Here is a 72,089-nt window from a genome sequence, read left to right as displayed (position 1 = left end):
AAAATGCTAAAACGCTGGCGTGCTTAGTTTCGGGAGCTCATTCACCAAACCACCGGGGCTCGAACTTCATTAGGAGCCCTTCCGCGCGGCGTCCCTCACATACCGATTGTGCTGCAGTTTCCGGACATGAAACCCAACAAGGTAACCTTATTTGACTCGGTGCGGTATACTGTTGATGAACAAAAGTTAGAGCGCTCAATTATAGCGAACACGGCGTCTGCATTTCGACGCGAGCAGAACGCAAAAAAAAAAAGAAAAGAAATCTCGTGTGTAATTACCAGTACACAGGAATTTAAACAAAATACGCGAGCATGTCAGAATTTTGAAGTTATGCTCGTCATTTAAGTGAATTTTAGAGGGAAAAAGAAAAGTGGTCAACATCATCCAGGAGCGCTGCACAGCATATCTCAAATAGTCCCGGTGTTACCGTTGAGACGTTAAATCCGATTAAGCAATCGTCGAGCAGTCGATCACAATTAACGTTTATCAGGAAAGTGACGCACGTGCTTGTACCGTAAGACATGTGCCCGAAAGAAGCGAGAACCAAATCAACGAACACGCGCCCGCTGTTAACCTTCGGCGCCGCGTAGGGGACACTTTTAGAAGCGCGAATCTTTCAATCGGCACTTTGATTACTGCGGATGTCAATCAATGAACAACCCGGATCCAGGATTTCAAGTTCTACGCGCGTGGTGCAGAGAGAAAAGTAGTGGGGAGAGCGGGGTGTCGCCATTCGGTCGGGACGTCCGCAGCTTATTAAGCAAGCGTGCGCATGGACGTCCGCAGAGCTCGATCGAGCGCGCACCGCGTCCCATCGCCACGCATCGCAGTTCTCGCTACGCACGTGCCGATTGCCCGGTCAGCGCGCGCACTCTTTCACGTCCGCTAGTCGGTAAACACAGAGGCGTTAGCGGACGCCATGTCCAGCTACCGTGGGCACTCAAACTTTACATGCTTACTGTAATTAGTTGCCTCGAGGTCTCTACGTCAACAACACGACCTTCTTGTGTATATATATATATATATATATATATATATATATATATATATATATATATATATATATATATATATATATATTTATATATATATATATATTGGCCGAGGTATTCGGCTTTAACCCAGGAAGAGGACCTTAGTGTTGAAGCAATGAACGACAATCTTGTGGGCATCATTAAGGAGTGTGCAATAGAAGTCGCTGGTAACTCCGTTAGACAGGATAGCAGTAAGCTATCGCAGGAGACGAAAGATCTGATCAAGAAACGCCAATGTATGAAAGCCTCTAACCCTACAGCTAGAATAGAACTGGCAGAACTTTCGAAGTTAATCAACAAGCGTAAGACAGCTGACATAAGGAAGTATAATATGTATATAATTGAACATGCTGTCAGGAACAGAGGAAGCCTAAAAGCAGTGAAGAGGAAACTAGGAATTGGCAAGAATCAGATGTATGCGTTAAGAGACAAAGCCTGCAATATCATTACTAATATGGATGAAATAGTTCAAGTGGCTGAGGAGTTCTATAGAGATTTATACAGTACCAGTGGCACCCACGACGATAATGGAAGAGAGAATAGTCTAGAGGAATTCGAAATCCCACAGGTAACACCGGAAGAAGTAAAGAAAGCCTTGGGAACTATGCAAAGGGGGGAGGCAGCTGGGGAGGATCAGATAACAGCACATTTGTTGAAGGATGGCGGGCAGATTGTTCTAGAGAAACTGGCCACCCTGTATACGCAATGCCTCATGACTTCGAGCGTACCGGAATCTTGGAAAAACGCTAACATAATCCTAATCCATAAGAAAGGGGACACCCATAGAGTTTCTAAAAATACCCTAGAGGGAAATGTGGCGCTAGTGTCTACGGGGGTTCTCATGAGCGTTGCCTCAACCTACATGGGAATGATGGGAAGTACAGGCTTCGGATTGACTTCGATCTTTAGACTAGTGGCGTTTGTTTCTGGCGCAGTAAACAAAGCTATACTCAAATATTATCGCGTAAAATCTAATTCTATTTCTGCAGTATGTAATATAATGTACAACACGCTGCATAAACTTTGTATGACTTTGAGATGGAAGCATGGTTTACTATGGTTTGTCACCAGGACACACCAGGGTATGCATACTTGTGCGATTCTGTTCCGAATTTAACGCCAAAGAATAATTATTTATTCATTTTTTCAACAGCAAAACAACCGTGCAAGTACTTATATAAAAATACTCATCAAGTATTTCTGGAAATAAAAATGTTGTATTGTGACAAAGCGTTGCGCCCTTGACAGGAATGCTACAAGTGTCGTCTGCTACGACGCCTGCTCGCTGCAAACGCGAGATTTTTCTCGCAGACGACAGCTAGGCACTTGCGAACTCTCTCGCTCTTTCGAAAGGTTGCGTAGGCTGTCACGATTGCTGAACGTCTTCAAGTACTTTTAAGCACATCTGCTGCAGTGCTAGCTAGGACGCTAGTGGCCTCCTACGAGTATGCTGCATCATATTTTATATTGGCGTACCGCTTCCGAAGCGTTACAGCGTGGCTTTGCGGGTACCCATTGTGCGACACTAGACTACAGCTAGGAAGCAGCTATCTTTCCTACCACAAGTAAGTTTGTGTTCTCAAAGTCCTAAAACACGCATTTCAATGAGCACATAAACGAGCACATAATGAAGCCCTCAATAAAATTTGATTGTCAAGCCACTAGAAGTACAACTATATATGTCTTGTGTCAGTAGTGCCTTCTTTGTCCTATTCTGAAGTTTCATAAAGCACGTAACGCTACAGTGCCAACCTAGCCAACCTAACATGTTCTTTCAACGTTTACGATGCCGCCACTTTCTCGTCATGGCTTCATGGCGTCATGGCGTGCGTGCGTGCGTGCGTGCGTGCGTGCGTGTGCGTGCGTGCGTGCGTGCGTGCGTGCGTGCGCGTGCGCGTGCGTGCGTGCGTGCGTGCGTGCGCGTGCGCGTGCGTGCGTGCGTGCGTGTGCGTGCGTGCGTGCGTGCGTGCGTGCGTGCGTGCGTGTGTGTGTGTGTGTGTGTGTGTGTGTGTGTGTGTGTGCGTGCGTGCGTGCGTGCGTGCGTGCGCGCGCGTGCGTGCGTGCGTGCGTGCGTGCGTGCGTGCGTGCGTGCGTGCGTGCGTGCGTGCGTGCGTGCGTGTGTGTGTGTGTGTGTGTGTGTGTGTGTGTGTGTGTGTGTGTGTGTGTGTGTGTGTGTGTGTGTGTGTGTGTGTGTGTGTGTGTGTGTGTGTGTGTGTGTGTGTGTGTGTGTGTGTGTGTGTGTGTGTGTGTGTGTGTGTGTGTGTGTGTGTGTGTGTGTGTGTGTGTGTGTGTGTGTGTGTGTGTGTGTGTGTGTGTGTGTGTGTGTGTGTGTGTGTGTGTGTGTGTGTGTGTGTGTGTGTGTGTGTGTGTGTGTGTGTGTGTGTGTGTGTGTGTGTGTGTGTGTGTGTGTGTGTGTGTGTGTGTGTGTGTGTGTGTGTGTGTGTGTGTGTGTGTGTGTGTGTGTGTGTGTGTGTGTGTGTGTGTGTGTGTGTGTGTGTGTGTGTGTGTGTGTGTGTGTGTGTGTGTGTGTGTGTGTGTGTGTGTGTGTGTGTGTGTGTGTGTGTGTGTGTGTGTGTGTGTGTGTGTGTGTGTGTGTGTGTGTGTGTGTGTGTGTGTGTGTGTGTGTGTGTGTGTGTGTGTGTGTGTGTGTGTGTGTGTGTGTGTGTGTGTGTGTGTGTGTGTGTGTGTGTGTGTGTGTGTGTGTGTGTGTGTGTGTGTGTGTGTGTGTGTGTGTGTGTGTGTGTGTGTGTGTGTGTGTGTGTGTGTGTGTGTGTGTGTGTGTGTGTGTGTGTGTGTGTGTGTGTGTGTGTGTGTGTGGAAAGGAAAGAAATATATCAAATATCAAATTTGCAGCAACATCATTTTACAATAACTTGCCCAATCATTTCAACCTTTCTGTGTCAATTGATGTACTTAAAAATCGAAAACGTCGCCCTTTAGTTTAAAATTGACGTTTTATTGGTTGCATTTTATATAACCTTACTTTCATTGCTTTCATTTTAATAAAGAACTTATTATTGGTTCAATCACTTCTTATCTTGGGCTCTGAAAGACGAGATCTCTTTGCAGCCTTTAGTAACGGCTGCTAGAGGGGAACGTACTTGAGTTATGAGACATACGTCTATATTTTAAACCACGCTTAATACCTCTTTGCAATAATAAACATTTCCGATTAATTGATGGCAGATTATTGGAGGCAAACTCAGAATTACATTGTTGGAAAGTATTTCTAATGCAAATAATAACAATAATGTCAAGGTAAAATATTGCTCGCAGTCTCCACATTTGTCCTTATAGTCACTCAGTCGTGTTTACGTTTGACACGGATCGAATATATCTTTCGTTCCACCACTCGAGATAATGTTGCCTAAGCTCCAAGTTTCCTAGAACAAAGCACTTTTTGTAAGGGTGTGTGAATATTCCGAAACTCTAAAACGAATCAAATATTTCTAGTTATTCAATTCTTATTCGGTTCGAAAGTTCGCGGTCTTCGAAGTTGTCGAATATTCGTTTCGTTCAATTACTACGGGACAGAAAAAAGTTTTTGAAGTTTACAGGAGGAAAGACTGATGCACGTGAATAGTCTGCGGAATGATTCTGCTGCACGAGAACCGCAATTGTTGCACAAAAGCATTAGTTTGTGAGCGAATGCATTGAAGAAATCATCCGTGCACAATAGTTTAGAGCGGTTAAACACACGTATGTCTCGCCTTTGGCAGCCTATGAATTTTCACTCCATATTATGCAAATATACTTAATGTTTGAGCAGTGCCACCATGTATGGATTCATTTAAAAGGACGTGCGGTGCTGTATGGCAATGCGCTTCGCTCCTTAAGTGAGCACTACACTTCTACGTGCATCTGTTTACATGCTTTTTTGGTGTGTTGAATTACTGTCGATGTCATAGTGCACCAGGTGCACTTACATTCCCTTTGTTCACATTTGCAAGCTTTTCAAATGAGCAGGAATTCAGTATCAAATATCGTAAATATGCCTTTTGTAGCCAAACAGACTATATATATATATATATATATATATATATATATATATATATATATATATATATATATATATATATATATATATATATATATTTTATTAAGCCTGCTTGTGGTGCCGCGCTTATTGAACGACGTATTTAAAACATACGCTGGAACGACAACGGCCCCACACTGAAATAATAGAACGGTCGTTGCAACTTTGTACAATTTTTTCCAGGCCAAGAATTATGTCAGGAAAATTTAAGCGGTGGCAAATGAAGACGGCCTATGCGCCTAAGATTTGATAGAATGCGGTGTATGGGTTTCAGCGCACAGCTTTAATACCTACTGTACCGGAATAAACCGCTCTCGCGAATGACTCGCCAGCCTTCCCGTAACAAGTACTCGCTCGAGACACGTGCCGTATGATGTGTCCACATACGTCGCATGTCTCTTGTGTTTTACCACCAGGAAAAGAGCAGCTTTACTGCCGCTGCAGTGTTCAAAAGAAAAAGAAAAGGAAATGCTGGAAGGGGGAGGGAACAGGATGTGGCGACATCGGAGGACGATTGTACCATATGTATACTTGCATGTTTGTGTATAAGTCCCGGATTCTACGGGCCTTATGGTATGGGGGTTTGGCACAACGTCAACTCTATGCCAAGTTTCTCAGCGTGAATTAGCCTAAATAATCAAATTTAACGTATGCGACAAACTGCAGGCGATTAGTCTGGTCGACTACACCCATTGAGAGAAGCTTAAAACCTCGACATATGAAGCTACGGGACCGTAACCTGCAGCTTACGAGCAAGCATGATTACGTATTTTTAAAGGGACACTTTAAGTGCAACACAATTCCTTAATTCCGAGTGGTAAATGAATTGATTCAGAACTCAATTTTCATTTCGTATGGCGGGGAAATTATTACTAGAATGAGTGGATGCATGTTTTATTCCGCAAAGAATGTATCGTGACCTAACTAAGAAAGATGATATAGGTGGAAATTCATAATTACTAGAATTAATGAATGAAATAATTAATTTTTTTTTCAGCACAGATTGTCTCTCAGTCTAAGAAGGGAAAATGAGATAGGTGGGAATGGGAGAAGAAGGAATGGCACTGGGGAGGCGCGACAACAAGAATCTTCTGTTGTGGATCGAGATCCACAGTCACCTGGTCGGGCACCGCAGGATGGGGAGCGCCAGCTTTGCAGGTTCAGGGAGTTATCCAGCCCTCATAGTTGACACTCAGGCGCCTCCATTCTGACGCTTCAAGAAGGTTGAACTGAGGAAAAAGGACGCGCGAACCGTCGGGAGTGGTCAAAAAAGGGCTACAAACGTGCGCACAGCAAACCACTTTTCGCGTTACAAGACACAATCCTTGCTTTGCAAACGCTCACCGCCAACAGTTATGTATTCTTTGTCGAATAGTCTCTGGAATGCAGTATTATGGACATACCGACATGACCAAGTTTCGGTTTCCGTCAACTGACAATGAATTAGTTTCGGTTTCGGTCAACTGACAATGGATTGTGTATGCTTTTTGTTATCCTATCCAAGTCAGATCCAAGTGGCGCATCAAATATGGCGTCTGCCATGGCGTCGAAAACATGCTCCTTCGTCTCGCGGTGGAAACATTTGTTACGACAGCCGGCTACTAACGCAAAGTCTTGGGCACATCGTGCTAGAAGAACATGTGCAAACACAAGTTGGTGAACGTTGTCTACAAATTAAAATATGGTTCACGGCGCTAAAAGAGCTGTTCTTGCGTTGCGAGACCCGTGTTTGCAATCTGAAGACGCAGAACGTGAATGAAACCATTCACATTTCTTTTCTCTCGTGTTTTACAGGCGTCGCTGATCCTTACAAGCGTTCCGATAACATAGACATCGAGGCTTTGTTCATCAGTCCGAAAGTGCAGAACTTTCTTCAAAAGCTCGCGGGTTTTGACCTCGACAAAATCTTCGCACCGATCCCCGTGCCGTTGAACACGCCGCGCTACAAGTTCCTCACAGATGAACAACTTGAAGAGGTACGTTTAAGTTTTGCTGTGCGTTGTTGTGCGCCTGCTTAAATCTAGCTGATAGAAACTGAACTGCGTCGAGCAGTTGCCGCTGTAACGTGAGCTACGTGATGATTTCTGAACACAATTAAGAAAGGCCCCTTTCTGTGCCAGTTCTTAGTAAAATGCACACTTGTGTACCGTTCTGCGTCACTGCTCTTGTTTTGAAGGACGCTTGCAGTGATCCTGACCCGTGGTGCTAAATATTTTTCTGGTCATCTAGAGTTGGGCAGCCGGGCCCCGCGGCGGCCACATTTCTGTTGTAGTGAAATGCGAAAACGCTCGTGGTGCTTAGATTAAGGTGCAGGCTAACGAACCTCAGACGGTCAGAATTGATGCGTAGTCCTCTACAACGGCGCGGTGCCTCGTAATCACTTCTTGGCTTTTGGCACGTTAAACCGAAAGATTTCATTAATATTTTTTGTTCATCTACACGAAACTCGCTCAGCTAAACTTTATTGGAGCTCACATTAACTCACACAGTGCGCCACTTACGTTTACAGTTAACACCATTCACACTCACAATTATTTCACTAGTGTGCCGCATTATAACCATCATCATAGCAATCACGCTCACGGACACTCCCGCATATCCGCCGTCACTCACATTCACAGCTTTGTAAGAAGCATGAGTCATCATGAGTGACTGTGGTGACCTGTGGCTGCATGATTATGTGCCGTTGCATGAATGTGCAGGCTGCTTTTAGTTGTTATTTCATGCTAGTTAGGATCTAGTTAGTGTCTCGTGCAAGTATTGTTAATTGTGTCTTTAGCATGCCACTCTACCTTGCTCCCTCTTCGCTGCATACTCTCACAGGAGCTGCAAGACTCCCGCCGTCGTGCCCAGCAAAAACTGCAGATGCCACCAGTGCTTCGAGAACGCAAGCCATGTGAGAAAGTGCTTGCCAAGGATCCAGAAATCCAGGGCTTCTCCAATAGCGCACACATCTTCACGGACATTTCTTATGGCTACAAAGATCGTGTAAGTGTAATGAAGCACCTTTGGGTGGGCTGCACTTGGCATTCAGCAATGCAGTGATCAAGTTGCTACTTTGGTAACTTAGGATTGTGAAAGAAGCAGTCCTCTCTGAGGCGTGCCAGCTTGCTAGGAGATGCTTTTTTAATTTTTTTAATATTAGACCTACATTCACCGAGTTGCAACACAAATGTATTCCTGGGCAGGAGGGACCCGGCACACTGAAGAACCACGAGGACACACTTAAGGCTGGAACACCTTAAGGCAGGTTCATTGTAGACTGCGCCATTGTGAAGAAGAAACAGAGACAACACCCGTTCACTGGGCCGGCTTTTCTATTCTCTGCCTAGCCATCTTCCCTCTCTTCTAGAGCCCGCTTTGTGAGTGCTCGAGGCAAAGTTCACTTCATCGTCACAATATATATATATATTTTACGCATTTTATAACACTATTTTGTAGGCCTCTATACAGCCATCTAACACTACTTTTTGAAAGTCATTGCTTCATTGAAAATTCATAATCACTTGCTTGGCACTCTATCGCCTGAACTAGCCCTTGCACCAGTAAACTGCACGCTTCTTCATCACAACATATACTCTTGCCAAAAATAAAAATAAGATTGGTGTTTTGGGTAAGGTACGGGCCCCTTGTTGACAACAAAAGCGAAAGGTAAGAGCCGAGCCTTATGTGCAATGTGATCCACTGTTAAAAAGGTACAAGTGAGCTAGAGCACATGGAAATTCTTCCCTCTGGAAAGTGTACAACCTCCTCCAGACTTTGCAGCAGATGACTTCAGGTTAGTGGTGCTGTCATTTTCTATACACAGCTATGCAGTGCATTGACATAACTTTTTTACCCGCTCTTGCAACTAGAGTTCCACAAAAGTTAGAGCCCTTAGTTTTCATTATGAACCACTTGGCTATGGTGTTACGCAGCTAAATGCAAAGTCATGGGTTTGATTCCCAGTGGCGGCCACCGTGTTTTGATGGGGGCAAAATGAAAGAACACTTGTGGGCTAAGGTTTATGTCCACGTAAAGAACCCCAGGTGGTCAAAAATAATGCAGACGCCCCCCAATATGATGAGCCTCATAATCGGATTGTGATTTTGGCACATAAGGCACCAGAATTAAATTTAGATAATGTAATTAGCTTTTGTAGATAAAGTTTGGCCCTTACCTTTCGCTGTTATTGCAAACAAAGGGGCACGTACTGGTTTGAAAATTATAACTTTGTTTAGTTTTTTGCAAGGGGGTGTGGATTTGTTGTTGAACATCTGCCAGATGATGTTTCATCTCTTTTTCGGCTACCAAGTGCAACTACATCATGCTGTGAGATGTTGGTATAGCGCATACCATACACTTCAGTTTCTTCGGCATAGAAATCACGGAATACATTTTTGCTCCACAAGAAAGCTGATTTTAGATGTTTTGCAGAAGGTCAGCAGAAATGGCATAGGATTCTTAACTGTGCCAGCTGCGATGTGTGTAATGTTCACTTTATTTCCTGACACAGTGCAGCAGAATGAGTTTTCAAGTGTCATGTGCAAACCTGTATTTTCAGGAGCGCCTTATTGTCGTACGAGAACCCGATGGCGTACTCCGTACCGCCAACTGGGAGGAGAGGGAACGCATGCTGCAGACCTACTTCACTAACAAGGACAAGTCCTTCTACATGCCTAAGATGTTTGAGCCTGGTTACTTACAGGTGACTGTTCAAGTTCATTTAAAAGCTGTGCACATTCATTCACAGGAGCAATGGTGTAAAGCTTTTTCAAATCTACCAGTGTATGTTCTAAAGATTCAACCATGATGTGCTTTCAAACAGCCACAGCATATGGCAGCAACAGAAATAAAGTTGGTGCACTTTGTGTTGCTTGCACCATGCATACCTGATCACAGTTACTTGGTGCAAGTTTATGCTATTTGTGAAACTAAACACTCTAAAGGTATAGCCACATCTGCAGAAATACAATGTGTGAAACATTGCTTATGTCAAAACAAGCTAATGTCGGCATGGCAACACTGGCCAGTGTCTGTCCTGCTGGCTCCTGTCGGGGAAGTCTCGTGACAGCTTCGGTATTCAGAAGTTCTTGACACTGCACTCAGTGATGGTTTGAGACAGAATTGGGAGATGGTGACAGTGAGTGTTGCATGGTGCCTGCCATCATGATTGAATGTGCTGCTTCTTATTGGTTGAATAAGAATTCGAATAACAATAAGTTGAATTGGCTGAATTCAAATAATAGTAGTGCTTGACTGTCTTATTGGTCTCCTTGGTTTATTGCATATAGAAAGCCATAATATGCAAATGATCCAGGGACATTTTGCTGGGTCTAGCAGCTGTTCCTGAATAGTGGGGCATACTGTGCTTAATGGCAATCTTCTGTTGCATAGAAAGCTTTGTTTTCCCAGTTTTCTTCCATGAAACAAGAGAGGTTTTCCACTTTATAGCAAGTGCTTTCTGTGGTTTATCAGCTTGTGAAGCTTGTCAGCTCGTGACGTACAAAAGCGGGAAATGTGCATCATGTGACGATCAGCACCAAACGTGTCAACTGTGGACAGCATCAACAGTAAAGGGTTCTCAAATCAGGAGGCCCACAGCAAGTTTGCGCATTGTCCACCCACACCCCCTTCTTTTTTCGTCCATGCCCATCTGCTGTCCGTGTAAATAGGTCTGCAGCTGAGGGTTAGGGCACTGGTCACATGATATTTTTAAGCCTGTCATGTGAATCCGAAGCTAGTCTTGTGATGGGTCGCTTAAAGCTACAAAAAGAGACCATTGTGCACGTAAAAGTGGTGTTTGGAACGAGGGGCCACTGTCTGGTGTTTCACAAATGCGGCAGCCACCGACAACAACCATCACATACAGTCATTTTCGTTGGCGAGGTGGTTTGTTGGTTTTTTGAGGCTCGTGCGACCGCTGTGAATCGATCTGCGTTGATTAGGTATGAAACAATAACTTTAGTAGCCGATGGCTGACGATGCAGCTCTGATTAGGCTTAACGGGCTAGACAGTGTGGTCGATAGTGTGGCAGTGATGAAGATTCGCCGTCGGCCGTTGTGATAACGGCTGGAAACCATTGCGGAAAGCTTGTCGCTAATATGTGCCTAGGACAGCTCATCAGTGATCGGTCGCGAGATCACGCGTTTGTGTGGGCTAGATTGACGGCCATCGAAGCGGCTTTCAGGTCCGTGGACAGGCAACTACTGTGAGCACGCGTGTCTCTTTGCTCGCATGTAGACAGACAGCTTCGAATTGTACGAATCTGCATTCGTGAACACCGAACATGCGTATCCGATACGATCAACATGCGTTCCGGTGGGTAATCGGCACAATCGTCACACATGGTTTTGTGCATTTCATATGCACTGCTTTTGTTGTTTGCTATGTCTGCATAGTAGTAACCCTTTCAATTAGTCCGGTTGACCTGGTCGAACCTTGTATCGACAGAGATTGCGCGCTGTGGGAACGCGATGCGTGTCAAAGCGCCGAACACAGCCCGGTAATTCACTGAATGTATGGAATATTCAAAAAACCTAATATTCGAGAAATCAAATACTAGATATCCGACTCATGATGTGAAATATTTTGACGTTCGCTATTCGATTTGAAATCCAATATTTGAGTATTCGCACAACCATACTATTTTCAGAATGAGATGAAAATGGCAGGATATGGAGCCAAAGAAATGAAGAATGATGCCTCTGCAAAATTTCTTCGTGCAGAAGTCTTCTCCTAAGCTGAAACATTCACCTCAACTACTTGTTCATTGACATGCCGCTACCATTGTACATTTCATAATATGCGGATTTTGATGGTCCATTGCTTTTTTGACAGCAAAGTGCATGGCAACCTGAGTGTGCCACAGTCATTTGGTGAATGTTCTTGAGGCACGAAACACTCTCCAAACTTGTTTGGTGAATGCTTTTGGATTGGACGATGGATCTGACAGATATCTCTTGCTGTTTTTCTTTTTCACGTGCCTTGCAGGACGTCTTAGACAAGCAGTGGTATCGGTTTGTGTTGGACAGGGCCTGTGTTCAGTTTGAGCCAGATGACGCTGAATATATCAGGGTGAGTACTTTTTTTTCTCCCCCAGAGGGACATCATTCCTCAAGATGCACTGATGGGCTAGTTGATGTGTAGTTGTGATAAACCTTAGCACAAACAGGATAACACAAGAAGGAATTGGGACGAAACACTACTCTCAACTGACATCCTTACCGTGTCACTTGCTTATTAACCTTTTGCTACTTATTACTTGTTACTACTTATTAAAGGGACCCTGAAACGATTTTGGCGATTTTCTACAAACGTACTGAGCCGTTAGAGTAGGTCCTTCTGATCATTAATTGACACATCTAAGTGCTCTGTGTAAAGCGTGTAATTTATTATAAGGTTTTAAAAATGCACATCGCTGTCGATCGCAGCGCACTGCTCGGCGGAATTTTAAGCCGCCCCTACCCATATGATGCAAATAACCCATATGACGTCACATGGGCGAGCTATCTGATTGGCTGACCAGGGCGCGTGGTCGATAATTTTTCCAACTTTATGGTGAACAAATGATGCTCGTAATAGTTGGAATGTTAGTTACTTTGTTTTTGTAAAAAGAAAATAACTTAAAGAGAATACACAAGAATAGTTTTTTAGTACACTTGAGCACTTCCGGCACACAGCAAGTGTCGTCTGCTTGTGTTACAACGTGCGCAGTCTTTGACGAGAGCTCCGCCGTCAGTGTCGATCAGTCTTTTCGTGAGCACGATGAATCACCCTTGTTGCGTTGTGGGCTGCAGACGTAGCGACTGGAAAGATGTGAAGTTGCGAAATCGTGTCCCTCTGCAAGGCAGCATACGAGCAAACTGGCTGCTGCGCATCGGACTGCGGCTATCCGATAGGCGCCAGGGTTTGCGCGTTTGTGGCCGTCACTTTACAGCGGAAGATTACTAATGCAATAGCGTTTCGCAAGTCCGGTATTAGGGCAAACACAAGCGCAAGGGGACAGGGTCTGGCCGCTTGACTGTGTTGGGATGAGCCATGAGATGAGCAGAAAGGTAAATGTGAATGGTCTGCACGGTGCAGCCACCTGGTGGCACAGAGCTCAACCATACACAGTAGCAGCAACGAAGTGCATTTTTCTTTGCTGCTGGTGTGTATTTTTCGCAGGAGTGTAATCATCAACACGTTGTTCTTATAAATGTTTAAAATGTTTTACACTTGGTTAGAGCAATATTAGCGCTTCGTTTGACTGGTTAAGCGCTGCGCCAACAAGTGTCTGGACCGTGCAGACCGATCAGGCTGCTCACGTACGTCTACTCTGAAGTTCCTTCATCAGTTTGAGTTTATGCCTCCAGTCATTTGCCGAAATGACCAGCTTGCCTGTGGTTACCGGAATACCGGCCACCTTCGGCGCTACGACAGAATGCTCGCAACGCACGCTGCTTCGATGGCTCTCGGTCGACGGCCAAGCGGCCAGCGGAGAGGTCTCGCGCGGGAGGAGGCGTGCTCCAACAACCGGAAGTGGACGATGTGACGTTGCATCGTGACGCAGGACCAGTGAAGGCGGAGCTTAGCGCCGCTCGCTCGGCGAGCGAGTTGAGGAGGAAAGGCATGGCTAGGGAGGAGGGTAACTTCTAATCGCTTGTAACTCTATTAATACGTAACGCTTCACTTAAATTGTGGTGCGAATGTTCTACTTAAGCTGTACCCTATGCGCCTACAAAATTTGTCCAAACCGTTTCAGGGGCCCTTTAACCCTCTAAGGGCCAAGCCCAAGTCTACTTATCTCGCCACCAATGTACACTCTTGGCCGTACCCGAGATAATTTGTGAATGTGGAACATCTGCAGGTTAGTTGCACCATCTACATTGGCTAAATTAAATTTTATAGCAGGTTTTGTTTTATACGACAGATGGCACAACTAAGCTTATCGACTGTAAGGATTGCTAGTGTTTCTGACTTTTTGACGTGTCGGACCACTGTAAAAAGCCTGCATATATTTTAAATGATACAGAAATTCAAGAACTTTCTATGAACTCTGATTCAGAGGACTTGACGCTGATTATAAGGTGTCTTCAAAAGTCTTTGACAGTGTTGAAGGGGTCATATTTCCTGAGGAACATAAATTACCCTGATTACTTATTAGCATCTCCTAATTCTTGTTTGCATTTTGTCTTGAAAAAATTTGTTGAATGTTTGGTGACATATCACCTATAGATATCATCTTCATTTAAGCCTAGTATGGGAGTCTTGCGCTGGAGTTTGAGGTATAGTAGCGGCGCCTGGTGGCGGCGCGGGAAACGACAACTGGGTCGTACCAGCTTGGGTCGTATTGAGCCCTGGCTGTGGCGAAGCACGTTTCTAGGCCCAGTTTTGCGTCGATTCGCACTTTTTTCTGCCCTGTTGCGAGTGCGAAAAGGCTCGTCACTTCTCACAGACCATGCCGACCACGCTGCGAGCTCGCCGCAGCCTATAGTTTAACGAAAACGGACTCTCCGTGTGCCGTGGGATCTAATGCTGGGAGCAGAAGGAATCGGTCCGGAGACACCTAGCCCAGCCACGAAAAGGCGTCACCGTCATTACTTCTGCGTTGTGGGCTGCCATGAACAAGAAGGCCTGAATCCCAACATCAGATTCTACCGTTTTCCTTCAAGGCCTCGCGAAGTGGAGTTTACGGGCGCGCTGCATAGCTGCAGTTCGTCGCGCTGAGTAAGCGAAACTTCGCGCCATGCTGACTGTTTCGCCTGCCTTGAAGCTTGCTTGATTATCTGCGTTCTAAAATTCGGGCTTTTGCACCTACAGTCCCGACGGCAGACCGACATAGCAGCAGGCATGGCTGGTGACTCACGATTCGAAACCCGGCCACAGCGACAATTAACAATTCGACCGGTGCGAAATGGTGAAGTGCCCAGGTGTGTGCAAATGACCACAAATGGCCGGGCTGATTCGGTGACATTTCACTACCCCACTATGAGCAGCACAGGTTAGAGAGTTAAATGTGCTCATACTTGACCTCAAGCCAGCATGTTGAGGCAGCGCAGCAACATAGTATTGATTACAGCAGACCGATTTTCGAGCGTTGTCATTAAAAGCTACATCAAGCGAGCAGCGCACGAGCTCGCGCTGCAGCGCGATTCGCACGTATACGTGCGAGTTCATATGCATTGCATCAGTTATTTATCAATTGCTAAAGGGACAGATGGTTGCTACCACAGTGCAGGTATAACTACTTGTCTGGCGGCATGCAGTCAACAAAGATTGCGGAAGGCCTGCCGTTTCGCGGCATGTCGAAAGACCGCTGCCGTCGCGGCGCGTACGATCGTGCGCTCGAGCAGTTCGTACATCGCGGCGCGTACCGTCGTGTGCTCGAGCAGTTCCGTACACATGATGTCTGCTTATTGCTGCTGTGGATTCATTTATAGCAAGCATTTCCTCGCGTTTGTGCGCCTGAATCGGGCAGCGTGCAAACCTTACGTGAAGTTCTACTTCGTACGCGACTCGCTTCACTTGCGATTGACACCGCGCTAAAACTTCGCCGCTTAATTCTTAAACGGCGTACACGTATTCGGCACTGCATAATTTCTTGCCTTTACGCAGCGTGCCACCCCTGAAAAAAATCTTCAGCGCCCGATATTCGCTGCAGGCCGTGATAAAACACAACCGAAAGTGACGGGTCCATATTGTAAACGTGCTTTCCGAAGCAGACGACAGAGCTTGGTACGACCCATTTTTGGACGGAGGGCGCTTTTTAGCACCTTTTTCGCAGCGCCCTCTGGGCAATGCAAGAGCCCCATAATGTGCTACTTAGACAGAAATTGAATTTATTGCACTTCAGAAAATCTCCTGGCACCCGAGGGTTTAAAAACCCAGTGATGAGGAGCATTTGGCGCAGAAGTCATCATGACATCAAAAGGATCAGGAGAATGACGTCAGAAAAGATATTAACAAAATTGATTGTTGTACAAAGTAGCAGAACAAACTGTGGCGCATTCTGACAATAAGCTTCTAATAATTGTTGAGCTTTCTAATGTTATGATGCTGTGGCTTATTTACGCATGCTAATGTCTGGCTTCTCAAGAAGTAGAGCTGTGACTCCATAGAGATGTCAGTTGGGAGTAGCACCTTGTCCTGGGGGGGGTCTCCCGCTTGAGTCCCGCTTGTGCTAAAGTTTATTATAGACACTGTTATTGGTGGACTAATTTCACACTTGCAGCAAGCTGCTTTGGCTGAATTCAAATAATAGTGGTGCTTGACTGTTTGTTATGTGTAATGTTATTGTATGGACTACCTGCCAACTTTAAGAATTAGTAAAACCCGTGCTATTGTAGAAATTTGCATAGTACATGGTAAGATTCGAGTTCGTACATAACTGACCTGACTTTTAGTGCTCCTTTATGATTGTCATGTCGACGCATACATTTTAAAATATTTTACGATAGAATAACAAAGCCAATTTTGAAAAAGACAAATAAAGTTGCTGAGTGACTTTTCTATGGCCCAATTTTTCGGACCTGTCTATTATATGGACCAACCTGTGCAGCGGCGACATCAACTGATGGATCCAATGTTAAGGGCAGCCGAATTGTCAACAGCTGTTACGTGAATATTTTGTTAATGAACTTAAATAAGCATTTCTGCTTGTGTGCAGTGCAGATCGTTCTTGCTGTGACTACAGAGCGATTGCCTACTCACAGCACCTCTACAGAAAGAAGTCTGCGAACCTTCTATAAATAGCGAACTTATTGAATAAGCAATCTTTAGTATTCTTCATCAAATTTTAGTATTTTCTGGCCTTCAGGGTAGTGTTTTTCAAGTTCTAAGGTTAGCAGGTCTGGGACAACATTGATGTGTCCCACATTTTACACGAGTTGTACTGCGCACACACATCCATTGCTTTTTTTATGTTTCCTGGTATGAAAAATAAAAATAAGAAGAGGGAAGCCTGCACCACCTTTAAGGTATAGCAGGCATAAAGCCAATATAAAATCAATGAAGAAGGTTTACAGAGGCAACCCAAATTGAATTTAGAGAAAAAAAAAACTGTATGAAAAAAGAAAAAACAGTGCAGAGTTAAGCCTGCTGAATTCCATAGATAAATAGTCATACATAATTGAAGATGGATGGAAGAGGCAGAATGCACTCTAGAGACTACCTCCAGAAAACGACGCACCAACTGCAATCAGCGCCCAAGCCCCACCCCCGACTGCTCCCTAGGGCCATCCGCCGACGCCCCTGCAGGGACATGCAGCAGTGGCTCGTATTTTGTTGCATTAGTTCAGAAGAGCCGGTGCATCCATCCACCTCAGCCGGACTCTCGCCATGCTGCTGCGATGCCATTGGTCTGGATGGCTGACAGCAGTACATGGTAGTAGTCGACCAGGAATGCTCGTCTGAGTGGTGTGCTGCATAAATTCTTAATACAGTGATGGGTGACAGAGCCAGTAAATGGGCAACAGAGGCTAAAGAGGAAGCACATAATTAGGAGAATAAAGAATGTGGTTGAGCCATCCAGTACGGGGAAGCCTCGCCATAGTTGGCATATACAGTGTGGATGGCGAAGAACAGTCATGTAAAATTAATATGAAGTGGTGAAGCAAGAGTGAGATGGAAGAGGTGATTAGTGAGTATCAGGGAGAATGGAAGAGAACAGAATGGGAGAGGAGGAAACGGAAAGAGCGACGAGCTGTACCAATCTCAGGAGCAGGGCCCAAGATTGTTTGGATTTCAGCAGGACGGGATAAACATCGGGTGATAGTGTGTCGACGCGTGTGAGCGCTCGTAATTGATACAGGCCGCCACTGGAATCTGAACCTTGCAACGTTTAACGCTAGAATGTTATCCACTGAGGCGAGTCTAGCAGTGCTATTGGAGGAATTAGAAGGCAGTAAATGAGATATAATAGGGCTCAGAGAAGTTAGGAGGACGAAAGAGGCATATACAGTGCTAAAAAGCGGGCCCGTCCTGTGCTACCGGGGCTTAGCGGAGAGACGAGAACTAGGTGTTGGATTCCTGATTATTAAGGGTATAGCTGGTAACATACAGGAATTCTATAGCATTAATGAGAGGGTGGCAGGTCTTGTGAAACTTAATAAGAGGTACAAATTGAAAATCGTAGAGGTCTACACCCCTACATCCAGTCATGATGACCAGGAAGTCGAAAGCTTCTATGAAGACGTGGAATCGGCAATGGGTAAAGTCAACACAAAATACAGTGTAATGATGGGCGACTTCAATGCCAAGGTAGGCAAGAAGCAGGCTGGAGACAAGGCAGTGGGGGAATATGGCATAGGTTCTAGGAATAGCAGGGGAGAGTTATTAGTAGAGTTTGCAGGACAGAATAATATGCGGATAATGAATACCTTCTTCTGCAAGCGGGATAGCCGAAAGTGGACGTGGAAGAGCCCGAATGGCGAGACTAGAAATGAAATAGACTTTATACTCTGCGCTAACCCTGGCATTATACGAGATGTGCACGTGCTCAGCAAGGTGCGCTGCAGTGACTATAGCATGGTAAGAACTCGAATTAGCCTAGACTTGAGGAGGGAACGGAAGAAACTGTTAAATAAGAAGCCGATCAATCAGTTAGCGGTAAGAGGGAAAATAGAGGAATTCCAGATCAAGCTACAGAACAGGTATTCGGCCTTAACTCAGGAAGAGGACCTTAGTGTTGAAGATATGAACGAGAATCTTATGGGCATCATTAAGGAGGGTGCAATAGAAGTCGGTGGTAACTCCGTTAGACAGGATGCCAGTAAGCTATCGCAGGAGACGAAAGATCTGATCAAGAAACGCCAATGTATGAAAGCCTCTAACCCTACAGCTAGAATAGCACTGGCAGAACTTTCGAAGTTAATCAACAAGCGTAAGACAGCTGACATAAGGAAGTATAATATGGATAGAATTGAACATGCTGTCAGGAACGGAGGAAGCCTAAAAGCAGTGAAGAAGAAACTAGGAATAGGGAAGAATCAGATGTATGCGTTAAGAGACAAAGCCGGCAATATCATTACTAATATGGATGAAATAGTTCAAGTGGCTGAGGAGTTCTATAGAGATTTATACAGTACCAGTGGCACCCACGACGATAGTGGAAGAGAGAATAGTCTAGAGGAATTTGAAATCCCAGAAGTAACGCCGGAAGAAGTAAAGAACGCCTTGGCAGCTATGCAAAGGGGGAAGGCAGCTGGGGAGGATCAGGTAACAGCAGATTTGTTCAAGGATGATGGGCACATTGTTCTAGAAAAACTGGCCACCCTGTATACGCAATGCCTCATGACTTCGAGCATACCGGAATCTTGGAAGAACGCTAACATAATCCTAATCCATTAGAGAGGAGACGCCAAAGACTTGAAAAATTATAGACCGATTAGCTTACTGTCCGTTGCCTACAAAGTATTTACTAAGGTAATCCTAAATAGAATCAGGAACACCTTAGACTTCTGTCAACCAAAGGACCAGGCAGGATTCCGTAAAGGCTACTCAACAATAAACCATATTCACACTATCAGTCCGGTGATAGAGCAATGTGCGGAATATAACCAATCCTTATATATAGCTTTCACTGATTACAAGAAAGCGTTTGATTCTGTTGAAATCTCAGCAGTCATGGAGGCATTACGGAATCAGGGTGTAGATGAGCCGTATGTAAATATATACTGAAAGATATCTATAACGGCTCCACAGCCATCCTAGTCCATAAAGAAAGCAACAAAATCCCAATAAAGGAAGGTGTCAGGCAGGGAGATACGATCTCTCCAATGCTATTCACAGCGTGTTTACAGATGGTATTCAGAGACCTGGATTGGGAAGAATTGGGGATAGGAGTTAATGGAGAATACCTTAGTAACTTGCGATTCACTGATGATATTGCCTTGCTTAGTAACTCAGGGGACCAACTGCAATGCATGCTCACTGACCTAGAGAGGTAAAGCAGAAGGGTGGGTCTAAAAATTAATCTGCAGAAAACTAAAGTAATGTTTAACAGTCTCGGAAGAGAACAGCAATTTACAGTAGGTAGCAAGGCACTGGAAGTGGTAAGGGAATACATCTACTTAGGACAGGTAGTGACCACGGATCTGGATCATGAGACTGAAATAATCAGAAGAATAAGAACGGGCTGGAGTACGTTTGGCAGGCATTCTCAGATCATGAACAGCAGCTTGCCATTATCCCTCAAGAGAAAAGTGTATAATAGCTGTGTCTTACCAGTACTCACCTATGGGGCAGAAACCTGGAGGCTTACGAAAAGGGTTCTATTTTAATTGAGGACGACGGAACGAGCTTTGGAAAGAAGAATGATAGGTTTAACGTTAAGGGATAAGAAAAGAGCAGATTGGTTGAGGGAACAAACGCGAGTTAATGACATCTTAGTTGAAATCAAGAAAAAGAAATGAGCATGGGCAGGACATGTAATGAGGAGGGAAGATGACCGGTGGTCATTAAGGGTTACGGATTGGATTCCAAGGGAAGGAAAGCGTAGCAGGTGGCGGCAGAAAGTTAGGTGGGCAGACGAGATTAAGAAGATTGCAGGGACTACAAGGCCACAATTAGTACATGACCACGGTAGTTGGAGAAGTATGGGAGAGGCCTTTGCCCTGCAGTGGGTGTAACTAGGCTGATGATGCTGATGATGATGATGTTGAATTGAGACAGAATGCATGCGGTTAGCATGCACCGAGGTCAAATAGTGTGTTGCATCAAGACAAGTATCCCCGCGCGCACACTGATCAAAGGCACTGAGATTAAAACGGTGAAGGCAATAGTGAAAGTGCCTGTGCCCTGTGAAAAAAATGAGCCAAAAAGCAGTTGGGGGGGAACCAGCACGGTATTCTGCAAACGCTGCACACCCATTTGTAAAGGGGAGTGTTGATTCCCTCGCACTGCCAGTAACAGTGCCGTTGATCTTGAGCAAGTTTGATAAACTGATTGCGCTGTAATGAGACCAGCGCAAACTAAGCTGGTGGCCACTGTGGACAACACAGCTGAATGTGCTATTACATTTCCCACCAGGCCCCTGTGACCAGGGACATGATAAAGAAAGATAAAGTGTTAGCAACGGGCTCTTTTATTGTTCGAACAACTTCAAGCAATATGACCCTAGCACCCTGGATACAGTTGTGGCGATATGCGTCTGCAAGGTATGATAACTCACCAACTAGCCCAACTTTCCCCATTACTAGACTACACTGTACGTGACTGGGTAGTATTGCATTTCAGAAATGTTGGCTCCACTCCACTCCGCTCTCGAGAAAAAAAGGTGCATTTGTTCTTTTTTTCTTCTCTCTCTCTCTCTTTGTTTCTTTTGGCACCCTCCTGTCATTCTGCTCTTCTGTAAGTGTTCCCTTAACCATTTGGATAATCAAGCATTCTGTGCCTTGGTAGCGGTGGTGTCTTTCGTGATCAAAGAGCACTTCTGCAGTTTTGAAAGTTGTGGTAATTTAAACCACCTCCACTCTCCCTGCTCTCTTGGTGCAGGTGACGCACACGACGTACGACCACATTGATGCCAAGCGTGGCTTCCATGAGCTGCGGTCAACCCGGCATTTTGGCCCCATGGCTTTCTACCTGGCTGTCGTTGGCAAGGTGGACAACCTACTAATCGACCTGCTTCAGAGGGAGATGTGAGTTGCCTGTGCTGCTCCTACTCCATGTGGCTGTACACAACTGAAGTGAATACCATATTTGCGCCAATCTAACACGCACTTTCTCAAAGAATGGGTCCGAAAATGGCTTGTGCGGTACAGCCAGATGTGAAGCCAAAGCTGCATTTGCGGCATTGGCAACAGCCTACCGTCAGTGATGTTAGATGCAGCGTTGTCACCGTCATCACTAGGTTCTGCACTCGGTGACTAAGATCTGTTGCCCTCTTTGGTCTCGCTGCCACCTTGCAGTTGCATTAAAGAATCTTGCGTTTTTTTCTTCATCTCGCTACAACTGCGTACTCTGTTTCAGTAGCTATTGCAGCAGAGCCAAGGCTACGCGATCTGCGCACGCAGATCCTTGCGCAGCGAGATGTAGTGCCACAGTTCGGAATCGTTGCATGACTGGATGGCCTTGACAAGTGGTCTTGTCGGCAGGTGTTCACTTGGAAGTTTCCCTGCAGGTCGCAGCTGTGGCTTATTGCGCAATTTTGCTTTGTGTTATTTTATGAAATATTTGTTGAGGCTCTATATGCAATGCTGCCGTGTAGACGTTAATTTGCATTTAAGAATTACTAGCAGCTTCGACAGTGGCTGTATTCATATATGTAGTAGGCTCAGCCGCAAAACCGTGGAGGATTTCCCTCCTGGGTCACAGTGCATTGTCCTTTGTAAAAAATAGCGTCCGCAGACTTGTTTGTGCAATGTCGTTCCACGCTGCTCTTTTACAAGAAAGGAACGAATAATTAAACGTTAAACATGCATGAATACTAATTAAGAAAATGGCAGCACTTACGAATGTCAGCGAGTGCACCGTGTGCAAGTGGATGCTGCAAGAGGTCTGAATAGATGCTGTCACGCTGTGCGATGTCAGATGTGCGACATGCTGTCTGAGTGCTCTTCTGATCCCTCCGCTTCTGCAACCCTCCTTCTCTTCTGTATTTTGAAATGTCTTGAAGACACTCGCATTTTTGGTGTCAGAATGAATGTGGAACGAATTTTCTGCTGCTGCTATCGCAACAGCTAACCTTGCTGTGCAGTTGCAGTTTTCGTAGATACAGCCGCCTCCTGCGCGGCAGCGCTTGCCGCTAGCAAATGACAGGGCCCACAAGGGCACCATTAGGTTGGGTTTGCTGTCCCCATTGGTCGAAGAAGCCTGTAGCTTTCACAGTGCTGCACAGAACTAGTGAAACATAGCACAGCATTACATTCTCCCATTTAGCAGACGAAGCCAGTCGGGTGAGTCAGAGCTGAACTTGCGGCGAGATGAAGAGGAAGAAGGTGCTCGATGGACTGCATCAATTTAATGTTAAGCCGTTTGGACTTTGCAATGTCCCCGCTGCCTTCGAGAGATTTATGGACTCGATTCTTCACTGTCTAAAATGGGAGCTCTGTTTGTGTTGTTTTGATCATGTCATCATTTTCGGACATACTTTTGATAACCATAACTACTTTTTAAACCTCGTTCTAGACTGCATCGAAAAGGCCGGCTTGGTTTTAAACTCCAGGATGTAATAGTTTGGTGAGCGACAGGCATTGGTTCTTGGCGACCTGTATGACAAAGATGGCATAAGACTGGACCTCCGGGCCTTGGAGACGAAAAATTCATGAAAATATTGATTTTTTAGTTCTACTAGCATAGTCTACTTTTCATGGCGCACCTGCCAGGCAAAAATTTTTAAAAATTTTCTTGCGCTTAACAACAGGATCGAAGACACTGGTCACCTGTTAAGGCTGTTCTACCACATACATCCACCAGCCGATGGCACACAAGTGGATGAAAACACAGACAACATTGAACTCGTCAAGGTAAGCAAATAAGTTGCTGCATTGCTAACCCTTTAAAAACATTAAGCATTAGCTGTACTCATTCTGATAGTTGGTACCAATAGAGCTCAGACCGCTTGTGATGTAGCTGCTTATGTGCAGGACCGGATATAATGCATTCTTTTCTGACTTCTGTTTGTCGTCCCATAAAACCAAATGTATACACATACTGATTATAGTGCAACCACGTGAGATGAAATATTATAGTGCAACCATGCGAGATGAAATAGCAGTTATAACGCCCTTGCCAAAAAATCTCAGACAAGCGAGGCAGTGAATGTGCTTCTCAATGAGGTGCATGGCCGAGGAAAGATCGATGAGGGTGATATGGCAAAAAAGGAGTAGACGCAGAGCGAACGAGGCATAGAGGAAGAAGAAAAACAAAGCAGCAGCGGGCTGGCTCAGCGGGCATGTGGGGGTTGCCTAGGCAACAGAGAAGCTTCTTGCTCCAGCTGCTTGTCATGTGTGTGGAAGTGCAGGTGCCAAACGTCTTTCTTGGACACTGGCAGGCTGGTAAAAATATCTGAATTATTGGGCAGGCAGGGAAAATGAATTTCGATGGTAAATTCAATTTTGCTTTTTACATCTTCACAAGGCAAAAAAAATTTATTCAGGTCGCAAAACCGCTTCGGATTTGCTTGTAGCAATGTGTGACGTCACTAAGTGCAGATATAGTACCTGCGACCTTGACTTTGCAACGCTCTCATTTTAAACTCTGTTCTTCAAATTTATTCGTTCGAAATGTTGGCCACACATGAGCTTTTGACGTTCCTGCCAATATTGCAAACATAAAAACTTTTGCTATACGTGTTTGCGGTAGTTGCTGGCTGATCGCTTGCAAACTCCATTTGACGCATGCTGCTATCAGTTAAGCCTGTGCGCGTGATCCCGCGCCAGATCTTTGTGTATTTGTCTATGGGTCTGAGCAAATATCAAGAGTGAGCTGCCAATGACGGCATGCCACCTGAGACTTCCGCCAGCTAGGTCTAGGCCTAGGTTCAACTTTCGCTGTCAAGTTGGCAGCCAAAGTTTAATTTTGGTGCAAAGTCAACGAAATGCTTTGCAATGGCTCTATAGCACTTGAAACAACCTCACCAACGAAGGTGAGGACACATAGAAATCATTTCCTTCGATTCTTGGACATTGGTGGCACGTTCACAGCCTTTGAAAAATGGTGTTTTGGTTATAGTGCAGTACCGCTTATAGTATGAAAATTCACGACTCCGGCAACTTACGTTATAAGCTGTCTATGCTGTATTAGCCTCATGTGCGACCAATGGCGGCGTTGCGAATGCACTCCTGTGACGTCAGGCGGGGGACTCGCCTTTGCCTTCTGCTATGCTTCCGCTAAAATAGCTTCATTTTCATGCGTTTGCCTGTGCTCTGACTGTGTGCTCGCTTACCATGGTGCTCTCCTATTGCCCATATTTTTTGCTAGTCTTAGATTTATAGATGTCAGCATTAGGAGGGCAACAAACATTATATAACAAATATTTTAACGTATCTTTTATGTGATCACCCGATGTATTAGCTCAGTGGCTATGACGTTGCGCTGCCAAGTTCGAGGTCGCTGATTTGACACCGGCTGCACTGCAATGGAGGTGAAATGCAAGAATGCTCATGTGTATATATATTTAGATGCATGTTAAAAAACTCCAGGCGGTCAAAATTAATCTGCAGTCCTCCACTACGGCATGCCTAATATTGATATGGTGGTTTCATCACATGAGACCCCAGAATTACTTTTTTTATGTAAAGACAGTTATTTTCATATAACCACAGCTCTCACGGGCAGGGGTAGTCGTAAAGCTCGTGACTCAGTCATGAAATAACACTCTGAGCGACTACATGAGGGTCTGCGCACATTTGAAACTCAAGCCCAATTGCACAGCTCATTCACAAAATTTTTCGAAACACTAAGCGGCGTTGTAGTTGAATACAAGCTTCGGATTTCGCGCATAATTCTAGTCACTTGGTGTTGCAAATAGCAAACTTTTTATTGACAAGTGGTTTATCTCGAAAATTAGGTGCACCATTATCTATCATGTTTCACAATCATCAAGCATGTTTTCTCATTCAAATAAATCACTGCAACTTTCTAGCACAAAAATTTAAAGTTTGATTAGGTCAGCATAAGACTATTTCTGTTCAACGCACTTTCAGACTATCGGAAAATACACCGAAATCATCACTTTATCAGCGTTATAATTAAATATTATGTTATAAAGAGAAAGAAAATGCCTGAAAGCCTGTGAACATTTCATTATGCCATTGTGTGTACGTTTAGTGTGCATTAATCTTGTGTGTCTTTAGAGCTCCAGCTGCCTGTTTGGTCAAGTGCCAGAAAACCTGAGCTTCTCAATTTTCTTGTTTCAGTTCTAAACATGTATGATGCGTTTACAGAACAACATATTTTGAAAATGGTGGTTTAAGCAAAGTTTGCCGCTTGTTTTTGTTACGCAATAGCACTAATTCGCGTCAAGGGACGAACCTCGCCCATGCAATGTGCTTGCTACCCATGGCAGGAGCAAATAAACAATGGGTTATGCTGAACTGAGTAACATGCAAAGGCAAGCTGTGTCACTGTGAAAGTAACCAAGTTTATATAAGATTATCTTGCAAAGGTCAGCACTTCAGCACAAGAGTACATAACTTTGTTTTCCCCACTAACTTTGTCCGCCCTTGTTTCAGACCACATATTGCTGCAATGCCACTAAAACACTGCACGCCTTTACACGTCATGGTGACCACGTAATTTTGTGTGAATGGCATCAAACGTCTTTCGTGATATGTTTAACATGCTGGGAAGCAACAAATGAGAATGTCTGCGGCCAGTGGAGGAGCTGACCGGACTCACACCATGCGCTGCTTTGCCAAACATAGTATTACAGTGTAGACACAGTAGCTGAGTGCCAAATGCTGCAGTTCATCGTCAGAAAAAGGCTGACGAATCAATATGAGTGCACCATGACAACGAAACTGCAATGACAGAAAAACAGCGCCACACAAGCACGTGTACACACTGATGACTAGCAGACGACGCCAGGAGCAATCCACCCTAAGCTTGGTCACAACTACAACTCCGCTCAATTTTGCAGGGTACAGTGGCCTAGAACATTCTGTATATATAGCATTCCACGAACCTGCCAACTCGCGTTTCAAATATTCGAGTAGAGCACATTGGCAGACAGCTTCAAGTTGCCTTCACCTAGCAACCCCATGCACGGCATGACAGCACAGTACCCCCGCCGACATCATTTGCGAAAGGGCTCAAAGATCTCGCTTGAGGCTAATTGCCAAGGGCGAATCCTACTCGCTCTCAGTGAACTTTTCTTTGGTTTGCTTCGTGGTAACAAGTAGTGTTGCGCGAATATTGGAAGCTTCAAATATTCAATCTGAATCTGCTGTTATTCAGTTCGATTCGAAAGACTTTTTTTACTATTCAAAATACATACTCGATATCCCCTAACAATTGCTGTTGCCGTTTCTTTAAGTCAGCTTTGTCGCAACACAAACCTGTTATGCGGCGACACATACAAAATGTATTGCGGTGAAGCTTATATTAAAAGTAGGAAGGGGCACTGCTCCTGCTGGTGCTTAAAACACTATCAGCTCAGGCGCCCACACTGTAATGCCTGTTCATGCATCTGCACAGCACCAGCAGCCAGGTAGAAACCTCTGTGTCTGCTACTAATATGGCTAAGTGCCCAAAAAGACGGTTTCCAAATGACAAATATGGCCAAGTGGAAAGCTTGGCAGTGTGTTTAGCCCCTCATTATAAAGTGGTTGAGTACCACCACGTGTGGATTAACTAGCTGTCTTTAGAAACAACAAGGAAAATTCCAACACCAAGGAACCCAGATGTGTACTTAACAGTGAAAACTTGGGAATAAGTTCCTTCCATGTCAGCACTGTGTTTCGAAAGAATGTGATGAACTTAACCAGCTGAAATTTTCACTGCCATTAGCACAAGTTGAAAGATATGTGCACGATGACGTTATGGACCAAAAAAGGAGATGCGTGTGAGTGGTGGTGTAAGCATGGTGTTGTATAGTAGACTTCCAATAATGACACCTTAAAATGCAGTGCAATAAGAAAATGACAAAAGTGGGTCTCGGGCCGCTCTGGCCCTGCCAGCTCAACGCGTGCTGGCGCCTCGTGCTGAAATGGTTCTTGCAAAGTAGGCACATCAAAACTTCCCGCCGAACTGCCTCAGCTGAAGAAGCTCCCGACACGGGCCGAATTTGAGGAGCTTAAATGTAAGCGTGCCAAATCCACAAAAATGACAGTGTGCTTCTAGGGCCGCTTGAGCCTCACCGCTTTGGCCCCTGTTGGCATCTCGTGCTGCAATGATTCGCGCAGCACTTTGCATTACATGGGTGTCAACAACAGTTGACTGCCAAATTTTTTAGGGACTTCTGGTTGTACTCTGACGGTACGTTTCTTTCTCGAGTTTTTTCCTAAACATATGGATGAGGTTCTATTCCAATAATCTAACAAAAAATAGACATTTTGTGTGCAAATTATACGTAAGTTTTGTCAGTATAAACTCATGCCAAGCAGTTAATAGCCATTTTCAAGGCTAGCTAAATATCGAATCTGTTTACACAACTCGTTCAACTGCTCAGAGAGATGGGGCAATCTGAGCACACAGGCTAGTTGGTAGCCTAGGTGAGCACAGTTCATGAATTAGGGAGGAGCGGGGGAAAACCATATTTAAAAAAATAATACTAACTAAAAGTAAAGGTCGAGTGCTCAAACTAAAATGACGTATTTTGCGTCGAAAGAGGTCCCTGTCATCTAGTAAATGATTCCGAGATGTGTGGTCTGGATTGCAGTCGCGGCATAGTGCATGACATGGAGGTGAATGATTGCTCTGGGTGATTAATTTGTCAAATGTGGGGAGCTCATGTGGATAAAAGTGGGGAGTGAGAGCAGTTCTTGCTTTTTCGTGGTTACAAGTGGATGTTTGTAAAGCATTTATATTTACACTGTGGTCCAGTGACAGGTGGTGCGCTGAATGGAGGGTAGCAGTGCTTCACCGACACGATTAAGACGAATTCATCCGAGCGATCGCTGAGTACGCGAGCAGTGGTCACAGTTTGTAACGATGCATTTAATTTTTTATTGCTATCACACATCGTGCAGAGTTCCCGATCCCAGCAACAACAGTGACGAGGCTTTGTCAGAGTGAAAGAACAAGGAGTACAACTCAATGGGTCATTATAAAATACTGCCTCTTGGCTGCGGATGTTTGCCAGGAACTGCATTCACAAAAAGCTCTTGCACTAGAATTGTTTTCAAGAAGAAATTCCAGCCACTCCTTTTGCTGGACATGTACGTACATTTAGTGAAGGCGGCCAGCCAATTGCAAGGAGCACTTACGAAAGGAAAGCTTTGCGAGTTCTGCAACACACTATCAGAGCCACGATTGAGAAGGGCAGCATGCACCACATCTATTTACCTTCATACTGCAAGCCTCATGCTCCCTACGAACAAGGCGCAGCGTGTCGTGTGGGCCAGACATTACACCAGAGCGCAGGAGCTGGCGTTCGTGGCAGATTGCAGTTTGAGGTGGCAACATTAGAGTGCGTGTTTAATTGCCAACACGCAGCTTGGACGGTTTGGTGCATTGTTGGGTAGCTGACAGCTCGAGGGATTTTTGAAACGCTAATTCGAAGAACCTACAAGCAGCATAATGCGCTGCCAGATTTTGGCCTATACGACATTAAATGATCAGTAATTCTTTAGTCTGCACTTTATTAAAAAGTTTATTATAGCGATTTAAAGAAATCTTTTGCTTCGTTAAAACAAGATTTTGAATGTGTAGGTTTCTATGAGAATTTCGAGGAAAATTACTAGATTTAAGAGAAATTGATGTAATGCTCCATCGGTCCACAAGGTGGAGTAAATGAATTGACAATTGCATTGTTATAGCATTCCTTAGTGTGTTATAAGCTACTTTATCATAAGGAGCTTTGACTAGTGATACAGTACATTTGAAGTTACCAGGACCTTCAGGCTTGTATTATTCAGGTTTGGATTGTCACAAGTAAATGGCAGTGTACTTACATGCTGTATTTTTTTTTAAGAAGAAATCAATTCTTTATTATACGTATGCTCCTTACACAGCCATTATTGTATTTCTTTTTGGCTTCCCACAGTTCTACACGAGGAACAACTCCCAGAAACGGAGCCACATGGAGCTAGCCCTACAGACCTATTTGGAGGTTCGCAGCAGCCGAGAGGAAGCAGAGAAGAACCTGGCATCTGCCAGGGGCCATTAGTGATCACGCACGCAGAATAAACATTATACAATATAGTTGAACACCTTAGCCATTTTGTGCGAGACTTATTTTTAACCCTTCTTCTGCCGTTATATTCAAAAAATGTTTCATGTGTTGGTTTGACAGATATTTCGTGCTGCATAAAAGCTGGTTCTTTGTTGTCACTTTCCCCGTCTTCAGAATTTACAAACAGTTCATAAATTCATTTCATGGTATGAATATGCAGGTGTGCAAAACACGGACTGAAGAAGAATGAGAAGGACAACAGAAATGTCAACTGAAATGCATAGTGGTTGCCACTGTACGACTATTGTGAAGAACTATTCCTTTCATTTTACACTAGGCATTTGGGTTGCCTCTCTTGTTCTTCCCGAGTCCGTGGCTTGCATGCCTGCATATGTTTGGACCACAAATCCCTGCCAACTTTCTCAGCCTTCCGTCATTCATAAGTCCTCTTGATGAGATAGTGTCTGCACCCAGTTTTTCATCTGCCATAGAGAACTTTACATGAATCTGTTTTAGACAATATTTCCAGTATGCCGTTTTATGCATTGTGTAACAAATTTTATAATCGGATGTTGTTAGTATTGGATGTGTTGTCTTTCTTTACTAATTACGATGATAGTATTTTTAATACCACAGATGATATGATGCCGTTGTTCACAAAGTTGACCTTTATGTTTGTAAATAACCCCCCTACGATAATGCCCAACTCAGGCGCTGTAGGTATTTGCAATAAATAAATAAATAAATGAATAAATAAATTGTCTGTCCGTGCTGACTGATCTGCCATACGAGCTTGCCATGGCTGCTCTGCCGAGACAGAACAGAGCACCAAGACATGTGCCCCACCTGCTGTCATAAGTTTAACCTGCAAGTTTTGAGTGTTTAAATTGTCTCTCCATAGATAGCTGAACGGGCACAGAGTTTCTTTTTTGCACAAATGCAGAGGCAGGGAATGCGCTGAAAACTTAAAAATGTGTATAGTACTCTGGGAGAAGCAAGGTCTGTGCGAGGGTGGGCCCATAGCTTATTCAGACCTTCCCTTCGTACCGCTAGATCTACATAGGAGCAATCCACAATTATGATAGAATTTCAGATGCCATACGGTGTCTCACTCAATTTTTCAAGCATGCTGCTTCATGCATTCGACATTACAAACATGGTGATTGTTGACAAGGTTTCTGGTGTTAAGGTTGTCGCCTGTCAGTGAAAACGAGTCGGTTCATTTAGAAAGAATAACAAAGCTGTCTTGTATGATTACACATTGGGATTTCACTAATATACAGTGGAATCTCGATAAACGGACATCGCTTAAATGGAACTGCCTCTTAATGGAACACCATCCTCATGGTTGGTTGGTTTTGTATTCAGGCAAGTGTATTCAGCTTTGTCTCTCAGTAAGTGGAACTCCTGATAAACGGAACCAATTTCCCTGGTCTCTTGAGATTCCATTTAAAGAGAGTACGCTGTAGTTCATTCTTCGGTTTGCACGCTGCACGAGACCTCTGCCGTCCGTACCTCGAAGCTGACTGCCTCTCCTGTTTCTCCCACTCGGCTTCTCAGCAGACCGTGGCGCCGTGGAGTGGCCCATTTATCATCTGTGATGTCAGAAAATATGAGAAGTTTGTGCTTCATTACGAGGTAGTATGGAGCTTTCTTCAGTGTTGAATTTTTGAAGTAAACATACTCAGTGAAGGATTCATCCCGCTTTTAAACATGCATTTTGCCTGGAAGTCAAGGAATTCTTGCATCGTCATTTTTTGCTTGAAACAGTCAGCAAGAGCTGGTGCCCATAATTCTCTGGTTGCGAAATGTCTTCCATAGGTTGCATACCAGTCACGTGCTGGACATTGTGGGCAGGTTATTGCGTTCACCGGTGTCAGGGACAGTGAGTGAGAAATGTGATACATTTGACTTCCGTTATCCAAGTTTGGACTTCCGAATGTACTGAGCTGTTGTAAAATAGAATGGCAGCTGATGTATTGTTGGTCGAATGAACTTATATAGCTTGCGTTTGGGATACACAATCTGACAACCTTGATTGGGGTTCGACCATTAATGTATTGACAGCAATCGGGTGATGTCAGGTTCTGTCACAGAGTGTTGCGGACTCCAGATTATCCAATAAAGATTTCACAAGACGTAGCATGCTCGGGTGAGTTTGATTGGGACGCATAGTTCGGCGTCTTGACGAATGTTGAGATGATGTTCCACTGGTTGTGTCTTACCCCCTCGAGATGAGAAGTCGTCCTTCACTCTTGAGTGTTTCTATTTCGGCTTGCAGCTTTTCATTGACAACATTAAGACTGGATGCTTGCCAGCTGTTGGTTGCATCATTTGATTCTCTTCAGTGTCGTGAGCTTGTTCCCATTCGTTGTCCTTGACGAGTTTAGTCATGAGCTCCTCTTCGGTGCCTGTGTGACAGAGAAGACAAGTCTTGAGTTCATAAGCAAGTTCTTCTTGAGCATGCTCAGGGCTTTTCTCTCGTCGGAGAACAACAGGTCACTGGTTGTGGTCGTTGATCCAGCTTGAACGGGGTCTTCCGCAGCTTGGCACTCCATGCTTATAGTAGCCTAAGATATAGTTGAAGTTTAGTTAATGAGAATTTAACCGATTTCATCCTGTCGGCTGCGTCATGTTGGAGAAAATGAGTTGGTTCGTTTAGAAGGAACAGCGAAACTGTATTGAATGATTACGCACTGGGATTTCACTTATATAGTTCGTTCTTCAGGCTGCTCACTGGATGAGACCTCTGCTGTCCGTGCCTTGGAGCCGACTACCTCTCCTCTTCCTCCCGCTCGGCTCCTCCTTGGCAGACCGTGGTGCCGACGAAGCGCATGATATTTGCAGATAGTCTTTTGGAGATGTTTCTTGGAGGCACATACCACAAACATGGTAAATGGTGCGGGTAGACAGCGGCCCCATCATATTTTACATGGAGCTCCTGTGCTCTATACAGACATGCCTGTACCCTCACGAACACAATGTAGCGATTCTTTTCCTTCAGCTCTTGTCATAATGGTTAGCGCTGTCTGTCTGTAAGAGCTTGTATAAAATAACAATGTGATTGTATAACACCACTTGACATGCAAATCCAAAGACTGATAAAATTGCCCTCAGTACTACTGAAAGCCTACCGAATTCTGTAAAAAGTCTGCAAAATTCCTGCAAAGCACAACACCACACACAAAAAGGACAGCACTGCTGTTAACTTCCCTTTTGTGTTTGTGTCAGTACAGCAGGTTTTTTGAAGATGTACTAACTAGATAAATCTTCTGCCTTCCTGAATGTCATAGGTGTGTTAGCCAGTGGTGGAAATGCCCTTCAGTGTTTTGCAGCAGCCTTCGGAGAAGGCAAGAGCTACTTTTGGAGCCCTCGCTCCTCCTGTGTTTGGATAATGTGCAATGTCTCCACGAACACACCCACAGAGAAAAACAAAATTTAGTCCTTTCTTTAGCTTACATAACCATTTCCTTATAAGAACTAGGAACAAAAGTGATTCACCGCAACATGCAACGTTGGCGAGCCTACACAAAAAAGACATACTACCGGCTGCGCTGCAGGAAAATGCGCAAGTTAACTAACATTAAAGCGACACTACAAAGACACTAAATCAGTTTAGTCTGATAAAATATTCTTTCAAAACTCTGTTTTATTCAATTTCCTGGTTATAAGTAGATTGCATTAGAAAAGAAAATGTTCACAGCTCCACTTATTCAATATTGTGCTGAAAGCCCAGGCTGATATGCCAATGTGACCTCACAGATATTGAAGTACTTTTTTGGCATTAGGGCCATTGCCGTGCATTAAAGTTCTTGAAATTTGCTAAGTTCAGTCTTCAGCTCTTCGAGGGTTGCGCTGTCCATAAAAGGAGTAAGAAGAGCGGGGTGGGGACGTGCGGGGAGAAAGAGGCTCCGAGCGTACGGAACAAATGGATTGCAGGCCGACGTTGGACAGCTCTTGACAGACGACGGCCTGGACCAAGGAGATTGTCACCGGAGAATGATCAGGTAACGGGAATGAAGGGGCCGCCGATTGTGCCACTTCGACCTCACGACGAATGATGCGGATCATGTTGTCACATCGCGACGGCTGGTGGACGAGGTCGTCACAGGATGACGTAGCAGCTGTGTTGGGAAGTCACGTGATGTGCTGGGATACCCAGCGGCTTTTATCATGCTCAAGACGGCGGCACTCCTTGAGGATGGTATCGATGCTGGTGACGTTCGTAAACACCAGTAAATTGAACGCGTCGTCAGCAATGCCTTTGAGGACGTGGTTAACCTTATCGTCCTCAGACATGTTCGGGTCAGCCTTGGCACAAAGGGCCAAGACGTCGAGAATATGCAACACGTAGGACTCGGTCGACGTCTGCACACGTGTGGCAAGGGCTTTCTTGGCATTGACTTGTCGACCAAACGGATTGCCAAAAAGGTCGTGGAGCTTGTCTTTGAAGAGATCCCTGCTCGAGATCTCCTCTTCGCGAGTCTGGAACCACGCCAGTGGAGCTCCGTCGAGGTAGAAAAGAATGTTGGCAAGCATAATAGTCGGGCACCACCTGTGACTGGTGCTGACACGTTCGTATAAGCGGAGCCAGTCGTCAACACCAGGACTGCCGACTACGTTGAAAACACCAGGATACCGAGGTGGGGAAACGGCGACGTAGGTCGGGGCTGCAGGCGGAGATGCTTGCGTAGATGAAGTGCCGCCTGCAGGAGCCGAAGTTGCGTTGTTGCCATTGCGAAGCTCCACAACGGGTACGGGGCACGTCCACCTCCACCAAATTAATATTGCGTGTAGCTGAAGCCGAATCCTATTTACAATTTATTTACAGGGAAGCTAACGGAGGCCAAAATGGCGACGCTAAATCAAGCCGGCACACACATCGTCTTCGTCCTCCTCAGCGCAGCCACACTGTGGCGGCTGTTCCGTAGCAATATTGTGACAAGGAAGGCGAGGGGAGGAATATGTATTTACAGTAGCTATGCATAATAGGCGACATGGTGAAATCCACACACAAGCTGAGGCACGCCTTCATCGTCTTCCTTTTGCTGCATCCTCGTGCGCGCGCTTGGATAACTGTCCCGTGACAATCTTATGTAGTCCAACTTTACCAGTAAACAGTTAACTAGACTGAAGCACTCACCGTCCAAATCCATGATGTCATGACAGCAAGCCGTTGCAGGAACTCCAAGGTGGTGTTGCCACCCGGCTTTCATCCTTGCGTCTTTTCTGGCTTACCACGCCTCTTTTCATGGTATGAGTGGCTTTTCTGATATAGAAATGGGCAATTTGATATTGCAGCTCAAATTAGTATTATTATTCTCTTTACTGTCCCTTTAAGGCAGGACCGCTTCGCAAGCTTGATATTCCACACATTCTGATTTTGTTTCATGAATCGTAGTGAGCAGCGCAAGTGCATAATGCTTTTTATTTTGCCGCTGATATGCACTCACAGGAGGAAGTGTAAGGGCTACGCTGCTTGCTCATTGGTGTTCTTTACCACAAGCTTTACCAAAAACAGTTGATGAAAAGCATGAACCGTGGTCCGGTACCGAATCCCTGTGAGCATACATTAAGCCTGACGCTAAATTCAAGGACGCCATTTTTTAAAAAACAGTGCAAACAGTTTTATAGAGCAACAAGTTCCAATCAATGCAGATTGGTGCAGCATTCCCATCACTGGCTATGAAAGAAATGATCGCAACACAACATAGCAGGTATAAAATCAGCGTTATCTATTTACATAAATACGAAACAATGTATGGCAATCAGAAGTTCAAGTCATCATCCGGATCATCTTCTTCGTCAAAGTCATCTTCCCTTTCCATGACATAAGTGATCTCCCCTTTTCCAGTGCTGGAAGATGGTTTCCTGCAAATGTCAAACACCAAATAAACTTGATGGCATAAATTCATATAAAAGCGCTTCAAATATTAGAACCCAATGTTGCACTCAAACAAACTGAAAATCATCTGATATCGTTTCCCGTGTTTAACAGAACACAGAGGGTTCAATGCTAGCCTGTACATAAACTGAGGCTGTAGCTTGTAACAACTAAGCAGGTGTGATGAATCGGTGCAAATATGCCAGATTACTTTTCTTCAGAGGATTGCCAATGCCAGAATGCAGCTTGCCCTATATTTGGAACCATGCCCTGCCTGCCAACCTGTGAACTTGAAAATTCATAAAAATCCAGGCACAGCAATGTGGGAGGCGGAGAATAGCATGCATTTTTAAAAAGCTTACCCTGAGTGCACACCTTTTGTGGGACACATGCACACTTTATTAAAAATGGTTTACCTTTATACACAGCACACAAATAGCAGCAAGCCTGCAAAAGCACAAACTAACAACCTTGTTTTTAGATCATGGGGACTTTTTCACGACTTTGCCATTTTCAATTTGGCATGCTTCAGAAACTTGTTTTAAAGGGCACCTGAAACACTTTTTATCGAAGTGGAGAAAGGCATTTGAAGTGAAAATAGGCTATTCAGAAATACTTTGCAGCAGAAAGTACTTCAATGCTTCAGCAGCAGTGGAGTTATTGGCAATCAAACATGGCCTCCGCTGTGCTCCCATTCCTTCTCCAGTGCCTTGCACTCTGAAGGCTACGGCGCAGCAGGGCGTGCCCACAACGCTCCGCCTCGTAAATGTCACCGTGGCGCACAGTTGAAATTTTATTTTGGATGTCAACGTAAATGCCACAACTTTCGCCTTTGGTGCCTACGACGCGCTAAATGTAAGCCAAACGTGGTTGTCCTTAGCGAGCCGCAGTAGGCTTAGCCAGTGGACCCTTGATGGCACTACGCGGCGGCCACGGTATCTGTGCCATGTAGCCAACTGCAGTTTGATGTCAGCCATTGGCAAATAGCAGCCATCTAAGGGAATGATGAAATAAAGCGTCCGATGATGAAATAAAGTGTCCAGAAGAGAGTGAGTACTGGGTTTTCTGTTGAAAAGAGCGTTTGAGAGAAAGGGGACTTCACGATCTGCTTGTGAGCTCCATGCACCACGTAAGGCAGCAAAACTTGGCTGAGATGTTCACAACAGCCTATGCTACCTGTGGCCTATGTTATTTCACCAAGCATGAGGAGTGGTTCAGGGCCCCTTTAATAAATACGTTTGAAGGAAATGTCTCTCAGGCATGTGGCATCTTGTGCTGCCACAAAAGGGCGGTGCCGATATGCGTTACCATAATTTCTGTAATGTAGTCCCATTCCATCTATCAACACATTTAAATGTTTTCCAAAACAGAATTCATTTTTCGTAAATCTTGATGCAAGATTTATAAAATTGCAGAACGAGCACAAATTTGAAAACTTTATGAAACATTTAAAAGTTGGCAGCTTTGCCATGCTTCGCACTGAATATAATGCTTTACAATTTCACATTTCAAAATGCCCCAACTATAGCCGGTAGGAAATAAAAATCCAGGTCAGGCTCTTTCCAAAAAACATGTGCCTTCCTGCTTTTCATACCCCAAAAAGACATAATGAGCATGTTATGATCACGCACAAACAGTAAAAAATAGCGGGAATGGAGACTAAGGCATCTCACAACATAGACGGGTACTACAAACGGGATTAGGAGAGGAATTTGCATGAGGAAGTACTACTTCCTCATCCACAACCTCTCCCTCAAGTATGTGATTGCGCTTCAGCACCGAGGAGATGTACTATGAAAAATGTATTATTATTGATCCTTCACAATGGAAGTCACTTGCACATGGTGAACAAGATGTTCCTCCAGCATGCAGAAGTTTCACTACAGTAAAACCTCGTTAAACCGTACCCGCTTAAACAGTAGTTTCGGTTTAAAAGTAGTAAAGTCAATTCCCCGACTCAGCGGCCATTGAACATAATGTATTTAGTATCCGCATAAACCGTACCAGCTTATTGCGTACGCATCGGTTAAAACGTAGCGTTTCCACTTTTCGTCGCGCAAACACGGCGGTGCGTCGTCTCCACCGGGCGGTCCGGCGGAACAAGAAGCCTCAGAGATCGGTACAACGGCCTCCAAGCGCCCTGTGCGTTTGCACGTGAAGCCGCATCAACATCAACATCATTTCGACGCCGTGCCAGAGAGCGTTATGGCGTCGTGCAAGCGAGGACTCGCGTCATGCCGAAGCTCGGATAAAAAATACGCCGGGTGCTCAGCATAGAAGAAAAATTAGACATCGTCCGTGCTATCGAACGTGACATGAAGAAGTCGGCGCTGGCCCGCGACATGGATCTGCTGTTGACTACAGTGTGTGGCATTTGGAATGCTAAGTTGCTCGGCAGCGCTGCTGCGACCGCGAAGAGATGTCGGCTACGAGGTTCGACTTTTCGCCATCGTTGCCTCTGTTGTTGCCGAAGTGTCGACTAGCGACAGTGATGAGGACGACACGGAAAGCGACAGCACGGGCGGTTCAGGCCCGACAGTGGCAGAAGCTGCGCGTTACGTCAGCCTCGTGAATGCAATCGTCGCAACGAGAACAGGGGCGCGATAACGTAACTATTCTAAACGAAAAGTTTTCCGAACTCCGGCACCCGGCAATGAAAAAGGCGCCCCGGAACTTATGCAGCACTAGTGCGCGCGTGCACGGAGAATACGTAACGCCAACGAGGAATCTGCCGTGCGAGTGTTTGCCGAGAGGAGGGGGGCTGGCTGAGAAGCTGGCACGCAGCTTGAGTAAGTTTGAGGCTGCTGTCGTCGTGCTAGGCCGCCGCGGCATCAAACGAAAATAACACTTATGTCGCGCGAAGTGAATAAATACTGCATGTTTTTTCCCCTTTCATCGCACTCTCTCCGAGTTACGTTTTCTACAGGTAAGTGGGCGATCTCATGCTATTTCGGTTAAACAGTACTACCGTTTAGTACGTACTTTTTCCGAGCTCCGGCCGACTACGGTTTAACGAGGTTTCACTGTACTAGGGGTGTCAAATATTTGAAAATTTTGAATATTATAGACTATTGTATTTTTAATAATCGTATTTGATTTGAGAACTGGATATTCGAAAATTTTCAATTATTCGGTTGAATACACATATCCTAAACAAATCGAATATATTGCTGGTTGTGTGGGCGCAAACATGGCTCTTGGCGTTTGTTTCTATGTAATCTAGGAATATGTGCCTGATATTGTGCTTAATTTTGTGATAATTTCATGTTGCTGGTGAAATTTTCCTCATAATATGCGTTTACTGGACGTCTAAGTTATGCGGGAAAGCCAGCCTCTAAATAGCAAGAGGCATGCCGACAGCGAGGGTGCACTCATGCAGCGTCACCCTCAATCCTGAGCTTATTGCTTGGCTGCAAATGCGATCAGTGACGGCTGGCACAGGGTCAAATGCCCCCGAGTTTACAGGCACTTGATGCTGTATAGTAAGGCACAGGTTGGCGAGAACAGACAGCTAGTGGGAATTACTCAATTTTCCAAGCTAACATGAGCCAAATGCATAATATTATGTAGTATAATGGCTGAATAGTCTTATTTAGTACCATTGACATTGTAATTACAATGTTCAAACATGTTACAATAACTGAACTTGCTAATTAATGCATGCACATATTATTATTCAATATTCTATTTAATATTCAAAGTTAAGTATTCATAATCAACTTGTATACAAAAATTTTTATTTTTGCACACCCCTAGCTAAGTGTGATCCACTTAGGTGCAAGAAGTATGTGGTAGAGTTTCTACAACATTGAAAATACCGTATGTGCCAGTACCTTTTTATAGGTAAATGCATCTGAAACATTTAGAGTTGAATAAGTATGCGAGTTCTTTGCACCGAGCATCGAATGTTGGATACAGTGGAAACATGAATAATGTATGATTACTGTGTCTCGTGTGGTGCAAAAGAATGCTGCATTGTAATTCACAAATTTTCAGACAAAAGAAGAAAAAGGCAGAGGAAGAAAAGATAATATGCACAGTTGCATTGCTCCACTTCCAATGTCGTAGTTCTTCTGGGAGGGTGCACTAAATAATGTGTCTTTCACAAAACACACAACACTCCAATGTGCTTCAATGTGTAATTTACTGCAAAGGTTATACTTAAACGACATGCTTTAAAGTTCGCCAACACATCGCTCAGGCGTTTCCATGCGATTTGTACTCGGTTGTCCTGAGCACCTCCATGAAATCATCATATGAAAATGTCCCTGTCTACCTTTCAATTGTGCACAGTGATTTCAAAGTCAAGAAAAACTTCATATGAAGCTATTTCACGCTAAATGTGCTTAAAGTTTTCCATGCTGCCATCTACCTATCAATCGCCTATCATCACCACATGACAATATCACATAAACAGATCCCAAAATGTTGCAATGCCTACTTGATATATGGCAGCACCAGGTTATCCTTGGCTGCTTTCTCTTCTTCACTGAGTCGAAGGTTGAAGGTAAGGTTGGCCGTAGGATCAGGCTGCTGCACCTTAAGGAAGAACAGGTAATGTAAAGTTGCTATTTTGTCTGGGCGGTTGAAGCAGGTTGAAAATTGCCGTTTTTGGAGGGAGATAACATGTCTTCGACGCATTCACTTGACCCTAGCATAACCAAGACATGCGCTGCAGCCACTGGGGTCAGGTGTGTGCTTGCTGACCAGCCAAGTTTGAATTACCCGCCAAGGGCCAATATCATAATAAAATAAAGAAAGTTTTGGCTCCTAGAAATGTGCGGGCACCAGATGGGACCTATGGTCAAAATTGAATTACAACTGAAAAATCTGACTAACCACAGTTGAGTTAATGGAAGTCTACTGTATAAATGAACACAATTCGACAGCTAATTTTCACCATCACAACTGTTCAGAAACATGTTATAATTACATCAGCACTGTGCATGGAAAATGGATGTTGCTGAACACACACACTTACAAAAGGTTTTGCATCCTGTTTTTGAGCTACTTTCTTGATGTCAGTGATGGACAGGTCTGGCTTGAGAACAAACTCTTCATCCTGAAAAAAAAAAAAATAGTAAGCGACAATAACAATGCAATAATTAATAGCTCAACTAGGCAGAATAGTATTTCACGTGCAAGTATTTCACGAACTAGAGACAGCTTTTCATACATAGCCAAATCAACAGGCGAAACTGCAGAAAATTGTCTAAAAAAAAAAGCACTGCACTGAATGCTGCCTTCTGTTTGCAATGCAGTAAGTGGGAAATAAAAAGACTACAAACAACCACTCATGTTCAGCTGGTCCCTTGCATGACCCAGTGGTCATGACCCATAGTCTTGCTGCCGTGAGGTAGCATACAAGAGTGTATTGGCCAGTTGCCTGCTCCTAAATTTACATACTATGTGATGCATACAGTTCCAGCCTGTCGCCATGGCTGTAAGTGGCACTGGCTAACACTCCCAGGGCTATACTCAGTGCAACACAAGAAAATACCCAGGAAAGTGGACAGGAGGATAGGCGCTGCCGTAGCTCGATTGGTAGAGTATTGCAAACTGTCAGGAGTGAGAAGTGAGATGGGAAGAAAGTTCGTGTCAGATGAAAAGGAGAGAGCAAACGAGCCAAGTGATAGAGAAAAAAAGAAACAGGCAAGAAATGAGGAAAAAGAACTGCCAGGTAGCACGTGGAAGAAAAAGGCCAGGAAAGAAGCCATTTTGGTGGATGGGCAGATGGGCGCATGCATCGACAAATGAATGGCCGGGGTGCAGCGTTCTTACAAAAGCCAAGGAGTGCCACAATGGGTCCCGCCACAGCACCATGGTAACCAGAGACGTTTCCTTCGAGAGCTAGGCTCGGCGAGCTGCTGATCTCCTTCATAACTAGCACTAGTCCTGAGATAACCGAAAGCTGTTGACACGTCAGCGCTTGAAGCGCTGACAGTGGATGTGCTGCTACTGGCCAAAGCCAGTGCCGTTCCAGACTGCTGGGCAGAGCTGTTCCAGTGCAATGTGAACACCAGCAGGCACAGTTGCTAATCTGCTGAAGCCCTACAAGTACTGAGCAATGTTGTCTTCGACACGTCAGCAGGTGCGATCTGGGTCACAAACATACTGCCGTCGAAAGAGGGATAAGGTTATCAACACCCCCGGATGATGATGCTCCTGACTGGTTCGTCGGTACTGTAATGATGTTCTCTGCTTCATAGAGGACCCAGATGCGAGTATTTAAGCATGCCTTGAGTAACCACAATATTGTGTGGAATATGTTTGTACACTACAACCCCACCTGTGAGTTTCCAATGCCGCTGCTGACGTCTGCGGAAGAAACACGGGTAGATGACCAACGAAAATTTTGAAAAACAGGTGTTGGTGAAGGTAAGTGGACGCACTGAAACAGCCACGGCCAACTTGTTCAGTGCTGTATTTGTGCAATGTTAATGAAAGGTGGGAGGAAAGTAACATAGAAGTAATCGATTACTTCTTTAGTAATTCAGTACATTTCGTGGGGCAGTAATGCGTCCATGTGATCAATTCTAATTTTGAATGAAGTAATTGTAATTAGTTACCTTTTTATTTTGTAACGAGCACAAGCCTGGTTGGGGTGTAAGAGCGATTGATGAACTTTAGCATGAAAGAGGGATCAGTTAATACATGAGTATTTCTATCGTTTACTTTTATGTACTTTGATGCTGGTTTGTGTGTGTTTTGTTGCTTTTAACATCTCAATGAAGTGTTTGTTTGTGTAACATGTTGCTGTTGAGCATTCATTCTGTTGACTCGAATAAACCTACCAGGCAGGTATATCTGTGACACACGCATGATGTGTAAGACCTGGGTACAGCTACCACCAGCAGCAAGTTGTCTTTTCGTCCACTTTCCTTTTCCTTATAATTTGTACATTTCAATCGTTGTTTCAAAAGTTGGTTTCACTGCACTCGCTTCTTTCAACGTTGCATGGCAGGTGAAAAGACAGAGCAGCACGCTTTTGTAAGGGCAACTAGCTTTCCAAAATGACATCATTGTTTTGTAGAGGCTCTGACTGACGAGAACTCCCGAACTGAACGTCACAGAAAGGATGCAAATCCTCGGCTACTGACGTCCCGACTTGTCACTCACCACTTCTCTAAGCATACATTCTGACATACTGCTAAAAGTCAAAGGCCAATAAGGAGGCACTGTGTGTAATCAAAGCAATCCTCGATCAGGTAATTGGAACAGAAGCGCTTGAAGGAAACCAGGATGGGTGCAAAGAGTACTGCATGGCACAGTGCACCTTGAAGTGTCCTAGACGGAGGCCAACCTTTAGAAAGGTAGAAAGCCACTTTATACGAGCGATCATCAGAGGGAAAGTATCACCCCAGTTTAGAGCAAAAAACACACCTTTTAAGCTTTCCTTAGAATTTTGAAGTTTGTCAAAGTTTTTACAGTCAAACGTCGACATAACGAACTTTGATTGAACAAAATTTGCAATGTAATGAACTATTTTAATTTCCCAATCTTAGTTGCATTAAAACCATGTATTTATTTTTTGCAATTTAACAAAGTAACTTTGTGACACAGTTTTAATTTAAAGAAGTTTTCGGCCATTTTAATCATGTACTTGGAGCCTGTATGGCCAGTAAATCTACCAAAAAACTATGCTGGCTGAGGCAAAAGTTAATTCAAGCATCCTTCTGCATGAAAAGTTTGAGTGGAAAAACTGCTGTCAAAGCATGCACCAGGAAACACCACTGTGCCATTTGTCGCGTTGGTATATAAGTCAGAAAAACACACGAGAGCTGACGATTCCTTCTGAGCAAAAGGGATGGGGAGGGAGTGAATGCGTGGTAACATGATCAAGCACGTGCTAGGTCAAGCGGGGGCAGGAATGCGCCTATCTGCCTTTCTCTCCTCATGCACATCCGTGCGCAGGCCATGCGCTGTATCGATCTTGAAGGTAATCTCTCCGCGGCAAGCCAAAATGGATGGTGCCTTCAGACGCATTTTGTTATTTCTGCGCGTCTAGTGTTGGCGGTCGTGTAATCTCAAGTCTCTGAGACATGGTACGAACTGCTCACTGACATTGTGACTGCGAGTTTGAGGTCATCGAGCGAGATCTGTTAATGTTTGCGTGAGCACACATGACATTGATAAATCTATGAACCTTACTTTGTGTAGTCTCTTTGCTATAGCCCTCGATGCTCCACATTTCTGGTGAAACTGACTATTTTTTTTGGCTCAGGACCAATATCAGTATCTTTTTACACTCTTTTGTAGGCACCGGCTGCGGGCACTAAACGTGGTCAGATATGGCATCCAATATTTATGGCGACGTGCGATGCAACACACACAAATCTCGGACGCCGTGAGCCGTGTCGATGCAATGCCCGTGGTACAATCTGCACAGCATGCGCTGGCGCTCATAACTGCACTACAGTAAGACCTCGTTCAACCGTACCCGCTTAAACAACAGTTTCATTTTAAATGTAGTAAAGTCAAATGCCCAACTCAGTGGCCATTGAACATAACATGCTTTGTGTCCGCATAAACTCTACCAGCTTTTTGCATACGTATCAGTTAAAACATAGTGTTTCCGCTTTTTCTCAAGCAATCGCGGTGGTCTTTCGTCCCCATCAGGCGGCCTGGCAGAACTGCAAGCCTCAGAGATCAAAACAACGGCCTCCAAGTGCGCTGTGAGTTTGCCCGTGGAGCCATATCAACATCAACACGATTTCGGCACCATGCCACAAAGTGTTGTGGCGTCGTGCAAGCTAGGACTGACGTCATGCCGAAGCTTGGACAGAAAACACCGGGTGCTCAGCATAGAAGAAAAATGGGACATCGTTTGTGCTACTGAATGTGACACAAAGAAGTAGGTGCTGGCATGTGACAGGGATCTACTGTTGACTACGGTGTGTGGCATTTAATATGTGAAGAAGCTGCTCGGCAGCGCTGCTGCGACCGCGACAAGATGTCGGCTACGAGGTTAAACTTTTTGCCATCGTTATCTCTTGTTGCCAAAGTGTCACCTAACAAGAGTGATGAGGACGACAGGGAAGGCAACAGCACGGGAGATTCAGGCCTGCCAGTGACGTCAGCCTCATGAATACAATCGTCGCTACAAGAACAGCACCTCGTAATGAAAAATGCACCCCGCGACTTCTGCAGTGCTACCACTCCCATGCACAGAGAATTTGCAACGCCAACGAGGAATCTGCCATGCGAGTTTGCCGAGAAGAGGGGGCTGGCTGAAAAGCTGGCTTGCAGCTTCAGTAAGTTTGAGGCCGCTGTCGTCGCTGCTAGGCTGCCACGGCATCAAACGAAAATAACACTTTTGTAGCGCAAAGTGCATAGATACTGAATGTTTTTGCCCTTTCATCGCACTTTGTCTGAGTTTTGTTTTTGACACTTAAGTGGGCGATCTCACGCTATTTCGGTTAAGCAGTACCACTTTTCAGTGTGTACTTTTTCCGAGCTCCGGCCAACTACGATTTAACGGGGTTTCACAGTATTATGGACTGACCTTCCTGCCATTTGTTAATAAGTGCTTACTAAAAGAATATTATCCACCCGGAATGCTCTACCATTTGTGAAGTTGTTTTTAATGCAGACGCTTTAAAACCTAAAATTAATGAAATTCGCGATTTAACAAAGTTTCTCGCTGCAAGTACAACTTTGTTCAACCTTGATATAACAAAGTTGTACTTGCAGCAAAAAACTTCGTTATATTGAGGTTCAACTATATTAGTGCTGCAGTCAAGCAAACTTTCAGTTGTTTCCTTTTAGTGCCTTCTTACAGAATAGAAAAAAAACCTCGGATATTATATTTTTTGGCTCTTTCTTTGTTAGGTGTTTGTTTGAACGAACAAATACAATTGGTATATTTGGGCCATTTTTTGCAGAGAGTGCTTGGTAGCGAAAGGGTTAGAAGAGTAAGCCTCAAGTAGTAATACTTTCAGTTATGTCACATTTGCACGGGTAGAGCAGTGGCGCACACGAGCACACTTACATCCCTCACGACACGTCCACTGGGCTTTTTGTGAACAATCTTGCATCCAAGTGTGCCTACACTGTCATGTGCATACGGCGTCAAGGTGGTGGCGGCAAGGTGGCACAACTTGTCGACCTCGTGTTCCTCGTGCACGTCAGTGTGGAGAAGAGCCACAATCATCTGCAAAGCTGGCGAGACAGTCACTGCATGAGAAGCAATCAAAGTAGACACGACATCAAATTTTCAAGATGATATTTCTTTGCAGAAGCGCACGCATTTAGGCTGGCTGATTCGTGACTCGAGCAGAAAATAGCACAGAAGAACGGGACATAGGGAAGGGACAGACGACTAGCAGTTGAATGCTCATTTGTTCTAGCAGCACTATTAGGTACGTATGCTTCTGTTTCATTTTTCCTGTTGTTTCTTGTTGAATGGTACACTACATATGTTGCTTGAAAGAATAAACATTTGGCTGTCTGTCCTTTCCTTACATTGTGTTCTTTTGTCATTTCTTCTCAAGATATTTCTTCCTTTGGGAGTAACATGCATATCATTGGGCATCACATTACTGGGCATCATACATACAATGATGGCATGAATGATTTAAAGACACCCTCCTACAAAACAGTATAAGCAGCGCTATGGTGTCAATCGAAACAAAGTGGTGGAGTCCGAATCGCCACAGTCATAAGCGGAAATTCTATGCGAATGACACGAACTCCGGAACGTTTCCTGCCTATTTGTGCCTTGATTATTGCATTTACCACCTTGTATATGGCAAGTTACACTCAGAGAGTGCCTATTCCCCAAGTTTCTGCATTAGAACTTCAACTAGTATGTGAGTGAACAAATCCTGGTTTACCAGCAGTTCTTTTAGTAAGTGCATTTGCGCTTGCTGGAAAAAAAAAAGAACGATTGCTAGTTTGTAATATCCTCCACTCATTTGGCACAGTTTTGTGTGCTTGCTGGCAATCAATGTTATTAAAAAAAATAAAGATGGCAAGCTAACCTATAGTCATGTACAGTATTCACAAGTGCTCTCACATGGAGCAACATTGAGATGGCTTTAACTGGAATATTAATTTTGACCAGTTGGATATGAGAACAGCAATGCAAAACCAATTTCCATCATTGCCTAGCACAAGGCTGCATTACAATCTGAAAAAGTTGGCTTGTCATCGTTTCGCCTGAGCATAATCAACTAAATCCCCCCATCTAGGAGAAAATCTATGAATGTGGAGTGTACAAAGCCCATTTTAATTTAAAGTGAGGCAAGTTTTAAAGCACATTCCGTAAAATATATTGTTTGCCTTCAGCAGCTTTTGCACAAGCTGCACCAGTTATTTCAGGTAGTCTCGTGAGGCCTATCTGTTGACTGGGCCAAATTGTTTTGGGCACCCTGGCCCACTCCCTCTTCCTCGCAGTCATCTCTCAATTATCCGTGGGCTAGCTTAGCCAGCTACAGTAAATCTAAGCTCGCCAGCATTCCTTGTTTTTCACATTCACTGCGATACAGCTGTGGCAGCCGGGAGCCAAACCCCTGACAAACATGTTTGGTAACTGACGCCACGGCTACCGAGCTTTCGCGACTGGTACGTGTAATCCGATAGCTTGTCTGTTGAATGGAAGCAAAGTAGCCAAATAATTTTTCTTTAGGGGCGTGGTGGGCACACGGTCGACAGCACCACTTTACTAGATGAGGCTGACTTGACTCTGAGCTGAGCAAGCAATTTTCATGCTGCTGCTGTGACAAAACATAGGTCTAGTGACACCCATATTTGATTTGAGCGAGCCTAACCCTCATATTCTAGTATGTCCTAGAATTAATTCCCAGACTAGTTGGCACTTTATTATGGAAAAGTGAGCTTGTGCGACAAGAATAGACAGCACACGAACGCACATGGGTGTTAGAGGTGCTGCGCTCGACACTGTGCCTCAACTTAAGGAAGTAGAGGGCAGTGCCCAACCTTGAGTGAAGCAGTCACTGCAGTTTCATGACACGTCACACTTTGCGGCGACACCTGAGTGAAGAGTTTGCCACCCGGTGGTTTAGGCATCTTGTTGAATGCATAGTGGTGAAGGCAATGATGTCCCTCAACCAACTCTGCATTACAGGAATCACCCAGAAACATTATTAAAGTGCAGTGCGTTCATCAGAGGAAAGGTGGTGTTGTGGCACGACGACCTTCGAGCTGAAAAAATACGTGGAGAAGAAACCTCAAGAAAATGGTCGATCGTGTCAAACATCTCAACATGTATACATCAGCACGGAGATGTCGAGCAAATATGTTGACCTGAGAGTTTGGTCAAGTGAAGTTTAATCAAGTGTAGTACTTCTGTGTATGCTTTCATTCTTTTTTTTATATTGTCTTCTTGGCTCTTTTGGCTCTCACAGCAGCTGTTCATGAAGAAGGATAATGAGCTTGGTGCTCTCTTGTAGTTTCCAAAAAATTCAAAGAACAGCAGACCACCTCAGAGTAAACGAACTGAAGTAACTTCAGACTTTTCTCAAGAATAAAGTTGTTACCAGGACCACCCCCACCTTTTTTTCAATGAAGGACAGAGAGACAAAGGTGCCCATCTCCCTTCTCTAGCTAAAAGGTTCCTAGGACCTTCGTTTTATCCTTTTATTTCCCTCCATGATAGATGGCCCTCTTGAACGTAAGACACATTTTAAGGTCCCAAAGCAAACCAGGGGCTTGTGAGACAACATAGTGAAGTGCTCTGGATTAATTTTGACAAGCTGCGGTCCTTTAATGAGCACCCAGAGCTCAGCACATAAATGTTTCTGCACTCAACACTCATCAAAACAATGTTGCAGTGGTTAGGAATAGAACCAATACTATCAGACTTGGCAGCCACTCAGCCACCACAGCAGGTGACGTGTGCCGTCCACATGCTCACAGTCTTTGTCTCTTGCTGTGCATCCGAATTTCGGGCTACTAGCTTTTGCAAAGAGAAACACAGCAGTGAAAGGCCAACTGTAATGAAATAGTGGATCGCGTAAGAAGACAAGTTTCAGACAGCACAGATATACAGCTGATCTTATGCAATATATTTTACGTTAGAAATATGGATGGATATTATAAAAAGGTTTCAAAGGTAGATATTTTACATACCAAAACATAAAAAGCAAGCTATTATCACTTGCTGAAATGAAGGACGTTGAGGAACAGTGCGACGCAAGGTAATTACTTCCAAGACTGGTGCGGTGCCCATGGCACGCAGAAAATCTTGGAAGCCATGTTATGAAATTTGTGTCATACTCATCTGCTAATCACCAGGTGCATTTAAAGACTGTTAATAAAAAAAAATTACACAATTACCAACCCTGCAGCTTTGAAGCACTCTGCTTCTGTAGCATATACCAATCACTTATGACTAGTTAAAGGGACACTAAAGCGAAACAATAAATCAGTTTAGACTAATGAAGCATTGCTTGAGAACCCTGCAGGCAGTCATTCCAAAAAAATAGTTTGATTATTAGATGAGAAAATGAAGGTCCAAGTATCAGTGTTTGAATTTCACGCTGAAACCCCAGTGCCGGTACGTCAGCGTGACGTCAGGGATTCCAAAGTATGTTTTCGCATTTGGGCCGCGTTGGCTGAATAAAGGTTCCCGAAACTTGCCATGCTTAATATTTGGTTCCTTTAGAACACAATGTAGTCAATCTGTACTGCTATACATAATTACCAGGCACTAGAACATGCCATCAAAATTCAAAATGTCACAGCCCCCAGGTGCGGGAACTTAAGTAGGTGTTGCCACCCGTATTTCGTTCTTGTGCTTTTTCTGGCTTACCAAATGTCTTATCTTTGTATGAGGGGTGTTTTTGGTGTTGTAGAACGGTAATTTCCTGATGCAGAAGAAATCATTTTTCACTTTAGTGTCCCTTTAAGCAAAAGCGCAATTTCATTACATGGGAAAGTAACCAGACTCACATTTTATCCTTCGCAGCAGGCACAGGAGGCCCATGTAGACATCGTCAAATGGGTGATAAATGAGGGCTGTCGAAAGTGAGTCAATGACCAGTGTAAATGGTTCCTTCTCCTTGCTGAGCCTTTCGACCCACATTGAAGGACTGCATTTGTCCGGCGAGCGAAAGGTATCGTGAATGGCTATCCTGAAAATATTTGAAAAAGTTGCTTCTTAGTGCACATGTTTTTCCATTTTGTAAGCAATAAACCTTGCATGTAAAGAGTGTTCGATTTGCTTCAATAAAACAACAGCATCAATTGTCCATGCTTGCAAAGCGGCTCATTATTAAAGAAAAAGTGGCACCATGAGACAGGCTCACTGTAAAAATAGTTACAATATTTGCTTATTATGGAGATGCATTCTCAGTTATGGCTTATCTGCTTCACTATTGCCCGTACACATTTTGAGAGCATGATTGCACCACAATCTCTTAAAAGATGCTTGTGTAATAAAGATGATTTGGTTAGTCCATGTGAAGTAAAGCTGCATTCTTCAACTGCAGGTTTCTAATGAAAGCAAAGAAGTTTGTCTTCTTTTGACCAAAAAGCACAAGTAATGGTAATGAATCAGTCATAGCAATGCTTTATGCTAGTTTGTACTGAACTGCTAGCTGCAACCTATCAAGAAGGATGCATTGATTTCAGCTGATAGAGGTCTGAAAGCTTAATAAAAGACCCATATAACTAAATTATGTATAAAAAGACACAAAGCATAAGCAGCTGTTTGAGTTGGATATGGTGCTTCCTGCATCCAAACATCACCTTTCTTGCAAAAAAAAAAAAAAATCTCTATTGTAACAAACACACAGACTTTGTGAAAAAGTGTTCGCTAGTGGCTTGTGTTTTAAATGTTTTTCCTATATGTGTGTTGATTTCCAGCCCAGTTAATTTATTTTTGACACTATCTTTTCCTGGCTCTACTAAACAAGCATTTTAAGGCAAAATTCAGTGTTCTTAAATCACAGTCAGTCAACTTCAGTGAAACTGGGCAATCATTTTTGGTCAGTCATGAGTGTTGGATGCACAATTTTTTAGAGTCTATTACAGCAGTGCCAAACACTAAAGTGTTTTTGTGAACGTAACAAGATAGTTTGATACAGCACCAAGAACCTAACTAGAAAACCTATTTTTTAGGCATGTGCTCTAGTTAGATTAGATGCTGCGCACAGAGATCACGTACAAACCCATGAATTTAAAATATTGAAACTTGGAATTGAAGCAGTGCATCAACATACCTGTCAAGAGTGCTAGGTGGAAAGCACTTTCTGATCGTGCCTTCTTCTCTGTCATAGCCCAAGATGTGCACAATGTGACCTCTGAAAGAAAGACAGCAAATATATACGAGCAATTCTGGACACATTTTTTGTAAAATGCATTCGGGAATCGGACAACGAAAGATCAGAGCAAAGGAAGACCCTGGAGATTGAGACAATGTATGCGTGAAGTCAGGGTCTGTAAATTGGAATAGGTTTCCCATAAAATAGCCCTTACATTTGGCTATAAAGGAAACAGAGTGACATCAACAAGCATGCCAAGGCCTTTCTGACCATTCTTTGTTCAATCCTTGACATCTCACCGAATGCCTACAGCAGACTGTGGCACAATGAAAAATCTCAAGAGCCTACTCGCTGGGACTTCTGTCATATGCTCTACTTACCAGCTGCATGGGCTGTCCACTTAGGTGCTATTTAAAGGATGCTAATGACAAAATTCGACAATTACCAGCCCTACAGCTTTGACAAGATTGCTTCAGTAGTACGTACTACACATCTATTACCAATTTAGCTAAAGTGAAATTCCATCGCTGTTGGTCTTGAGTAGTTACTGCGTTTCAGCTTAGGGATTCCTGCTTGAGGTGTTGCTTATGGTGTTTAGTATGCCAGAGCATATGATTTGGTGCCAGTTCCCAATTAAGAAATAACATTACAAGAGACAAGAAAGAGCACCGTGGCAAAGTGCAATTGAGAATGGACTGACACAAGAATTGAAAGTAGGGATAGCTGGTGCTCGCCCATTATTGACTGCAGCGCGACAGGATGACAACAGGCAGAAACAAAGCCAACACACACAGTGCTCTTGAACACACAGAGTGCTCTGCAAGTTAACTTTATTTATGTCCATTGTATTCCTGTTGTGCTGCAATGAATAATGAGCATGCACTGTTAGGCACACTACCGATGTAGCCAGGTATGACCAATACAACTGAACAACATGTGAGCTGTGTAGCTCAACCAACAGCTATTTCTTGTAAGTTTAATAATAAACTCAGTTTTGTTTACTGGCTTACCAGATGACCTGCATGATCTAAATCCAGTACTAGCTGAGGCAATTCTAAAGTGTTGAACAGTGCTGTGTGCCATTATGTGCTGCATGGCTTCCTAAACCTGTAGTGCGTGGAACATCTAGTATAAGCTAGAAATGGCTAAGGAAAGTCAGTGTGCCTGTTATCAAAACACATTCTATCTTTACTCCAGTGTAAACAGCATTGTAGCAAGGGTTAACGGCTAGAATGACCCTTGGTAACTGCATTTGGGCCAATGGCCCCACTTTTAAAAATAACCCCTACACATTTTTTTTTATTTTTATTTTTTGCAAGTGGTACCCCATGCCTTTGGTATGGCTGGCACTAGTAGTGAAGTTCTACATTCCTTAATGAGGGCACGCATGGTGAACGGCTGTTATGAAGGTGCCAGGTTAGAAGTGTTGGTGATAGGCTGTGTATGGCAGTCCCTTTCGAGCCATCACTGCATCCACACTGTCAAAGAATGAGGGACGTGGCTAAAGAATTAGAAATCAGCAAAGTGGCCCAATACAGTGCAAGCCAGGAACTATGGCAGGAGGGAAAGTAGCAACAGAGCATATGTGGAGAGAATGCTGCTGAGGAGAGGGACAAAGCGGTTGCAAGTGACAACAAAGCTGACAAATGAAGATGGAAAAAGTTTCACATGGCGCTAGCGAGTAGTAGTAATAGTAATGAGTAGTAGAGGGGGTATTACCGTTAGCAATGAAAGCAGAATAAAGGTTATTATTATTATTTGTTTTGAACACATATACACAGTTAACAGGAAAGGGAAGGCGAGGAGCAGGCTGGCAACTGCCACCGGAAGGAGCACGATGCCTGCCTACTCTTCTGAAGGGAGGTGACAGCAACACAGAAATGGAAGATAGGAAGGAGGGGAGGAAAAAGGAAAGAGGAAAGGAAGAGCAACAGGACAAATCTAAAGACTAAAGTAGAACACTGCAACAGGACAAATCTAAAGACTAAAGTAGAACTCTGCAGCCGGAATTAAAGTCATGCCGCGTCGAACAGCCTCCACAATTATCAACCACATCCATGGCTAGTTCGCTATGCAGCTAATTGTGTTCTCCACGATGAGACGCCAAGTACAGCTGCACGTAATCACCGTTTTACCGGTAGTTGGTTCACAATATACGCTACAAGGTGTTTGAACTGGCCAACTCCCATCTTCGAAGGAAGAAGCGTTAGGGCACAGTACTGATCACACACAGTAGGGCCGGTCACTGAAGGTCACGCTTACTACAGCGAGTCTTGCATGACAATGAGTAGTACAGAGTGGAGGAGAGACAAATGAAGGCCAAGAAAGACTATGTAGGGTACCTCGTTTCACATTGTGGGGCATCAATGAAAGCAGTACCTTGAAGGTTCCGCGCTCGTAATGCACAATGAATCGACAACAATGCTTAGAGCACAAACTTCTTTCAGTTTCACCTGGCATGATATTATAGTGCAACATTTCGGTAGTTATGACCTCTCTATATTGTGCCAGAAGGCAAGTCTGACACCTAATGGTCAGTCCTTGAAAACAAGCTCTCATCTGCCATCCCCTAGTGGCTCCCGAAGAAATCCGGCGTTTTTTTTTTGTGTGTGTGTGCGTGTGTGCGTCCAGGTATTTCAGAAATGTTCTAAATTCAAACATTAGTACTTGCTGTTCAACAGTAAATTCATTTGCAATGCAGCCTGAGCTCATTTTGTATGTTACCTTTCAAGACAATGAATTTTATTTTTTTTTTGAAACGCATGGATATAAAGGATTAACGCTTGATATTTTCGCTACAAACAATGTTAGGCTATATATGAGTCGTCATATGCGCATTATGCTAAGATTAAGTAACTCACATATGAAACACTTGCCTGTTGAACACGGCATTCTTACCTTTCAGAAACATTTCCATGAAGAGCGAACAATAACTCCAGAGTTAATAACTCCAGTGAACGTGTTTCATGCATCATCTAGTTATATGTTCCATTTGCTGCGCCGCAAGTTAATTAGCATCAAAAGTATGGACAGCTGGCTAAGCTGGTATGACCTTTAAGTTTTTCAAGAATACAATTTAATAGCACTGACCTGTTACTCTGTACAAGCGTCAAAAATCAAAACAACACAGAAAGAAGAACGACGAATTGCTGCGGATGAGCAGCTGTGCATCTAGCATCACGGCAACACGCGGCGTGTGCGTTGAGAGCGTTCAATGAAACGGATGAACATTTCACGAAACAAAATCTGCTGTATACACGAGAAACCTTATCTTTTCGGACAAACCTGTTGGCACATGTATTTGTCAAAGAATCCAAGAGCAAACGAGCTCTCTGTTCCAATGTGTCTGTTCAGAAACAAAACGACAAGCCACAATTAGGTTTTACAATTTCCTCAAAATAAATGACATAATCACCACATCTTCGAGTGAATTGACATAGTACCGTTTATCAACACCAGTCCAGAAGTGCCTTGTTGGGAAAGCAAGCTTTGTAACATTACTGGAAGCGAATGATCGTAACTGCGAAAGAGAAAACGGCAATCAAAACAAAAACTAGTACATGCCAGTACACTCTAAACCATGCTCTAAACCAATGCCTTCGTCTAAACAAAACTTATGGGGAGCGCCATATTAAGACAAGGTAGTGAACTGGGATTATTAAAAGCCGCCAAAAAAAACCTTGCACAAAAAATGCTTTAAGTAAAGGTAAATAATGCTATGAATACTACTCCTGCCAATATGTTTTATAAAATAATTAGTCAGGCGTAAGAAAACTGAAGTAAGTAACAGGTAGTGTCCGAAACTCGACGTGTATGACGTACTCGGGCTCCCCAAATCGCCGCCGCATTCAACAAGCCAAAAACATCACCTTCAAGATCCGCATTTTTGTTTGCTCGTTGAACGAATCCTAAAGGATATGTTTTTATTTGGGGAATGAGGACGAAGCAATTTCAAGAGCCAAAAATACGTCATAAACGTCGATTTTTGAACACCTAAATCTGACGCCTCCCTCAACCGCTTCCGCTTCGTGCAACCAGCGAAAGCATAGCCTCCAAGATTTCTATCTGTTTGTCTAGCGGGCTTGTTATGCTTGTCCTTGCACAATATTGCATTGCATTGTATTGCACAATATTTAAAATATTTTAGCACTACAAAAATGTGTCGTATGGCAGCGCCTTTACGGTTGCCACTTTTCTCGCTTAGCTTTTTCTTACCCCTACGGTCGCAGACGAGAACCGCTGTCAACGCTATCCCGAGCTTCTTCCCTCAGTATGGTGGCGCCATCTATTCAGGCGTCTGCAAACGCATGCTCTCACGCGCTGTAAATTTCATATCAAGGTTTTCTAAACAGCCATTCGAAATTAAAAAAAAAAAAAGATATACGGAATGAACATCACAGAATGTCTTACGTGCGTTGCAGGTTCTTCCACAATAGAGTCAAACCTCGATATAACGAATTTTAACGAAATTCGCGATCTGAGGAACAATTTCATTCCCCGAGCTTAGTTGCACTAAAAGCCATGTATTTATTTTTCGCGATTTAACGAAGTAACTTCGTGACACAGATTCGATTTAACGAAGTTTTCGGCCATTTCAATCATATACTTGGACCCTTTAAGGGCAACAAGTCCAGCAAAAAACTATGTCGGCCGAGGCAAAAATTATTTCAAGCCTCATTCTGTGTGAAAAGATTGAGCGGCAAAGCCGCTGTCAAAGCAGGCGCGCCGGGAAGCGCTGGGCAAGAAACACCAGGCTACGGAAACACCACTGCAGCATTTGTCGTGTTGGTAAAACAGCTCGGAGAAACACGAGAGCTGACGATTGCTTTAAGGGACACTAAAGTGAAAAATAATTTATTCTGCATCAGTAAATTACCGTTCTACAACACCAAAAACACCACTCTTACAACCAAAGACGTTTAGTAAGCCAGAAAAAGCGCAAGAACGAAATACGGGTGGCGACGCCTACTTAAGTTCCCGCACCTGGTGGCTGTGACGTCATGGATTTTGATGGCATCTTCTAGGGCCTACTAATTATATATAGCGGTGCAGATTGACTATATTGTGTTCTAAAGGAACCAAAAATTAAACTTGCCAAGTTTCGGGAACCTTTATTCAGCCAACGCGGCCCAAATGCGAAAACATACTTTGGAATCCCTGACGTCACACTGACGTACCGGCGCTGGGATTTTGGCGCGAAATTCAAATACTGATACGTGGACCTTCATTTTCTCGTCTGAAAATCAAACAATATTTTTTTTTTGACATGGCTGCTTGCAGGGTTCTCAAAGAATGCTTCATTAGTTTAAACTGATTTATTGTTTCGCTTTAGTGTCCCTTTAATTCTGCGTAAGGAGAATGGGGAAGGAGTGAAAGGGCGGTAACGTGATCAAGCACGCGTTGGGGGGAGTGGGCGGGGGGGGGGGGCAGGAGCGCGCGCTTATTTGCCTTCTGCTCGTGCGCGTCTGTGCGCGGGCTACGCGACGTGTGATATTGGAGGAAATCACTCCTCGGCAAGCCAAAATAGATGGTGACTTCAGGCGCGTTTCGTTGTTAGCACGCGTCTAGTGTGGGCGATCGTGTCATCTCAAGTTTCCGAGACACGGTACAAAGCGCTCGCTCGCGTTGTGACTTCGAGTTCTGGTCATCGACTGAGATCTGTTAACGTTTGCCTGAGCGCGCGTGACACGAATAAAAGTACGAACCTTACTTTGTGTAGTCGCTCTCCTATCGCCGTCAATGCTCCACCTCTCTGGCGAAACTGACTTTTCTTTCTCTTTTTTTCCCCGCTCTGGATCAACATCCGTATCTTTTTACACTTTTGTTTTCAGCTGTGGGCGCCTGCTGCAGGCACTAAGCGTGGTCAGCTATGGCGTCGAAAATTTACGGCGCCGCGCAACGCAAAACACGCACATATCGGACGCCGTGATCCACGTCGATGCATCGCTCTCGGTGCGATCTGCATGCACCGCACGCGCAGGCGCTCATAACTGCGCTATTATGAGGCGACCTTCTTGCGATTTGTTTATAAATGCTTACTAAGAAGATGTTATCCCTCAAGAATGCTCTGGAAATTTTTGAAGTTGTTTTTTACGTTGAAAATTTAGAACCTCGAATTAACGAAATTCACGAGTTAATGAAGTTTTTTCGCTGCAAGTACAACTTTGTTATTTCGAGGTTCAACTTATGTTAAGTATTTTTAGCATAACAAAAATGAGTCCTAGCTAGGGCTGTGCGAATTTTTGAAATTTTCCAATATTATCGAACAGTATATTTTTAATATTCGTATTCCCTTCGGAAACTGTGTTCGGAAATTTTGAAATATTCGATTGGACACGAATATTCGAAACAAGTGGAATATATTGTTGGCCGCGCTGGACCAAACATGGTTCTTAGCATTTCTTTCTATCTAATCTAAGAATGTGTGTCTGATTTTGTGCTGATTTTTGCGATAATTTCATGCTGCTGGCATATTTCGCCTGTAAAACACGCTTAGCTACTGGACACCTAAGCATCACAGAAAAGCCAGCCTCTCAGTAGCGAGGGGCACTGGTTTGTGAACAGCGAGGGTGCACTCTTTTGCAGGTTCAACCACATTCCTGAGCTCTTTGCTTGACAGCAAATGCAATAAGTGATGACTGGTACAGGGTCAAATGCCTCTGCGCTTACGGGATATTGATGCGGTATAATAAGGCACAAGTTGCGAGAACAGGAAACTAGCAGGAATTATAAATAAATAAAGAAATTATGGAGTTTCACGTGCCCAAAACCATGATCTGATTATGAGGCACGCCGTAGTGAGAACCTATTTCAAGTAGTTAATCAACCGTCTCATAATTCCAATCTTCTAGATCTCATTTTAACAACAGCTCCAGAAGCTGTCACACATATAACTTAGATGGATTCAGTGATCACCAGCTACTCCAAGTGACCATCGGTATTCCGTGCGCGTCCACCGGTTTCACAACGAAGCAAATTATATACTACAATAAAGGTAATTATAGTACCATCAACTTAGAACTAGACAACTGTTTTATTGATGTATTGGAGCCATCCTTTTACAGCAGGTCTGTCAACGAAAATTGAGTTCTATTCAGAGATAAGTTGTCTGCATTAAATGAAAAGCACATTCCTCTTGTTACTATAACTAACGATAATTCCAACCCACGGTTTACTAAAACTCTTCACAGAATGAGAAACAAGAACGCCTATATGAAAACGCGAAGCGCGTACAGACACCATTGGCTTGGGACAAATACAAAAGCTAGCTAAAAGTATTGCACAGCTTTATTGGTCGCGAAGGATAAATATTTCTCAAAAGACCTACCAGGAATTCTTAAAAGCAATCCAAGAAAATTCTGGAACATAGTTAGCCCTAGTAATAAGTGTAGTAATATTTCACTGGAGGATAAAAACAACTCACCTATTCCTGACAGTCAGTGCCCAACAGCATTCAACTAATTTTTCACATCCATCTTTACAAGAGAAGATAGTTCTAACCTACATTTTGTACCCGATTTTGATTTCCAGTATATGGCTCCCATCATTATCACTTTAAAAAACGTAGTCGATCTTATAGATAACCTTAAAATGTCTTCAACCTCTGCCATACATGGTAAAAGAACACAATACAACTATCGAGCCCAATATTCTGCTACGCCTATTTAACCAATCTCTTACAACTAGTATGCTTCCTAAAGACTGGAAGATAGCGAAAGTAGTGCCTGTCTTTAAGAAAGGTAACAGGAGTTCTAGTGAAAATTACCGTCCTGTATCACTAACGTGCATTTGCTGCAAAATGTTAGAACACATTATCGCACCCATATATATTCTCATCTTGAATATAATAACTTTTTTTACCCGAAACAGCATGGTTTCAGAAAAGGATTTTCTTGCGAAACCCAACTACTAGAATTCATGTCAGACTTACACTTTGATATGAACAGTAATAAAAAAATTGACTGCATCTTTTTGGACTTCTCGAAAGCATTCGATCGTGTAGCCCACAGTCGACTGATATCAAAGCTCTCTGCAATTAAACTTGAATAACTAACCTTATCATAGATTTGTAATTTTCTTTCTAATCACGAACAGTTCACTGTTGTTGCTAACTTTTCCTCTGTCCTGTCTCACGTCAACTCCGGTGTACCTCAAGACAGTGTACTCGGACCTCTTGTCTTTTTAATTTAAAATAACTACTTACCGAACAATATATCCTCTTCTGTACGATTATTTGCTGACGACTGCATTGTATACCGTTCGATTAACTGTTCCGCTGACCACGCGGCACTCCAAAATGATCTTGCACATATCAGTGATTGGTGTGCTACGTGGCTGATGTCCCTAAACGTGTCGAAGTACAAAGTAGCTTCCTTTTCTCGAAAAACTGTTAACTCTCACTTTTCTTATCATTTGGATTCTAACATAGTTGACCACACCACAGAATATAAATACTTAGGAGTGCTCCTTACGCGCAATCTTTCATGGACTAATCACATCATCTCCATTTCAGCTAACGCCTCCAGATCATTAGGATTTCTGCGCCGCAACTTAAGAACTGCGCCTTCGGCACTAAGAAAACTACCTTACATAACTATTATACGGCCACAAATTCAGTACACCCCTTCTATATGGTCTCCCCATCAAAAATACCTAATCGAACTCCTGGAGAGCATCCAGAATAGAGCGAGCCGTTCCATTTAAACAAAATATAGTAACCAGTCAAGTGTAACCCAAATAAAAGTCGATCTTTCGTTGCAACCATTAACTACTCGCCGTGACATTACCCTTCTATTATTATTTCATAGATTGAATGAATGAATATTTGATGTTTAATGGCGCAAGGGCCAGGTGTGGCCAAAAAGCGCCATGCTAATATTTCATAGATTCATTCACACAGTTGGCCTAACCTTATCAAACCAGAAGAAAGCGTCCTCGACGTCACAAAGACTGAACAATCAGTTCAGCTACACCCGAATTAATGGCAACACGCACGCTTTTAATTTTTTCAGCTTTGCCCCGTGCGGTCCGTTTATGGAACGCTCTACCAGGTAACATTACTTGCCAATCTAAACACAGTGACTCGCCGTGATTGCTCAGTGGCTATGGTGTTGGGCTGCTGAGCACGAGGTCGCGGGATCTAATCCATGTCACATTTAGATGGGGGCGAAATGCGAAAACGCCCGTGTACTTAGATTTAGGTGCACGTTAAAGAACCCCAGGTGGTCGAAATCTCCGGAGTCCTCCACAACGGTATGCCTCATAATAAGAAAGTGGTTTTGGCACGTAAAGCCCCACAATTTCTTTAAACACAGTGCATTTCGCAATCTTTTAATCGATCAATATGCCGTTTCAACCGCCTATAACAGGTCTTGCCTTCTTTTAATTTATTTCCTGCATTTTTCTACAAGTTAATAAAAAAATTTCAGTGATCCTAATGTTTTACTATACTTACTACTGTATGCATGCAAGAACGTTTATAATGTTAATGTGGTAGTATGTTTACCGTTTATTGTTATTGCCCTGCATATTGCATTTGCTAATGTCGTATTAATTTTCCAGGTTGCGTGAATATTCCTTTCATTATACTGATGTTTCTTTCTTGCCGATTCCATACTAACATGTTACCGTATTTCGCCCCTTACACAACGCCTTCTCGGAGGACTGTAAGGTACATGCCAATAAATAACCTGCAACATATCGAACTATATACAAGTGCAGATGCGAAGCGATTTTAAAAAGCCTCCACAGCGTTGACTGCAATGTATGGAACGCATCATATGAATTTCTGAAACACTGTGCATTCAAAATGTATGATACTGCAACGGAGACCCGAACAATAGAGTGCAACATTCTCAATGGAGCCAAATATTGCACCGACTGCTAACATATGATATCTTGGAAAGCTCCAGCACTTGCTCTGGCTAGTCTCCAAACTTAGTTTCCATATATAATTTGCATCGCAAGCAACATAGGTCAAAAATTTTAAGAAAGACGATTTTTAAAATTACATCATAACCTTTAAAAAAACAGCTCCATAGGCAAGGCAAATATACCGGAAACTATATATTTCGACGCAGAACAGCTATCAGCACGGTCAGCATAGGGAGCTGCTTGCTGCAACGAAAACGTAATAACACGGACTTTCACCGAATTCTGTAAAAATATTAGGGAGCCTATGCATGCATGTATTGGCTCCCTAGTAATACAGTTGAATCGCATAATTCCTTATTTTTATCCGGTGAAAGCATTTCACCTGCTAAGAATGTTAAAGGTTATGCGCAAGACATGTTAAAGGCCCAGCGTAAGACGCACCTTTCTGTACCAGGCGTTTCTCGAATGTTATAGACGGTTCTATATGTTGTCACCGAGCCTCGTGTATTCGATTTCTGTGCGCGACGGAAATACTGGTGTACATTGTTTTATTCAGCCATGCGTTTCGCGTTTCGCCCCCATCGAAATGCGGCCGCTGCGGCCCGGATTTGATCCCGTGACCTCGAGCTTAGTAGCGCAACACTAGAGCCGCTAAGCCACCGTCGGTGCGTTCTGCCGCTCACCAGTTACCCGTTTCACGCCAACTTGTGTTACCGGGTACGTGCCCCTTGGGTCACTGGCTATGTGTCACTTCGTATGTTCCGCTTTTGAATGGCAAGAAATCATTTAAGATTTCTCCAGTGCCTCGGCGGAATCAAACCCGCTTCATGTATGCTCAGACAAACTGCTGCGAAGGCGTATCCACGTGAAACAGAAGCGCCACACGCAGGCTTTGACGCGGCGCCGCTAAAAAGTCGAGGACACTTAGGATATATCCCTACGTGGATGAATGCGAAAGCATTGCTACGACTTCCCCATGACGACTCGTTTTAGGAAACGTTATGGTTTCGTTTTCACGTTGCCTCGTATCATTTATCGCATCGCGTGCCTCAGCCTCGTTCTCGTACTTGCATGGACGTTCAAAGGAGCCGGGCGCAGATACTGACGGAGAAGTCGCAGTCGAAGGTTCGTCCATCGAAACGCAGGACAGAACTCGCCGAAATCACCGCACCGACTGGCGGTGCGCCAGCGCCGCCAGCGCCCTCGCAGAGGTAGGGGCATTACACTCTAAAACAGTTACACCGTTTGGGGTGTATATTTGCCACGCAACTATAATCGTCATCTGTCTTGCTTGCGTTTCCTTTCTTGAAAACGCTGCGCTCGCTACTTTCCTGTTGAGAATGCTCTGTCATGCCGATAACGCTCATGCCGTTCGTGACTTGCAAGTACCGAGCTCGCAGTGTTAAAGAAAGCAAAGCGCACAAGACATACGACGATTATTGTTGTATGGCAAATATACACCGCAAAGGGTGCAACTGTTTTTAGAGTGAATGGGAACGCTGACGTGGTGAGCGGCATCAGAGCCAGCTGTGGAAAACGATGACGAGTGGCAAGAGCGCGTCTCTGTGACCACGTGACCTTTTTCCAGGGCGACTCTCTGCGCGCGCCATTTGTCTAAATTTGTTTGCATATATGATCAGTGACCATTTGTTCTTGTATTGGTTATTATGTTGTAGCATGCTCATTGTGATCACGTGTCAGCGGTAGATATAAAAAAACAATGTTCTCCTTCTGAATAAAATCAGTTGGAAGATGGCGAGCGTCCTGTCGTTGTGTTCTTTGTCTTCGTCCAGTTTCCACCATGAATCAGTATTTTACCTGTTGTTATCACGCAGTTCGAACTTGAAATCAAACGCTTCTCAGCTTTTTCGATGTTGCTCTGATGCGCCGTAAATTACTGAACATTACAAGAGTGATTTCGTCTCCATACATCCTGCCTAGTGCGAGCGATATTTGCGTAGGCGTCGCTTCTATACTAGCGTTATTTCTTTGCTACGCTTTGCCTATTGGTTCATGGCATACACGACTTTGTATAGATCTCCTCAATAGGTGTGACCGAACGCGCTGGGGTGTCGTTGAAGCGCTTCACCGTTTGCAGTCGAGAGAGCCAGAACCACGGTTGATACCGCGCCGGGTATATGTTCTGTCACATCTATTGCTGTGTGCGATGGTCTCTTCTTTTGTAATTCTTATCTGCCATGATATGATGGATGGATGAATGGACAGATGAATGGATGGATGGATGCATGAATGAATAAATGAATGAATGAATGAATGAATGAATGAATGAATGAATGAATGAATGAATGAATGAATGAATGAATGTTTATTTCATCTTGAATACAATTTCAAGAAAGGTGTAGGGGCAAAAGGCGCACGGCGCCTGACAGGGGCCCCTGTACCCGCAAAATAGGCGTGTATTATACATTATTTAGTGCCAGTCCGTTGGCAGTGAGCGAACACGCATGACATAACATATTTTCACACATTATACATGAGTTTACACAAAAACTTAGAACAACAGAAATAGAGGAATTATTGGGTTACATTTGGTTTACTAATATAGACGGTGAAATAATGGATGTTTCCCTTTTCCCCCTTTTCCCCTTTCCTCTCCCTGTACACAAGCAGTAAAGTACAGGTTATACAGGTAAATTACCATAGTGCACTAAAATGTAGCACATCACCATGAACATCTATGTATGCACCTAAAAGAGAGAAAAAGAAAAAGAAGAAGCGATTTATAATATATTCATGTTACAATAATCACTAAAATACTAAATAATCACGTAAAAGAGAAAAAAAAGGAATAGAAGCTATTTAGAATACATTTATGCTGCAATAATCACTCTCTCAAACACTGTGTTAGTAACAACTTGTTTACGTGGTTTTTGAATGCGTTTCTAGTCATATTGAAATCAATGTTATCTTCTAGCTTATTTAGGATTGTTAGTACTTGGTACCTGGTTGTTTGTTCACAATAATTGGTCCTTGTGTTTAGTGTGCATTTTCTTTTTATTCTCATATCGTAAGGAACTTCATTAGTGTTTACGTGTAGATATAAAGCATTGACATATATCTACTGTAGTAGTTTAAAACCATAAATGACGTTAGCTTAAAGAATTCGGTATTTAAAAAATGATGGTAACATGATTTGTTCATAACATGCTCCCTGATAGTCTTAATAAATGCGCAATATCTTCTTTTGTAGAATAATGAGCGTGTTGTAGTTAGTTTTTATCGTGGTACCCCATACCAATATGCCACACGATAATGAAGTATACTTCATTATACCGTATACCGCACGACAGTGAAGTATATTTGCTTTGTTTCAGCTAGACAGGTATTAAGTGTGCAATTTTATACAAGCATCCAACCGATCGGGATAGTACGGTAGCGAAATTATTTATGTGTACATTCCATGAAAGATGCTGTTGGAACCAAACACCAAGAAACTTTTGCTCCTTAACCCTGGTCATCTGTTGCCCTTCAAAAGTTAAAACTATTCCCCTACTTAGTGGTTTGTTAACTGCCCGAAATATTATGTACTTTGTTTTCGCTATGTTAAGCTGCAGCCTTCTTTTTCGGAGCCAGGCCGAGAGGGATGCAAGGTATAGGTGTTGGGCCCTTCTTTCTAAATCTGTTAGATCTGTGGACTTAAAAAAGATGCTAGTATCATCCGCATACATAATAAGTACCGTAGAGTTGGATATATTTACAATGTCATTGATGTCAACAAGAGATAAAAACGGTCCTAACATTGACCCCTGCGGGACTGCTTGTGTTAACTTTAGCTTTGATGTGGTCTTTCATATGCACGATTTAATAGTGGTCACTCAAGTAGTTTTTAAGGAGTTCTAGTACAACTCCCTGCACACCGTATCTTGACAGTTTGTGCAGTAGGATATCGTACTTTATTGAGTCAAATGCTTCCTTTAAGTCTAGAAATAAAACAAGTGTTAACTTCTTGCTGTCAGTGTTTGTACGTATGATATCTTTAATACAGCACGAGGCTTCTTCAGTTGATCAGTGCTTTTGAAATCATTATTGGATACCAGACAAGGTTTTGTGATTGTCAAAAAAAGAAATGAGCTTTTGCTTAATCACACTTTCAAAGATTTTCGACAAAATGGGGAGCACCGATATCGGTCAGTAATTTGATAAATTATTTCTATCACCTCCTTTAAATATAGCTTTTACTTCTGCTAGATTAAGTTTCTGTGGTATTAGCTATGACTTTCTTGTTAGTACATACCTATCAACCTCTGAGTATTAAAATTCGTAAGAACCCTGCAGGCGTATTACAAAGCGGAGGGGAGGGACGGCAGGTATATTTTTTTTTACCTTACCCGTGAGTGCACAATTTCGGTGGCATACACAAGTACTGTATGAACAATGACTTGCACTAGCGAACTTCGCATGGCAGAAACCGATAAGAACCACACCATTATTTAGATCTCAGTGACCTTCTTCGACCTTGTTGACGCCGATTTCACCTGCTTCAAGAACTTGCCTGAATGCACTTGCTCCAACAAATTAAGTAGCCTTCTGCAGTGTACATGGCGACTTGCGCTGCCACTAGAAGCCGGCTTAATTGCCATCGCTATTTCTCTTTTGTCCATCTTTCCACTCATTTAAAGCTTTTTCGCGAATCGAATTCCTTTTTTCTCAAAATGTGGTGTAAACATACGTTAAGTCCAAGAACAGGCCCAAATTGCTTAATCTTTAGGAGAAATTCCGAAAACTCGGCAGGTATGTTAGTGCAGTAAGCAAAGGAAATTCTACCATGCACCATTCAAAGTGCACACCTCGCCGGCGGCATACTAGGCCATGCGTGGCTACAGTCGTAAAACTCACGATCTATATAAGCTTGTTTGGGCAGTGCATTGTTTCATTTTCTTTCTTTTTATTCCCCTTTGCTTTGTTGCTTTATGTTGGCTAAGACTTTGGAATTGACTTTTCACCACGTGGTGGCTTGGTGGCTACGACGTTGTCCTGCTAAGGTTGCCGGTTCGATCACTGCGGCCTCGGTGGACGCATTCCGATGGTACTTAATGCAAGAGCGCCTCGAGTACCGTGATCTGGGTGCAAGTTTAAAAACCCCAAGTGGTCAAAATCAATCCTCGGCTCTCATAACCATCATACTCTACTGTGTAGTTTCCGGACGTTAAACCCACCACAATTTAATTTAATTAACTAGCGGTAACAAATGGTACTCGACGCTGCCGATTTTCACACCCACTGCATCTTTCCGACGTCGCGCATGAAAGAGAATATTAATGACTCACTTCCACCTTTCTTGCTCCTTGTATGCTCTTTCTGCCACAACATGCAACTCTGAGGGAATTAACGCTCATAATAAGTTACAGTATTATTGCTTCTGCTCTCAACACAGAGACGGAGACTGTTTCGAGGATGCAGTCGGTATGCTGCACGATTGCGTCATTCGTCAGACTGCCACAGGGCGCCGGCCCAAGGTTCACTTCGAACCTGCCACGCGAGGACTCGTTCACACATTCCCCGTGACTCGCACGACCTCACGCTTGGTGACAGCGCCGACCGTCTATACAGACAAAACAATAACTTAGTGACAGGCGCGGTGTCGAAGACAAGTCTCGCCGGAAACGTTCTTGTTTATTTCAGGGCAGATTCCCAAGGTAGAAGCAAGGACTTAACATGATGTCCCAGCTCCACATAAACACAATATAATCGATAGAGTGCTCGCGATTTCCTTACGCGGGAATAAGTGCCCGTCTCATATTCAGCCCCACTTTCGAGAATTATTGTGATACTTGACGGGGCATGTTTACTCTGCCTGGGCGCAATAAACGTGAGTGTACAATACAATCTGCTGTCAATGAATGCACCTAACCAGTAAAAAAGCCAATTTATTTGAAAATTCTCTTTGGCTTTATCGAAAATGAGACGCTGATATGTCATGCACCAAAACCACGGTCCGATTATGAGGCACGCCGTACTGCGGGACTCCGGATTATTTTGACTACTTGGCCCTCTTTAACATGCACCCAAAGCACGATAAACGGGCGATAAACGGGCACGATAGACGCGTAATCTGGGAATCCGAGATCGAAGCGATTCCCACGGTAGCCTTCGACGTTGGCCCCTTTCATCAATTAGTTCAGCTTGTCAGAGTCAAGTTCAATAGTAATATATGGGGTTTTACGTGCCAAAACCACTTTCTGATCATGAGGCACGCCGTAGTGGAGGACTCCGGAAATTTAGACCACCTGGGGCTCTTTAACGTGCACCTAAATCTAAGTACACGGGTGTTTTCGCATTTCGCCCCCATCGAAATGCGGCCGCCATGGCCGGGATTCGATCCCGCGACCTCGTGCTCAGCAGCCTAACACCATAGCCACTGAGCAACCACGCCGGGTAGAGTCAAGTTCACGTAGAGTGAGCTATGCGGTAGTTGTCACCTCGAAGTGAACTCGTTTGTCGTCGCGTCATAGTCTATTTCGGGCACCGGCGTCGACTGGGCGCGCGCGGATGACAGGACTGCCTCTTGGTAAACACCTAATAAATGTTCAACGCCGTATCGAGACGTAAACACCGTCTAAGCTGTCCCACAATTGTACCATGATGAGTCACAAGATAAAGAAAGCATCTGATACGAACCATGCAACCAAGTTCAGGGAGTGTGTCAAGGGTAGCGTATCGCATTCCAGTTTGCTGTGGGAAAGAGTACATCGGGCACACCTGTCAGGGCTTTCATGATCGGGCGTGACAGCACCGACTTAACGTCAAGAATAATTAGGGCAGTCCCACATTGCAAGGAATTCGTTCGCAATCCGGAGTTTATTAGAATGAAGTGTATTGGTAGAGCTATAGATAAGGCAGAGAAAGAGGTCACAGAGAATAAGCCTCTGAATTTCAATTCAGTCCAATACAATTCAGAGGCTTACTACGTCAAGCGTAGGCGTGGTGCCTGTGTCAGCATACCATCTTTATCCCTTGTCGATAATGAACTGTTTTAATGCCAAAGCATCATATGGCTCTTGAAGCGGAAAATCCGGTGGCTTGGCCGCAGATGATGAACAAAGTCACGTAGTCAAACAGACGCACTCGTGCCACTGCTGGCGCGTTCGTCACCACGCCAACGTTCCCAAACCGCCGCTCCCTCTGCGAAGGCGCTGATGGCACTGGCCCACTGCCAGTCGTTGCAGGGATTTCGGTGAGTCTGTCGTGCACTCCGATGGACGAAATTTCGACTTCGGCTTTTTAGTAGCTGCGCCTGGCTTTTTGGACGTGCAAGTAAGCACGCGAACGAGGCCGAGGTACGCGATGCGATAACTGATACGAGGCAGGGTGAAAACAATACCAATACGTTTCGTAAAACAAGTTGTCGCCGGAAAGGCGTCGCAATACTATCGTATTCATCCGTGTAGGGATACCAATATACTCTGTTCCATACATAGCAGTTAACGCTGTGCAAGCTACTCAAGAAGTTCGGTCAAGAAAAGTTATCACTCCGCGCGTGTCGTCTATTCTTCGCTGCGCGCCAACAGCGTTCGCTCGTGCAGGCATGCATGTGAGGCCCCTCGTGACGGGTTGCAAATACGAAAACCTCAAAAGAATAATAAAAATAAATATGATCTAAAACAACACATGATATAGCAGCCGTATAACACAGTGTATTTGTTTCTAACTTGTTTCATTCAATACTGAGCCTATAGAAAAATCAGTTGCGCACAATTGCGGTCAAAAAATCTGACAACCATTCCCCTCTGTGAGGATGGAATGGCAGCGAAAGCTGAAGACAGTCAAAACTCTCAAACGAAAACTTTCGCTGCCATTCCATTTTCACAGAGTGGAATGGTTGTCATTTTTTGTTTTGCGAGTCTGGCGTCGTTGATCGTTCGGAGGGGCCCGGGCTCGCGATTATTATTTACGTTCAGCATCGCGGGGTCGTTCTTCCTCGGTGGTGGTTTCGCACCGGCGCGGTTTACATTCTCTTTGCGGTTGCCTCCGGCGCTCCTCGTACGCATGTTGTTTTTCGGGTGTACTAATATACGTTTCCGCCCGATCGATAACCCCGCGGTTTCTAGCGCCGGTACCTCTCCTGTTTATGCACTGCGATAACCTTGACGCCACGCTATTGTTCACGACGAGCGTTCTAATCTGTTCCCCATTTTGACATCAGCGCTGTCGCACTGCACTTGTATGGGTTTTTTAGAAATCGCTAAGTCCGTTTCTGTTGCCGGACGCCGAAAAAGCTACGGAAGGTTGGTAACATACAGGTTTCCCTGCAACAGATCGAACTATATAGAAGTCATTGCAAGAAGTGTCTCTAGCCTCCACAGCGTTGACTGCTATCTATGTATGGAACGGAGTGTGTGAACTTTCGAAACATAGTGTATTCAAAATATTTGGAATTGCATCGGAAACCAGACCATAGAGAAAGAAATTCAACAAGAGGGGACACGCGGTGAAAACTGGCTACAGGAAACACGTCAAGCCTAGTGTTAATCCCATCCGTTAGTTGACGCGAGCATCGGAGAAAAAGAATTTGAAATGAACTTACCGATAACGTTTTATTTATTTTTATTATTTCCCGCTAAAACCGGAATGTTTAGCGTATAAATGAACTTATACTACGCGACCTATTTTTCTTGCGTTACCTATCAACAAGCTAACGGCACACCAGACGCGCCATATATGATGCGTTATGCGCCAGACGTGACACAGAAGCGAGCGAGGCCGGCCGCGCATGTGAAGTTCGTCTCTTCGGCGACCCGTCTCTTTTGGATGTGGCCCATTTGTTGGGTTCCCGTCGTTTTCTTTCGTTCCTTCTGCATTTCGACACGGCACCACTGCACTATTGGACTACGGCAAGGTGAGAAATTTTGCTCGACAGTCTGCGACCCATTTCAAGCAAATTTAGGCTTACGGCACAGAACCGAGACTAGTGATGCAGTTAGAGAAAAACAGCTTGGCCGTTCTGGCGCAGTTTACATGAGTTAATGACTCGTACTGGGAAATGTTTGCGACGCTTTCTGTGAGCCCCAACATTATTGTAACTTATTTCGGTAGTTCTTGCGCACGCTTGCCGCACCCGGCTATGTAACCCAGTTAGCGAAATGCAGCTCGATCGTGGTGACGGTTTCGCGTATACTGAATCATACTGCCACAAGTTCGCGACGCTTTCCCTGACCCCAAACATTACAGTATTTCGCTACTCTTTGGGATATTTCTGAGGTACGCGCGCCGCGCCTGGAGCTGTGCCGCAGTTTCGCGTGTGTTGAATCTTACTGGGACAACTTCGTCACGCATTCTTTGTCCCCCGAAATTATTGTAATTAATTTCTTAATTTTTGGGGATACTTTTGGGCCATGCTCGCCGTGACTGGGGTTGTGAAGCAGTTAGAAAAAAAGAAAGCAAACCAGCCCTGATGACAGTTTGGCGTGTACTTAATTTTAGTGGGAGAAGTTTGTGACGCTTTTTACAGCCCTGCAACAAATAAGTTCTTTCGGTACTCACGCTTGTCGAAAATGTGACGAGCGATTGCGAAGAGTGATAACACGGGAGTGTGTTGCTTGCGCCGGCAGGACGCATAAAAGATAACGCTGAGGAGCTCAAAAACCCAGAACGGGACAATTCTGTCTACTGAACCACTGAAAACAGGCTTTGCACCCGCGAATTTGTCTTGAGTGAGACTAGACGGCATTCTGCGAGCATGTAACATGGTCTGGCTGAAAGCCTGCGTTGTGGCCACCTCTTTGTAGTTGGCGTACCATCACGTCGACTGAGGCGAAATTGTTTTGGAAACGCGCAGTCACCCGTGTATTTGTGTTCTTAAAGTGCAGGAAGTAATGCACGGGAAGGGAGAGATTCTTAAAAATCAGATGTTTTCTTCATATTTTGTGGCATTGTTTGGGATTAGTCTGTTTGTTGCGAAATGTATATAAGAGTGAATTTATCTGTAATGCCGATCATACACCACTTACGCACGTTTCGCCTCTACAAGCAATATTCCTGTTAGGTCAATGTACCAAAATGATGCATGCTTGTAATTTACCTTTTTTCTGCTGATGTCATCCGGTAGAGCTTAGTATGGCAACGACTGCTGCTTATCTGGTGCCACAACTTTGGATGAATGCACAAAAAGCCAGGAACAAGTATTTATATAGAGCAAAATAAGCATTTAATCATTTCAGAAGGAGTTTTGCGTTTACTTTATGAAATTGCACGTGACACAGATTCGGTGAAGGCTTGTAAAGATCGTTCGTAATCAGTTTTACTAAATAATAAAACGATTCCGCGCGAAGGCCGCTCGTGATTCAGTAGTAGAAGCAAAAAAAAAAAAAAAAGTGCCGCGCCGATCAGCGGAGCCGGCGTGGCGCGTACTAGCTGGCGTTAAAAACGCGAGCGCCCAAAACCGAAACCGGAAGGTGTTCCGCTCTGTGCGCTACAGTCAATTCGGCCGCTGGGCTCTATGGGAGTGTCCGCTCTTGTAGAATTTCTTTCTCTATGACCAGACTAGGAGACGAGCGAACTGCTAATGGAGCCAAACGTCTGTACTGACTACTAATATACGATATCTCGGAAAGTCCCCGCACTTTCTCTGGCTATAGTCACCAAATTTATTTTCCATATCTAATATGCATTTCAAGCATGAATATGAAATTTTACAGAAGACAATTTTTAAGGTTCCTTCATATGCTTTAATATTATAATTCCACAGGCAAGGCAAAGATGCCGGAAACTATATATTTCGACGCAGAATGTCCACCAGCACGGTCAGCATAGGGAGTCGCTTGATGTAAGCAAAACGTAATAACAGGCTCTTTCAATGGTTTCTGTAAATGTTTGGAAGCCTATACATGCATGTATTGGCTCCCTAGTAATACTGTTGAATCGCATAATTCCTCATTTTTATCCGGTGAAAGCATTTCACCGTCTAACGAATGGTAACGGTTATCGACCAGCGCAAGACTCGCCTTTCTGTACCGGACGTTTCTCGAACGTTATCGGCGGTCCTATCTGTTGTCACCGAGCCTCGTGTATTCGATTCTTGTGCGCGACAGGAATACTGGTGTACATTGTTTTATTCAGCCATGCGTTTCGCGTTTCGCTCCCATCGAAATGCGGCCGCTGCGGCCCGGATTTAGTACCGCGACCCCGAGCTTAGCAGCGCAACACCATAGCCGCTAAGCCACCGCCGCTGTGTTGTGCCGCTCACCAGTTACCCGTTCCACGTCAATTTGTTACTGGGTACGTGCCCCTTGGGTCACTGGCTGTGTGGCACTATAGGTACGTACCGCTTTTCAATGA

General features: G+C 44.1%; 2 protein-coding genes across 3 annotated transcripts; one reads left to right on the top strand and one right to left on the bottom strand.

Annotated features, from left to right (window-relative positions):
* Positions 1 to 6,578: 6,578 nt before the first annotated feature.
* Positions 6,579 to 29,852, top strand: LOC126544134 (small ribosomal subunit protein mS22-like). Its single transcript, XM_050191362.3, has 8 exons — positions 6,579 to 6,722; positions 6,865 to 7,046; positions 7,894 to 8,058; positions 9,614 to 9,757; positions 12,044 to 12,127; positions 21,527 to 21,672; positions 23,397 to 23,499; positions 29,682 to 29,852. Exons 1-8 carry the CDS (start codon positions 6,599 to 6,601, stop codon positions 29,802 to 29,804), a joined length of 1,071 nt encoding a protein of 356 aa, XP_050047319.1. The 5' UTR covers positions 6,579 to 6,598; the 3' UTR covers positions 29,805 to 29,852.
* A 5,671-nt stretch (positions 29,853 to 35,523) lies between these two features.
* Positions 35,524 to 54,577, bottom strand: Elp5 (Elongator complex protein 5). Of its 2 annotated transcripts, XM_050191376.3 has the most exons (8): positions 54,365 to 54,577; positions 54,207 to 54,267; positions 50,880 to 50,960; positions 49,609 to 49,790; positions 45,686 to 45,855; positions 40,676 to 40,756; positions 40,136 to 40,233; positions 35,524 to 35,681 (listed from the first exon to the last, which is right to left on the bottom strand). In XM_050191376.3, exons 1-8 carry the CDS (start codon positions 54,417 to 54,419, stop codon positions 35,579 to 35,581), a joined length of 831 nt encoding a protein of 276 aa, XP_050047333.1. In that variant the 5' UTR covers positions 54,420 to 54,577; the 3' UTR covers positions 35,524 to 35,578. The 2 variants fall into 2 exon arrangements, with proteins under 2 accessions (XP_050047333.1, XP_054917279.1); XM_055061304.1 differs by lacking the exons at positions 54,207 to 54,267; positions 54,365 to 54,577 and adding an exon at positions 53,820 to 54,180.
* Between the last annotated feature and the right edge of the window lie 17,512 nt (positions 54,578 to 72,089).

This window comes from Dermacentor andersoni, chromosome 3, assembly GCF_023375885.2.
Source record: "Dermacentor andersoni chromosome 3, qqDerAnde1_hic_scaffold, whole genome shotgun sequence".
Taxonomy (NCBI): Eukaryota; Metazoa; Arthropoda; class Arachnida; order Ixodida; family Ixodidae; genus Dermacentor; species Dermacentor andersoni.
The sequence above is the reverse complement of the archived record's forward strand: the minus strand, read 5'-3'. Positions and strand labels throughout refer to the sequence as shown.

Coding starts and splice junctions, on each gene's coding strand:
- LOC126544134 (XM_050191362.3), top strand. CDS start 6,599: ATGGCGTCTGCCATGGCGTCGAAAACATGCTCCTTCGTCTCGCGGTGG. Junction 6,723..6,864: donor AAGAACATGTGCAAACACAA/GTTGGTGAACGT, acceptor CGTGTTTTACAG/GCGTCGCTGATCCTTACAAG. Junction 21,673..23,396: donor GACCTGCTTCAGAGGGAGAT/GTGAGTTGCCTG, acceptor GCTTAACAACAG/GATCGAAGACACTGGTCACC.
- Elp5 (XM_050191376.3), bottom strand. CDS start 54,419: ATGTTACAAAGCTTGCTTTCCCAACAAGGCACTTCTGGACTGGTGTTG. Junction 50,961..54,206: donor ACAAATACATGTGCCAACAG/GTTTGTCCGAAA, acceptor TCTTTCTTTCAG/AGGTCACATTGTGCACATCT. Junction 40,757..45,685: donor GTGGACGTGTCGTGAGGGAT/GTAAGTGTGCTC, acceptor TTTTTTTTTCAG/GATGAAGAGTTTGTTCTCAA.